At 39.2% G+C, this 72,089-nt stretch overlaps 2 protein-coding genes across 2 annotated transcripts; one reads left to right on the top strand and one right to left on the bottom strand.

The window, feature by feature from the left end:
- The first annotated feature begins 28,281 nt into the window (after nucleotides 1-28,281).
- On the top strand, nucleotides 28,282-47,210 carry ctso (cathepsin O). Its single transcript, XM_003221705.4, has 8 exons — nucleotides 28,282-28,564; nucleotides 31,287-31,395; nucleotides 34,717-34,856; nucleotides 35,299-35,466; nucleotides 36,875-36,996; nucleotides 39,559-39,722; nucleotides 43,919-44,011; nucleotides 44,860-47,210. Exons 1-8 carry the CDS (start codon nucleotides 28,304-28,306, stop codon nucleotides 44,892-44,894), a joined length of 1,092 nt encoding a protein of 363 aa, XP_003221753.2. The 5' UTR covers nucleotides 28,282-28,303; the 3' UTR covers nucleotides 44,895-47,210.
- Nucleotides 47,211-49,864: 2,654 nt separating this feature from the next.
- On the bottom strand, nucleotides 49,865-71,129 carry tdo2 (tryptophan 2,3-dioxygenase). Its single transcript, XM_003221733.4, has 12 exons — nucleotides 70,975-71,129; nucleotides 70,301-70,406; nucleotides 68,687-68,777; nucleotides 64,502-64,572; nucleotides 59,506-59,633; nucleotides 58,368-58,554; nucleotides 57,509-57,616; nucleotides 55,334-55,445; nucleotides 55,164-55,221; nucleotides 53,936-54,015; nucleotides 52,270-52,360; nucleotides 49,865-50,513 (listed from the first exon to the last, which is right to left on the bottom strand). Exons 1-12 carry the CDS (start codon nucleotides 71,007-71,009, stop codon nucleotides 50,360-50,362), a joined length of 1,221 nt encoding a protein of 406 aa, XP_003221781.1. The 5' UTR covers nucleotides 71,010-71,129; the 3' UTR covers nucleotides 49,865-50,359.
- Nucleotides 71,130-72,089: the final 960 nt, after the last annotated feature.

Below are 72,089 nucleotides of genomic sequence, written 5' to 3'. Positions count from 1 at the left end.
GATTGCGCCATCAAGTTGGCAGAAGGTGCGAAACTGCCAGCAGGGAGGCTGTATGCCTTGACTGTACCGGAAAGGCAAGCTTTGCGGGAGTTTCTAGATGAAAATTTAGCCAAGGGGTTTATTCGCCCCTCTAGTTCTCCAACTGCGGCACCAGTATTCTTTGTAGCCAAAAAGACTGGGGAACTTAGGCTGGTCTGCGACTATCGGATCCTAAACAAATACACCATTCGGGATAGGTACCCGCTCCCTTTAATCTCGGAACTGTTATCAAGGGTGCAAGGGGCTAAGGTCTTTACCAAGCTTGACCTGCGGGGGGCCTATAACTTAATCCGTATACGGGAAGGGGATGAATGGAAGACGGCATTTAACACGTGTTTCGGATGCCACGAGTTCCGAGTCATGCCTTTTGGGCTTTGTAATGCTCCTGCGGTCTTCCAGAGGTTCATGAACGATGTGTTCAGGGACCTAATTGACCAATTTTTAGTAATTTATTTGGATGATATCTTGATTTTTTCTAAGGACGAGAAAGAACATCGTCAACATGTCAAGCAGGTTCTGCACCGACTGCGGGCTAATGGGCTTTTCGCCAAGGCTTCCAAGTGCGTCTTTCATGTGCCTGAAGTGGAGTTCCTAGGTCATGTAGTGTCAGGTAGGGAACTTAAAATGGACCCACATAAGGTTGACGCCGTCAACTCATGGCAGGAGCTGAGGACTAAGAAGGATGTACAAAGGTTCTTAGGTTTCGCTAATTACTACCGGGAGTTTATTCCGAATTTTGCAAAGCTCACGGTACCTTTGACGCAGCTTCTGCGCAAGAAACAGCCATTTGTGTGGGGGCGGGAAGCTCACGAGGCGTTTCTACAACTTAAGTCTAGTTTTCAATCGGACAACATACTAACCCATCCTGATGTTGACAAACCGTTCGTGGTAGAAGCGGACGCTTCTAGCTACGCGTTGGGGGCTGTATTGTCTCAGAAGGATTCCTCAGGGACCTTGCGTCCCTGTGGATTTTACTCGCGGCAACTAACACCCTTCGAGCAGAACTATACCATATGGGAGAAGGAGTTGTTGGCGATTAAGGTGGCGTTTGAGGTGTGGCGGCACTGGCTTGAAGGGGCACGGCACCAGATCGTGGTCAGGTCTGATCATAAGAACTTAGAGCACTTGCAAACAGCAAAGAAGTTAAACCAGCGTCAAATCCGCTGGGCTTTATTTTTCTCCAGGTTTAACTTCAAGGTGCAGTTCGTGGAGGGGAAGGCAAACTTGCGGGCCGATGCTTTATCCCGCAAGCCAGAATTTAAGACCAATGAGCAGGTAGTATGTCAGACCATCTTGCCTACTGCCTCGCTGTGTGTTGTAGATAATGAGCTCGGGTTACATGACCAGATCCTTGAGGCTCAGAAAGATGATGTGTGGACACAGGAGCAACTGATGCTGCTCTCAGCAGGTAACCGTACCATACTGCCGCATCTCCAAGATCAAGACGGGGTATTGGTGCGTAGGGGGCAGGTTTACGTACCAGTGGGGGCCCTCAGGTTGGAGGTGATTAGAGCCCACCATGACGAACCCATGGCTGGGCACTTTGGCAGGTTCAAGACCGTACAGCTTATCACCAGGAGCTACTGGTGGCCAAAGATGCGGCAAGACATTCTGCGCTTTTGTGACAGCTGCGCCGTTTGCCAGCAGAGTAAGACGCCTGTTGGGCGCCCTAGAGGGTTGTTGTCGTCTCTACCTGTTCCGGAGAGGCCATGGCAAATCATTTCCATGGATTTTATTTCAGATTTGCCTAAGTCTGGGGGTTATACTTGTATTTGGGTGGTGGTGGATTTATTTAGTAAACTGGCTCATTTTATTCCTTGTTCAACCATTCCGGCGGCCCCTACGTTGGCCTTACTATTTACTAAGCACATCTATCGTTTGCACGGAGCACCCGAGGTGATTATTTCAGATAGGGCTCCGCAATTTGTGTCACGCTTTTGGAAACATTTCCATGAGTGCTTGGGGACTAAGTTAAACGTTTCTTCAGCCTTTCATCCGCAAACGGATGGACAGTCGGAACGGGTTAATGGGCTCTTAGAGCAGTATCTGCGTTGTTTTTGTTTAGATCAACCCACGGCTTGGGTGAAGTGGCTACCGGTGGCGGAGTTTGCTTACAACAATGCGGTGCACACGTCTAGTCAGCATACGCCGTTTGAGCTAACTTATGGCTTTCACCCACGGGGAGGTGTGGCGCCGTCGACCAATGTGGTCTCTTCGGACCCTGTGTATCGCTCTACGGAAATGGCTGCATTGCATGATGTTGCCCGTCGCTTACTGTTGGAAGCTAAGGCAACGCAGAAGACTCAGGCTGACCGCCACAGGCAGGCAGGGGAGGAGTTGGAAGAAGGGGATTTGGTGTGGTTATCTTCCAAACATATTAAACAGGCTGGGGGAAAGTTTGCGCCTCGGTATTTGGGTCCCTTTCCTATCGTTAAAAAGATTTCTTCTGTTGCGTTTCGTTTGCGTTTACCGTCTAGTTTAAAGGTCCATCCAGTCTTTCATCGTTCGCTGTTGAAACTTGATACCTCTAGTCGTCGTGGTGCTATAGCGGAGGGTATCACTGCCACTTCTCCGCCATCGGGGGAGGAGGCCTTTGTGAGAGGGGATAGTGTTATGATTGAGCCTCATGGCTCTGTTTCTGACAGACGTGGGCGTAAGACTCCTCGAGAGTCAGATACTCTCGAGGAGCGAGAGAGAAAAAGACTACGAGACATATTTGCAGCACCATCTGACGAAGAATCTTTCGAAGGGTTTACGGAAAGAATGGAGGAGGGGCTGGTTAGCTCAGAGGAGGATGAGATGGATTGGACTCGGGTAAGGGAGGAATTGGGTGCCACTGGCCATGATGGGACAGAAGATGAATGGGGACCTTCAGGATTAGACCCATGGCTTAGCTGGAGGGATGGGACGGGATCCACAGCTGGAGATGCTGTTGGGCGTAGTCAGAGGTGTTCCAGCTCTGACGAGGAAAGTGATGAGGAAACGCCCGGGTTAAGGAGGACAGCTGACAGTGATGAGGATTTGTAACTGGCATAAAATGGGGCTTGGGAGCAATTGCAAATTGCGTCGGGCAAGGTAATCTGGGCAAACGCTTGGGATTCGTGTGTGTGTGTGGGACGCTTCCCTGAAGACTTGTGTGCTTTCCTGTGCTGAGACGTAAGTTGATTGGAATCCAGGGTCAGACGGCGGGAGGGATTGTGTGGGCATTTGTTTGTGCAAACCTGTGCTTACTCTTATTAGCTTGACCTTCCGTCGTCTTCTTGACGGACGCCATCTCCTGCTTTGAGAACTCGGACTGAACTGACCACGGCTTGTCTTCCCCCCTTCTTGGACTTGGAAAAACTACAAACGTCTGCTTCTGGCTTTGATCTACGGAACGGAACTGGTCTACTCTACTGCTAAAATCCCTGGCTGATTTGTTCGTGTTGGAATCCTGTCTGCTGTGTGTGTGGGAGCGACGCAAGTTACTCTAAAAACAGTGTTGGCAGCAGAGAGGAATCTGCTGCCAATTAGTTGCATTCTTTGTATCTTTTGTTCCTTGGCTTTCGTTTTGTTTATACCCAGGCTGAAGAAAGCAGTTTGTTTTTACCCGGATTAAACTCCGGTTTAATCCGGTTTATCTTTTGAACATTTACTTTTGCCCCTTTTTGCTCCTAAAGGCAAAAATTGCCTGGCCCTTGTGTTTTACGGGCATTTTTGAGTTCTGTAATCTAATAAACTCTGTTACTTTGAATCTTGTGGCGTTCTGTCCTTGACATGAAGACATTGGATATTTATAAAAATTATTACATTTTTCATTAAGAATGTTCTGTTAACTATAAAGCACTATTAAATGTTTGATTCTTGCTGGCTCAGAAAATATTTTCGTATCAACTTTGTTTCAAACACTTACATTTCTACAATGTTAATTAGGTACCATTGGTTCATAGTGTAAGCAGCAGCAGAAGATCAAAAAAAGTAATTGGTTGTTTAAATTTTGATTCCATGGCTTATCTTTTGGTTGCAATGCTCATTCTATCAATTGTTAGGCTATTTATTTATTTATTGTGTCAGAAGCAAAACCGAGGGTACAGTTGTAATGAATTTAGAAACACAAAGTTAAAAACTTGGTTTTATACTAAATGTCCTTTGACCAGAATCTGGCCACTTGGAGTGCCTCTGGTGTTGGTCCGCGGTTCCATCGGAACATACAGAGAGCCCACATGGACTTTTCCCTTTGTCCTAAAGTAAGCTTTCATGATTTTCCCCTGGAATGTTGCCTCACCACACCCCAGACCTCAGGATATACCCTCATGATTATCATAATCTCCTCACAATACCCGGGGAAAACACATGGGGCACATAATGGATTTGCATGAGAGCCTCCAAGTTTTTTTCCTGTTTCTTCCTAATCTGATCTGATCTATTCCTGGGAATGTTTCCTCATTCCTGTTAACAAATTGAGGCCCTCCCTGAGGCTCCCATTGAAATGACAAGACAACTTGAACACCTTTTGTTCACTGAGCTGGCACCTATTGTATGGATTGGAGCTGTGATATAGACATCCATTTCTGCCCATTATTGCTAGCCTCACCACATTCCTTTCTGACTGTGCCCCTATCCTGGGTGGATCAATAAACTGACACAGATTTTCAGAATAATCCAATGGCAACTTATTAAAGATTTCCACCACGACCAGGATCAACCAGTGATGATCTCGGATGGAGATCCTGACCAACCAGGGAGTGGATCCAAGCCAGCTGCTTTCTAGACCAATCAGAAGGCAGCACGATGGTCTTGAATAGTTGTCAAAGTACAATAAATATGCTATGCAATCACAATTGTGGTATGCCAGTTCCTTGGAGTGCTGTCTCTTTGGCCATTGAGAATAATTTCTCTGATTTAGTCTGTCTGTGTCTCATCTGGCTGCTCACTGGAAGGAAGGATATTAGAGGCAAAGATGAAGTATTTTGGCCACATCATGAGAAGACAGGAAAGCTTGGAAAAGATCATGATGCTGGGGAAAATGGAAGGAAAAAGAAAGAGAGGCCGACCAAGGGCGAGATGGATCCTTGAAGTGACTGGCTTGACCTTGAAGGAGCTGGGGGCAGTAACAGCCGACAAGAAGCTCTGGTGTGGACTGGTCCATGAGGTCACGAAGAGTAAGAAACGACTGTGTAATTGAAGAAGAAATGTCTCATCTAGCTTTCTGCAAAGTTAACACACTGGATGCTGAACCCACGGTTCTTGTAGAAGCTGAAATCATACAACATACCAGGAGTCCAATAGTGATCTGGATACAGAAGCTGACCAGTAAATAAATACATTAAACATTGGGACTACTCTCTTATCTCAGCTTCCCTGATATAGGGGTTCCCGGATGAACCAGATGATCTGATTCATTTCTGGCTAGCTTCAGGTATGTTTACAGTAATCATCTATACTGATCACTAGGGTTAGTATGTAACTGGATCACTCCCACAGCAGCTGAGCACCAATTGGAACTGATCAGGGTTAACCTGGGGCAAGATTGCATTAATATGGCTTTGCCCAAGGTTAACCAGGATTTGGGGTGCTCCCTGACCTAGGGCAGTTCCTAACTGGAACAGGCCACAACTACTTTGACTGCCATCCTGTGTTCCACAGGCTCAAGAAGCTTGGGGACACAGCATGCCAGTCCCTTGCTTTTCTCACCACCTGCACCCCATGTCACAGCAGTCTCTAGCCACAACGCGCCATCTACCTGCTCCTCAGATCCCTGGCTGACATCAGTCTTTCTCACATGGAGAAGATTTAAACCTATGTTCTTTCCTGTCACATCAAGTGGAAAAGAGATCTAATAACTCCAGGCCAGGGTGTTTGTTAGTGGCCTTCCATCCAATCAATATCTAACCAAGGATGACCCTGATAGTAGGAAGGAAGAAAAAACACAAGCGACTGAAATCATAAAATGGCCATTAAACTCAAAGATTTTTTAAAACCTTCCTACTTGTTAATTAAAAACTTGCAAAATGAAGTGATAACTGTTTTCATCTCCCCTCTTTCTACATGGTCTGTGATTTAAATTTGAAACCTAACCATTGGATAAAGACCAGCTTTTCTCTTCCTTCTCTATTTGTGTGCAAATGTGCATTCAAACTGCTGGTTCTCTAAAGCAAAGAGTAGTAGAGTTGTGCGCAGACCCCATTTTCCTTCATTACATCTGTTCCTTCATTACTTTTGTTACCTCAGGAGCATGCAATGGAAAGCGCCCTCCTGGTAAGAAAATCAGCTCAACATGAAAACAAGTGGGAGCCAATCCTGGCTCTTCGTCTGCTTTTCATGTCCAGCCCCCTTGCTTTGGAAAGAGTTTGTGTGTGTGTGTGGTGTGCAGGCCCAGAAGGCATGTGTGCCTGTCTGCAGCCAGGCGCCTCCTCTAGAGTGCAAAGCAGAACTTGCCTTGCCTCCTTGCCTTGGAGAGTGCATGTGTGGCATATAGGACCAGAAAGCGCATGTGCCTGCCTGCAGCCGAGCGCCTCCTCTAGAGTAGAGAAACAGGTAAGAAGCCTTCTTAAAGCCAATGCCTGCCTGCCGTTGAGTGCCTCTCCTCTAGAGTAGAAACAGCTTAAAGGCCTATGACGGGATGGGGAGCCTGGGAAGCCCCCCCCCCTTTCTCACAATGGACTGATAGAAAATGGATCTTTCATCACCCCAAAATGAAAAGATACTTGCCCTCCTGATTTCAGGAAACTTCCAAAAAAACCTGATTGGGGCCCCCACCGAAAGCCAGGACACTAAACGGGTCAAGGTTAGCACAACCCTAAGGAGTACTCAGAGGTGGTATTACCATTTTCATCCTCTGAAATACAGCCTGGAATTTGTTAGTTGTAAGTATTAATTAAAGCTGATCCTGCTTAGTTTCCAAGATCAGTTAAGCCCACTATTATTTTTGCAGTGCAGTACATTCTGAATGGCACAGAGCTATTTTGGAATCTCCAACACAAAAGCGTTCTTTTAGCAGAGCTGGCGAGGATGCTTGAACTTTCATATAATAACAGGAGGCATAGCCTGGCTCCTTCCTTTTTGGAGGTAATATCAGATCCTTCCATTTTCTTGAAGCTCACTACAAAGAAGAGGGGCACAAGTAAGAAGTAAAGCAAGCTGCTGCCTATAGAACTATGACTAACCACATTAGGTCGTGGACAGATTTGATTCATATGGTGAAATCAAGGATGTACACCCCCAAATTATAACTCACTTTTCTATAATTGAATTTGACATTTTAGTGCATAGAGGTGGGAAGTCATAAAAGAACCACATCCAGAAGTATAGGAAGCCTACGTGTCCACATGAAATATTTTTCTTGGATGTCTCTGCTTCCTTAACTTGCACACAATTTATACTGGCTGGTATTTTATTTGCAAAAAAGAAACTTTGACATGAAGAACTGAAGGATTTTTTTTCCTTAAGAAATAACATCTACATGCAAATTGCCACCTTTCATCCTCACCGTCTTCTCTTTCTGTCTGATATGTTTGATCCTGGAAGGAATACAGTCATATCAATTTTAACAACAGTTAACAGAGTTGAAACCACTATTAGATGTGGAGATCCCTTTTAACATGGAATGAAATGTTGCCACCTCAGCTGCATTAATTTGTCAGTGATTTTGCAGCCTTACAGAAAAATCCCTCAAGAGCTGAACTTTAGAAAAAAGAAGGGAAAGAAAACAAAAAAGGCACTGTGTCACACTCACATATATGCAGGCAAGAAGCAAAGAAATCAAAGAGCACATATGCATGAACATTCAAGGCTCTTCCAATTGCACAAACTTGGCAAGATGTCTGTGGAAGAGTAAACAGAAGTCTAACGATTAACTGCTTTTGCTACAATGAGCCAATTTGCAGATTATTCAAAGCAACTAGAGGAAGGTGAACTGTCTTCCAGTCCTGCCCTTGTTCAAAATGCAAATGCATCTAGTTATCATATTCACTTTTGAGTGTACAGAGAAGGATGAAAAACATATACCGTTTCAGAATATTAATCAATCTGGTAATAGAAGCAGATGTGTTGCACTTCAGTGATACGCACAGCAGGGGAGAAGGAAAGGAAATATTTCAGTTATACTGTATATGCTTCAAAAAGACAGTTTCAGACCTCTTGTTGCATTTTAATGGTGTGATTGCTCTTGCAAAGGTCTAAATAATTTCAGAAGGGGACATATTTTTATCCCAAGGGGAGAATCCTAGGGAAGGGAGTAAACAAGAAGGAAAACATGAATAGTGTAGTCTAATTCTTTTCTTGTTTTTTTCCCCAAGCTTTACCCCCACTGGATGTCCTGTTCGTCATTGTTCTCCTCTTCATTTATCTATCCCAGAAAGATCAGTTGCAACCTAACTGTAGGTGTATTTACGCTGTAGAATTAATGCAGTTTGAATCTACTTTTATGGATCAATGCTGTGGAATCATTGTAGCTTGGGGAGGCACTAGCACTATTTGACAGAGAAGTCTAAAGACTTCAGTTCCCACATTTCATAGCATTGATCCATGGCAATTAAAGTGGGTTCAACCTGCATTAATTCTACAGTATAAATGCACCCTGTCTCTTTTGTTGTTTTTACTGCTTTATCTTTGGTGAGTTTGATACTTTTAATGATTTTATTGTTTTACACTTAGTTATCAAGGTGAAGGACGTGTTTTAATAAGGTTATGATCCCCCCTCTCTCATATCATCTATGAACTATCTATCTGTCAAAGTATGTATGTATGCATGTTGGTTGGTTAGTTTGTACCGCAAAGGCTCCTATGTGGTTTGATGAATCTGGACCAAACGTGGCAGACATGCCCTTCATTATCCAGCTTAAAATAATTGCGGGAACTGAACAGGAGGAAAAAGCCTTCTTTTGGGTCCAGAGCAAAGGGAAAGGAACAAAGCAGATTGGCTGTATTTATTTATTTATTTACAGCAGTGATTCCAACTTTTGGGCCTCCAGGTGTTTTGGATTTCAGCTCCCACAGTTCCTAACAGCTGGTAAACTGGCTGGGATTTCTGGGAGTTGAAGTCCAAAAGTGGAATGACAGAGGACTAATAAGAAATGTCCCTACAAGATTAGGACAGCTGAAGGATATGAACAGGTAGACTGGAAGGAATGGTGAAACGGATGCAGGGGGAAATCCTCACCCATTTTCCAGAGAGATCCCTTCTACACTGCCATATAACCCAGTTCAAATCAGATAATCTAGATTTTATATGGCAGTGTAAAAGGGGTCTCTCTCTCCAATTTCAAAGTGACAGTCATCTTAATCTGACAATTTGTAGTGGTCATACTCTTAACCACAAATCCATTGTACCAATTTAATGGCTTGATTCCGCAATTTGTTTTATTCTGTATGTCTCCAATCTTACAGAAAATCCCAATACCTGCTGGAGGGAGGTAGAAACAGCAAAATGCCAAAGATATGAAACCACTGTGATGCACTGGAAAACTATTTACATAAATGTGATTGGAATTGAGTATTTGTTCATTATAAGCTTGGCTCAATTTACACTCAGAGGTGGTCTGTCACATAAGAAAACTTCATACATTAGATAACAAATGAAATGGCAAGATTAATTTCCTTGGAGTAATCAGCGACATCTCTGGTTTTGAGCTAGAGCTGTTAGTCATGTAGCAGACTGGCATTTATCATATTTAGGGAAAATGGAAAAATATCTGAGCAAAATGTTTTTAATTAGCAGCTGAACTATGATTAATGATGCCTATGTCTATCGGGTGAGAGGAAGAAGAATCAGTTTGGAAAACAAGTTTGTTCTATTTTATAGGCCCCTTCAAAGGCCTAGAAACTGATAACAATAGAGAAAAAGAAGCTCCGCAAGTTGGAAATGTGTACATTACATTACAACCAATGATGTAAGATGAATAATAGGCAGTTTAGTGAGTAGAAATGACACACGGTTATCCAGGAGCTATAATTATTGATTATTCTGTTTTTTCTTTTTAAACTGATCTCTATCACAACAGATACCAGGTCAGTGCATGAAAGATATGAAAAAAGCTGCAATATGACACATATGGTCATCTTACTGGCATATGAGCAGCATGATCCTAAACATTTTTTCACACTGCTCGCACTTTGTACAATCATTGTGCACAAAACTTACATAGCTACTACTTGAATATTCCATGCTATGGAACAGAGAGATGGATTATCATCCAGAAAAATTCACATTAAAGGAACCACAAGACTCCCCCCCCCCCTTAAACTGGTTACTCCTTTGGTTACTCCTTTGAAAATTACAATGTAACATTCCTTTTATTGCCCCGGTGGCAAAGTGCGTTAAAGCGCTGAGCTGCTGAACTTGCAGACCGAAAGGTCCCAGGTTCAAACCCCGGGAGCGGCCACTGTTAGCTGTGAGCTCCAGACCCTGCCAACCTAGCAGTTCAAAAACATGCCAATGTGAGTAGATCAATAGGTACCGCTCCAGCGGGAAGGTAACGGCGCTCCATGCAGTCATGCTGGCCACGTGACCCTGGAGATGTCTACTGACAACGCCGGCTCTTCGGCTTAGAAATGGAGATGAGCACCAACCCCCAGAGTCAGACATGACTGGACTTAACGTCAGGGGAAACCTTTACCTTTACTTTTATTGTTAGTGGGGAGTGATGTCACTAAATAGTACAAACAGAATACAATTTGGTTCAAATTTCAGTTTGTTCTGTGCCTTTTGGGGTCTATTTACGTTACACATTTATTTATGTATTTATTTATTTACTTTATTTTTATTCTAACCCCCCCCCCCCAATATAAACACTAAAATACCTACATTAAAGTTCCATACTGTTACAACAGTATGTTCCTACTTTGGCCTCTTCTACACTGCCCTATATCCCAGGATCTAATCCCAGATTATCTGTTTTGAACTGGATTATATGGGTCTACACTGTCAGATAATCTGGGATAAAAAGACAATCTGGGATCAGATCCTGGGATATAGAGCAGTGTAGAAGAGACCAAAGTTGCCCATGACTGCATCCTATGGAATCCTGTAGTTTAGGCAGAACTAGCACTCTCTAGATGAGAATTCTGAAAACCCACCATGAAATGCAAATTCCAGGATTCCATGAATTACATCCATGGTGGTTAATATGAATTGATAGCAATATAGGACCTCATCACATTTAGACCTGGATTCGCCACACATTGTGGTGAATTCGGCAAGACCCGGCGTGGAAAACCCATGGCCCCTTATCGCCTAGTTTTCCCTGCACTCCATCCCATGGGGGAGGTGTCTACAGCCCAGCTTCCCCCCATTTTTGCTTATGCAACACGCGAATCTTCCTGTGTTGCCATGCCAGCGGCTCACAACACTCCCTCTTCAGTTGTGCCACGGTGCCCCACCATAAGTAGATCTATGCTGTGGGATGGGAACTGGTGGGCTCCATGCCACAAGACGGAGCATCGTACAATTTGCCCATCTGATGAGGTCGAATAATGGATAGTATGGTAGGTCCATATGTTGTGGGTGCAGGTGCAGCAAACAAAAGAAATGTGATGTGTATCCTGGACTAGAAGCTTGTGGCATTTGGGTGGTGCTTACTTTACGTAACAAACAAAAGCTACATTTTTTTTTGGTTTGAGAAACAGGAGCTAAAATTATAACCATAACAGTAATGACTACTATAACTGTATATAATTATTTCTATAAATTACCATTCTAAGTTCTGATGACATCTGATTTGTAGAACAGACTGGGAGAAAACTGCCCCCCAACAAAGTAAACAGAAACAGCCTCCTGATAATTATATTTCCCATTTTATATGAAATGTTGTGGGCTAAACTGGAGCTCAGTTTAAAGTATTAAATAACAGAAATCAAACGATTCTGCTGAAAACTTTCCTTCCATGATGGTTAGCATAGTCATGACCTAGCAGTCTATTAGTCACATGTTCAGAAACAATTTTCAAAGACACTTTCCCAAAGGATAGAAATGTTAGATGTACCCATGAAGAGATAATTGCTCTGCATGCTCTCCAAAATGGAACAGATGGCTCCAAAGCTGGACTTTGGCAGGTTATGAAGAGAAAGGTGGGGAAAGAATGTAAAGAAAGAAAATCATATGGGGATTTAACAAAAGGTGAATTGAAATCTGAACAATCAAATGCAGAAAGGTACAGGTGTGAAAGGTAGGTTTAATAGGCTATTCCTAGCCACCAGCATGATAGAAACCCAGTGTTCCATTTTAATGTATTATGCATCAGACGTCAAAGAAAGGGGACCATAAATAGCACAGCTAGAAAGAAAATGGAGGGGATTGAATTTTTTATCTCTGTTTTAAATCAGTGTAATGAGTCCCATTTAGGAAGAAATTCTCATGAAACAATTCTCTGTTCATCATAGGTACAAATAAGCATCTAACTCAGTGGCAAGTAAAAATAAATGCCACTTCCACAAGAGTCTATTATCGTCCAATATGAACAGCAAAGTCTGATTAGCATGCAAATGTGACACATACAATTAACTAGATTCTAACAAGCAGCTGAAACTGAAAGAACATCTCGCTATTGCAATACGTTTTATTATCTCTTCAATCTTCATACCTGTGCAGGCTCTTACAGGAATCAAAAATGATTATCTATTTTGTTTGCTATAGAAACTCACCGCTACTCCTCTGTATTGACTTGCAAAGAATTCCTGTTGTCAACTACTGTTAAGTCAACTTGTGATAAATGAGAGGCCTCCAAATCATTGATACCATCAGTCCTATTTTCTTCCTTCTACCTTGCCAACTGTTACTGTCTTTTCTAGTGAGTCGTGTCTTCTCATGACATGACCAAAGTATGATCATCTTCGTTGAATCATCTTGGTTTTTAAGGAGGGTTCAAGTTTGATTTCCTCTAGGACCCTTTTTTATCTTTTTGACTGTCTGTGGAATATTGAGATTTTTTCTTCAGAAGCACATTTTAGATTATTCCATTCTCTTCTTATAGTTTCTTCCCTTTCCAGCTGGACATACAGTGGCATGGACAACCACGAGTACTATTCCATTATTGGGCAGAGGCCACTAGGGGGCACTAGAGAGAGAAGGATAGTCCATGGGGGGGGGGGGGGGGGCTGAAGGAGGAAAACCACTTCCTCATTTCTGTTGGTTATTCACCCTCCCTTCTTCCCATATCATAAAAGAGGGTTGTTTTCACAACAGGGACAGGTGAGAGAATAACAAGAAACAGGGGGGAATTGTTTTACTTCTTCAACCCACTGTCCACCCCCATAAAATAAAGCATCCCCCTCTCTCTCTAGCGCCTCTAGTGGCCTCCACCCAGATAATGAAACAGTACCCAATCATGATTTTGATATTCAGTAATATGTAAAAATTTAAAGAAAAAATACAGTCATATTAAAATAGTAATACATAAAACCCTTATTTCTGTGTTCTCAAATCTGAACAAATCCTGTTCTTGTAAGGTTCACTTACCCACATTTGACCATTCAAATCTCACATTCTTTCTGTAGTCTATTGACATTACATAAATTGCTATACTGTTCTTATTTTTCCTTCTCTTCCTATCACCATCTTGTGGTATATATTAGGTCTGTGTGATCAATGAAAAAAATATTACAATACTCATTACGAAATTAGGGGGTGAGGGAAATAATATCTAAAGTGTTTACAAAATTGGACAGGGTCCATATCATAACTATAACAAGTTAACTACTTTTTTTGTTACTTTTCGCTAAGTAATTGTGCCAATGGGGAAACTTCAGGGGCTCCTTTCTCCCTTATTGTTAGAGCTATTGGCATGAAACTTGCTACAGTTACAGAATACACTTACCACTGTCAGCTCATTAAGTTTCAGAATGTTTCACTCATCCATAGATTTTTTTTGGGAATTTTCAAAGTCTAAAAAAAACTGCAAAACCTATCTCTTTGAATTTTCTATACAATGACATAAGAGGGGATCATTCCCCACAAATTTCAGAAATATTCATACATCTGCTGATTTTGGGGAATTCTTTAAGTTTTGACAAAAACATTGTTTTAAAAGCCACAGCAGCTATCCCATTGAATGTCTTTAGCCAACAGAACTTCAATTTAGGAATTTCTTCCCAGCCCAGCACAGATTTACTTACTAGTATTGATGTATCAGTCAGTCCTCCTCTTTGAAGATTCAACAATTTATTGGAAATCTGGTTACTGCTAGGAGGGACAGATCTCTCCCCTATTCTAATTGGGGCTTTCCGATGCTGAGTAGAATTCTGGGAAATGTAGTTTAGGGCAGGGCCTTTTGAATTCTCTGTCATAGGGCTCCTCGCCTTCCCACACTACATTTCCCAGAATCCTGTGTTCTCTGAGTTTCTTTCTCAGCTCTCTCAGCTCATCCCGCCCTGCTGCTTTCCTTTCCTCATGGCAGGTGGCAGACTATCTTTTCTTAATTTAAAGAGGCATGGTAGCCTTTTTGGCTTCGCCTCGCTTGCACTAAAAATGAAACTGACTTCCAAGCATTACAGTATTTGGTGAGTTTTGACTCTTAAGTTTTTGCATGCCGCCCCCCTGTCTTTTAATATCTGTTCATATATACAAAACTTATGAATTACATACAACTTAAGATTTAAAAATGAAGATGTGCACATCTCTAGTACACATGTTTAGAAAGAATGAGATCATAGGTTCCATGGACCTCAAATAAGCAGATATTCCTACCTTATTTACACACACTTCCATTTCTTTCACCTGCCTTCTCTGGTTTCACTAGATTAGGAACCTGTTATCTCATTCTTACAAAAGTGTGGTACATACATACCACATGATGATGATAAAGAGAAGGGGAAAAATCAGAACAATGGCAATATTTTGGGGATGCTACAGGATCAAATGGGTTTTTTTGTGTCAGGAGCGACCTGAGAAACTGCAAGTCGCTTCTGGTGTGACAGAATTGGCCATCTGCAAGGACATTGTCCAGGGGATGCACGGATGTTTTGATGTTTTTACCATCCTTGTGGGAGGTTTCTCTCATATTCCCACACGGAACTAAAGCTGATAGAGGGAGCTCATCCGCGTTCTCCCTGGATTGGATTCGAACTGGCAGCTTTCAGATCAGCCACCCAACCTTCAAGTCATCTGTCCTGGCGGCACAAGGGTTTAACCAACTGCGCCACCAGGAGTTCCTGTCAAATGAGGTTATACAGAATTTCAGGATTTCCTTAGTTGAGTCAAGACATTTGATAGATTAAAAATATAATAGCACAACGTATAGAAATCTGATGATCAAGAGCCAATGCAATGACCACTCTTAATGGGAAAATACAAAAATTGTATTTAGAAGCTCAGTACTACATCCAAATAACAGATTTAGTGTGGGAAATTCATCATTTCATGAGTAGTGGGTGTTCAGTAACATTTTCTCTGACATTTGAAGTTTCTCTAGAGATTGCTTATTCCAGGAAGTAATCAGTTCAAAATTACTGTTAGTGTGTATGAGAGATGAAAGCATGGCAGGTTTGTCATTAGATGAGGCAGAACTTGGTAACTTGTATAGAATTTGGGCAACTTCTGATTAAAACTTTAAAATGTAAATAGGCCATATTCCACATTCAGAGATCCATGCATTTAAGTCATTGTGTTTGTTGAATCCACAAAATTTAAAGCAGTAAATCTCTTATGCACTATATTAAACCAGAATAATGAAATCTTTGCAACAGATAAAGATTAGCTAGATGTATAGTCTTTAACACAAACAAATTGCACATTCTGTCATTTCTAGTAGTAAAGTTGTGATCAGGTTTGTTGCTACATATGGCATGCGAGGCTGCTTGTAGTTAACTTAAACAGCTGGAACATGATGAACTACTGAATAGCATGAAAACTCAATTTGTAATTAGCTTTTATATACTATCAAATGTATTGTGGCTTGAATGCGAACACCAGTTGAAATGTGAGCTCGGTTGCATAACATTTAAGCATTATGGCTGTTTTGGAAAGAACTGTTGTGTAACTACTTCTGGGAAAAGCTTTTAACATAAATGTGTGTTAGTAAAATGCAAACTCACTGCTTTCATTTCTATAGATGATATTAGCATGATAGTATTTCAAGTATTTCCCCTCTCTTTATAAATTAGCTGGGTGCAAGCATTAGTGCTTACTTCCATTTGTGAATCTCTCTGCAACCATTAGCCCCTTCAGGGAGAGGTCTGATATTTGCTTCTATCCTCTTAGAACAGTAATGACATTTATATCCTTCCCGAGTAGACAGATAGCTGGTTTGATTATGTGTTATAATCCTATGCATATATAGAATCGTAGACTCATAGAGACCTTGTGGGCCGTCCAATCCAGCCCCCTGCCAAGAAGCAGGAAAATAGCATTCAAAGCACCCCCGGCAGATGGTCATCCAGCTCTACTTAAAAGCCTCCAAAGAAGGAGCCTTCACCACACTCCGGGGCAGAGAGTTCCACTACCAAACAGCTTTCACAGTTAGGAAGTTCTTCACACAGTTAGGTGAAATCTCCTCTCCTGTAGTTTGAAGCCATTGTTCCGTGTCCTAGTCTCCAGGGCAGCAGAAAACAAGCCTGCTCCCTCCTCCCTATGACTTCCCCTCACATATTTATACATCGCCGTCATGTCTCCTTTCAGCCTTCTCTTCTGCAGGCTAAATATGCCCAGCTCTTTAAGCTGCTTTTCATAGGGCTTGCTCTCCAGACCCTCCTCTGGATATATTCCAGCTTGCCAACATCCCCCTTCAATTGAAGTGCCCAGAATTGGACACAGTATTCCAGGTGTGGTCTGACCAAGGCAGAATAGAGGGGTAGCATGACTTCCCTGGATATGGTCAGATATTGTTTTGAATCCACTGGGATGTATTCTCAAAACAATGTATATCAGGAGAAAGGGTGTATACATAAATAAAAAATAAATAAATCCTGGGACTGACATTTTAGGAAAGGGCATTTAGATTTATCAGAGCGCGGATGAGCTCCCTCTATCAGCTCCAGCTCCATGCGGGGACATGAGAGAAGCCTCTCACAAGGATGGTAAAAACATCAAAACATCCGGGCGTCCCCGACCAATTCTCTCACACCAGAAGCGACTTGCAGTTTTTCAAAAAAAAAAAAACTTTACTGACCAAAGGCTTGGTCCCATAGCCATATCTTCACTTTCTTTCTGAAGGCCAAGAGAGAGGGTGCTGATCTAATTTCACTGGGGAGGGAGTTCCATAGATGAGTGGCCACCACTGGGAAGGCCCTGCCTCTCGTCTTCACAATCGCACCTGCGAAGGAGGCAGGACTGAGTGAATTATTACTCTATATATTCATATATAAGTACAGTATATATAGTGCATGGCTAGAAATTTTAGTCAAACCAATGCCAAAAAATTTATCCACAGGTCAGTACAGTACCTTGATTCTTATCAAAGAAGGAATCTTCTCCTTCTTTGAGTAGAGTGACAAAAGGAGAGAGCTTAGCCCATCCCAGGAGAACTTTTAAAAAGTACAGACCCTCTCAACTGTTTCCATTATGATGCTGCTTCTGGCCTTTTTGAAAACCTGGGTGGGAAAGTGGTGGCAGCAATCAGGTAGCATTAGGGCTGTCCCCTCTCCATGAAATAACCCTTGGCTTATCCATGAATCATATCAAAATCCTTAATTTTGACCCCAAAACCAGCTCTCGAACTATACATGAAGTTGTCTTATACACACACGAACTGCTTTGGATCCCATGTCAGAAAAAAGGCAAGATACAAATTCTATTAAATAAATACATACTTAAAAGAATATTATTTCATAGGCACGGGGGGAAATCAGCAATTATGTTTTCTTGTCAACATTCGCTCTTATCTGTAATGACATTACTTGCCAATGGCTAGCAAACTGTGATTAATCAGATTCAGATTAAAAATTAAGAAGAAATTTTGCAAGAAAATGAAGGAATAATTTCACTCATGTACATGGCAATTAGCCAGCAAACAGAATAATATTCAGAAATAGACCATATGGCCCCATGCTATGAAAAACCTGTCAGAATGCTTCACTTTAACAAGCAGCAAGAATGCCTACTAATCATTAACAGCTGTCTGATTCTAATTGCTATGGTCCCCTCAAACCACTGTGCAAAAAGCAAAACAACCGACAGCATAAATATGATGACATTTTATCAACACTGTTATAACCTGATAGTTCCCACGGGTCTTAAAGACAGTGGTTCTCAACATAGCTTTCTAGGAAGGCCTGTTAGCTGCCAAGGGGGATGTAATTACCACTGTTTCTTCCAACACATGCCTTGCTTGGACAGAAAGTAAACTCACTCTCCTAATCAAAAAATACATCTTTTGGATCATTGCTGATCTACTTTATGCAACACTATGCTCATTTCAAGGCCAGCAAATCTTTGCTTCCTTAATAAATACAGGCAATCCCGAATTTATGAACAAGATAGGTTCTGTATGTTTGTTTTTAAGTTGAAAATGTAATTTTTAAAGTGTAACTCCAGTATTGTTTTACTTTTTTATCTTTGGATAGCATAGGGAAGGGTTCAACCAGCTATGATCCCTGTGATCTTATTTTTTCCATCTGTGCCCATTCAGAAGATTTCACCTCATTTTCTTTCCTGTGATAATTGGATTTTGTAAAAAAAAAAATTGGCTTGTTGTAGAAACAAGGATTGGTGAGAAACTTCAGTGGAAACACTTTTTCCCCATCATAATTCTTCCAGGAATGAATTTCCCTGCCTAGGGGTAGATTTCTCTCACTTTGTTTTGTCTCACTCCCATTCTCAACTATGAGTCATTTGTAAATCAGATGTTTCTAACTTGGGACTGCCTGTAATCTTGAACCCCTAAAGGATAGAATCCATGACCTCTTCCCTGAAACATTCAGGTGTAGCCAGCCATGCAGCAAAATACAACAAAATACAAAATACAAAAAACGACAATCTTTTTATTGGCTGTCCAAAATGCAGAGAACACACCATGCAAACACTTAAATCATATTTATATTTTATAATATGCTAAATAATTCTGAAACTACAGCCAGTAATTTCCACCGAACAATTGGCTAATCAATAATTAGAATGAATTTTAAGTCTGCTTTGAGTCCTTTTTGTGGGAGAAAGCGGGAGAAAGTAAATTATAAATTCCATGCTAAACATATTAATTGAACTGTATGCTAAATGGATTCATATGTTCTAGATTTCAAGGAGTTTTCCAGTTGAAATTAATAGAACTCTTTTCAGTTCCTTAAAAAAATATGTCTTTTGACATTTTGTTTTACACTATAGTATTTTCTGTTTATATTTACTTCAAAATTTTAATCCGTGTTGATATGTTTGGACACTTTATAGGAGATGTCATTTTATCAACTTTCCCCTAAATATTAATATTCATAATATGCAGCTAAATAATTAATAGTGGCAAATAAAGATAGGCTTCAGTTGAAAGCACAGTAACCGAACCATAGAAATGAGGAGATGAAAATGTCCCATGGGTCACTTTGCCCATTCGTCTTTCTTGGCAGGTGACAGTAGGTGGCTATGCGTGAAATGACTTGGAAACCCCTCTTCAAGAGTTTTGCTTTAGTTTACTTTAAAAAATAATTGGTGACAATTGGTTTATTAGATACAAAAACATATGATACTTGTTGAGTTGAACAAGCAAAACCCAAGGATGCAACTGCTAGGATTTGGAAAACTACATCTTCTCTTGGGTACAGGCTATGGCTTTCTTAATAGCTGCACAGTTTACCATATATATAACCACATGTAGAAGTCAAGGGCAGATTGAAGGCCAAAATTATGGATTTTTACTAACCTAAATATGATTAAGATCTTGTGATAAAGAAGAATCTACAAGACTTTCATGATTGTAGCAACCTAGGAACCCGATAATCACATTGTGATATAAAACCTATCATTTATTATCTGCTTACCTTTTAAAAAAATTTCCCTCAAATTTCAAGGATGCACATCATTCCATGCTCCATCATTTTAATATTGCTCTGCTATACTATTCAGTGAATGAAAGTAGGCATAGCCATATGAGATAAAGATATGTCTCTTTAACAGTAGAATCATTTTGGCCAGTAACAACCTTGGTGTTCAGCTAGCCTACATTACTTTCTATCCACTCCGCCAAAATTCAGCCTTAGCTTTTGGCAACTGACAGCTTACCCAGTTATCAAAAACTAAGATGTTCTGAGTCCATTACTTCAGGTGTATAGCTGGTTGAACCAATTCTTGTAAATGTACTGAGAAAAAAAAAATCTATGACCTCCATTGGTTGCATGTACCATGGTGCAAAGATGTGGCTGTTCTTTTGGTACTAATTTCTTAATGCATGTGCAGTCCTCAATATTAGCAATAAAGTGATTCAATTTTATTAAAGTAACCAAAATATTATGACAGATTTGAATGGTTCATGTCTGAGTAATATCAATATATTCTTATTGGGGAAGTGAAGACAGTTTCGATATCAGTCACTACAAACATACTGCAAATAACTGGGAGTTACTCTGGACTGTGCTCTGACTTATAAGAAGCACTGCTTGAATATCAAGCAAAACGTGGGTGCTAGAAATTATATCATACAACAGTTGACTGGCACAACCTGGGGATCAGGACCAGATACAGTGAAGACATTTGCCCCTGCACTTTGCTACTCTACTGCTGAATATGCATGCCCAGTGTGGAATACATCTCACCACATTAAAACAGTGGATGTGGCCCTTAATGAGACATGCCACATTATCACAAGATGTCTATGCTGGAGAAATTATACAGTTTAGCCGGTATTGCACCACCTGACATCCGCCAGGAAATAGCAGCCTGTAATGAAAGGACCAAGACATTGATATCGACCGGCATGTCAACGCCTTAAATCAAGAAACAGCTTCCTAAGATCCACAGAAATACTTGCAGGAGCACCTCAGCAAGCAAAAGTCCAAAAGTGGCAGGCTAAAAGCTGGAACATCGATCCATGGCTGATACCAGATATGAAACTCCCCTCTGGACACAGAGAAGACTGGGCGACTTGGAAGGCACTGAACAGAGTGTGCTGTGGCACCATGAGATGCAAAGACAATCTTAGGAAATGAGGCTACAAAATGGAGTCCACAACATGCAAGTGTGGAGAAGAGCAAACCACAGACCACGTATTACTATGCAACCTGAACCTTTCTCACAGTGACACCAGAGGCACTCCAAGTGGCCAGCTTCTGTTCAAAGGAAATCTAGTATAATGCCAAGTTTTTAACTTTGTGTTTTTAAATACAGTAGAGTCTCACTTATCCAACGTTCTAGATTATCCAATGCATTTTTGTAGTCAATATTTTCAATATATCGTGATATTTTGGTGCTAAATTCGTAAATACAGTAATTACTATGTAGCATTACTGCATATTGAACTACTTTTTCTGTCAAATTTGTTGTATAACATGATGTTTTGATGCTTAATTTGTAAAATCATAACCTAATTTGATGTTTAATAGGCTTTTCCTTAATCCCTCCTTATTATCCAACATATTCGCCTATCCAACGTTCTGCCGGCCAGTTTATGTTGGATAAGTGAGACTCTACTGTATATTATAACTGTATCCTCAATTCGCTTCTTACACGATAAATAAATACTACAAACATAGTAATAAGAGTCTACTTTTCCCAGTTAATCAATATCATTTTATTATTGAACACAATTACCTTGTTCTAACATTTCAGAAAATATTGATTCCAATGCCACCTTTATTCTTGAGCTGATCTCTCTGTTCCCACAAGAAAATAAATTTGACCCACCTGTTTGATGCATACCTAAGCCTAACTTCACAGAACACTGATTTTAGCCTAGATCTTCCATTTAATTTGTGATTTGGCATGGAATCCATGTATTTCTTGCCTACAATTTGTTCTGGAACAGCCTTCTGCACTAGCATATTTGAAGGTGCATTGCCGCCCCCAAGTGTCCAGTAGAAAAATTATTTCCACATACTGAGATTTCATCTTCGCTTAAGTAAGCTGTCTGCTTTCCCATCACAATTACAAAAAATAAACACATTAACAGATGAATACAGAATCAGTGAGACATTTTGCATCATGAGAAGAGTTCAAAGGGGCCATCTTGAAAGAGTGAAACTGCATGTTAAAAAAATAAATCTGGGCTTCAACTGTGAAGCTTCACCTTGTCAAATGACTGGATCTTCCAAATTTAATTAAACTGCATAAACTAAATATTACATGGATTTCCATGGGATCAGAGCATCTATACTTTCATTAAAATCTATAAAAACAGAGATGAGCCATTTTTTTCACTGAGTGTCATTTTCCTTAAAAGCAAACTATAATAATTTAGACCATAATAGAGGGAAAGTGATCAAGTTAGATTGCATCAATCCCTCCTCTTGTTTTTATTAGTAGACCAGTACTGTATAAATAACGTTTTTTTTCTTTCTCTCATTTCTCTGTGATAGGAATGTGAGGAATCTGTGTATCCCATCTTCAAAAAGGGTGGATATAAATATATCAGTACACTAATTAATGGATAAATATTATAAATAAATATATCAAACTATAGTCAATGCTCAGCTGGATATAAACATAATAATACACTAATAAATTCATTATTTATTTTGTATCAAAAGCATCGCATAAATTAGTACAAAACTGATAAAAATAGAAGGAGCACAAGCGGCTAAATATCTTTTGACCAAAAATGGGCAACAGCAACCACATTGTTTGTAGCCTCAAACAATTCTTCCTCTGTATATGAGGCAGGACATTGCAGACAAGCATACAGATGTGGAGTTGTCTGTTTCGCTCCACAATCGCACAAGGTGGAGGGTTCTTCTGGTAGTGCCATTTTGCCAGGTTGTCTTTTGATTTGCCCACTCAGCTTCTGAGTCTGTTCAGGGACTTCCATGTTGCCCATTCTTGGTTTGTCCCTGGAGGCAGACCCTTGTGGGGAGGGGGCATCCAATTGGGATTTCCTGGTTTAGCTGCCCAGAGGGATACTCTTGCTCTTCTAGGAGTAGAGGAACATTAAGAGGAGTGGTGGTTCTCATGAAGCTTTCCCTTGATTTGAGTCTACTGGGAGGAGGCTGATAGCTATGATGGCTTTCACAGTGTTCAACCTTATTTCTCTCACAGTTAGCAACAACTTCCTGTTGCACATCAGGGAGGCAATGCCAGCTAGTTTGTAGAGTTTATCAACAAGTGTAGGTTTGAGACATCCTGCAATTATTCTGATGTTCTTATTAATTTTTGGTTTGCACCCCATGCGTTGCCAGTAAGTTTCTACAAGATGTTATTGTGTGTGCTTGGTGTTCATGCAGTGTTTCCTATATGTTAGTGTTCAATCTAAAGTGACACCAAGCTCTTGGCCTTTCTAGGTAACTTTCAATTTCCTGTTGGCTTCATGGTTCCATAGATGGAAAGCACACACTTGTGTCTTGGAAGGGTTAGGCTTCAGGTGGTTATCTTTGTACTAGCTGGAGAGATCTTTCAAGACATCAGTAAGTTGGATTTCGACAGTTTCAAAGTCTTTTGCTTGTGTTGTTAGGCCAAGGTCATCAGCATATATAAAGCTCTTTGTGAGTGTGGTTGTGGCTGATCATTAGTAAAGATGTTAAACAAGGTCGGTGGAAGAATGCTGCCTTGGGATAAACCATTCTTTTGCCTCCTCCTGCCTTGAAACTCTACACAGAAGCTGCAGTTTTCTGGGAGGGCCTGGACAGTTTTTGTAAAATCATAGTCCCAGATAATATGGCATATTTTATGAAGCATTTTCCTATGTCACACCGTGTCATAGACTGCCGTAAGGACCACAAAACTGTTCCTGTAATGCAACCTTTTTTCATATCCTTCCTCGATGTACTCAGTCAGATTAAGAATTCGGGCTGTACTGTTTTCCCCTGGTCTGAAACCTGCTTGTTGTGGAATAAGCTGGGGCTCAATAACAGGTCCTAATCGATTTGATAGCATACTCTCATATACTTTATATAGATGACAAAGGAGAGATTGGCCAGTATTTACTGGCAATTGGAAGTGTCTTTACCACATTTTAAAATGGCAATGATCTTAGTATTCCTCCACAATCTGGGAATCTGTTAGTGTGCCAAGCATTGATTGTAAAATTTCAAAAGCCAGTTTTCAGCTTTGGGACCCAAGTGTTTGATTTGCTCCATCTTCAGGTCATCTAGGCCAGGTGCTTTACCAGTTTTGCATCGTTTTAATAGCTTCTCTGAGTTTTTCAGGTTTAGGAGAGATGACAACTGGTGGGTTTCAAGTTCTAGCGTCATGTTGATTTTCACCTTTACTCTGATGCAGTTGGTTTTCCCATTCTGAATTAATTGGTGTGCTACCTGGTCTGGTGTTACGTTTGCATGTCCACAGTGGACCAGAGGTGTCTCAGCAATATCCAGGTGTCTCAGCAATTGCCAGGCTCTTCAGCTACTCTTGGACATATCAAGATTCTCACGCAGCTCTATCCATCCAATATTTATATTACACATAAATATATCTTACTATAGCAAACTATCAGCTGGATATAAATATAACAGTAAACTAATAAATGAATAAATATTATAAATAAATATATTAAATAACAGCAAACTTTCTGTTAGAATACTGCCACTGGAAAACTTCTGAATACACACACACAAGGGGCATTGATATATAATGCTGTATTTTGATATCCGCTTCCAAATAAAGCTTAAGCAAATACAATACAGCAAAGAGTTAAGCACACTTCAGCCCACTTGAACTCACTGACTTTGAACACAACTTTGGGCTGGATTGCAGCCAACACATGAAGCCTGCAGTCTAGAAGAGGCACAAGCTCAGACTAGAAACTCCAAACTCAATGAGGAATAGATGTGCAGGTATTGTTAACAGAAGAACCTGAGCATGAAAATGTGGGTTGTTTCACATATCGAAATTATTTTCTCCTAATACAATTGAACCTGCGGGTAAGTGAGAAGAATTAGCCTCCTATATATCTGTCTATTTTAATATATATATTTGAGAATTGATAGGACTCTGGAGAAGAGGTTTAGTGCCCTAAACACAGCAGGGTTGGTTTAATACTAACACACTAAGATCTAAGCAGAACATTAAATCTGGAGACTATAATTTCCTAACTGCATCACTAAAAGAATTTGTGACATCATAGCAATGAGGATGAGACTCAAATATCACAATTGCCATGAACTTCACTGTCACACTTAGCCATGTTGTGCTTTTCCTTGGGCACAGCTCTCATTTGCAACATGAGTATTATAAACTGCATCTTAAATATCTTAAATAGCTCTTATAAGAGAGAGAGGACAATTTACCCAAGGCACTTTAAACTTAGTAGATTAACCATTTCTATTGGGTGGATGGAGGGTATAACTCCCAGCATTCATGACCATAGACTATGCTAATGTGAATTGAAACCAGAATATCTGCTCTTGGGTTCTATGTGGCGGATGTCGTCCATGGTGGCCACCAAGTGTTTAATCTGAGGGTTAATAATAGATGATGAGCAGTTGCGAGCAGCAGTGAAAATGCACCGTGCTGCATACAGATCCTGAAATCTTAAACCTACAGATGAAATGAGAGCACTCCATTGAGATCTAGTTTAAAGTGTTGGCTTTCCCTCCATAATATATGAAGTATTTTGACACATTACAAGTTGGGCAAAGGGTTGGACTGAATGGCCCATGCAAATTCTTGCAACTCTCCCATTCTTGGATTCTATAAGCACTCACATACACTGTTTCCATCAAATGGGAATCATCTAGCTTCCACTCTTGAGTCAGGCTGAAAGTTGTCATTTTTGACTGCTATCATCTTGACTAACAGTATGGTGCATTGGTTTGAATTGTGGATGGTAAATTCATACTCAGCCCCCTTCTACGCTGCCATATAATCCATAACATCAAAGCAGATAATCCAGATTATCTGATTTGAACTGGATTGTATGCGTCTACACTGCCATATAATCCAGTTCAAATCAGATAATGTGGATTTTATAACTCTTAACAATCACTATGTCAGACTACACAACATAGCCATTGAAATCCACAAGCATGTGGACAATTTCAATAGAAAGCAGGAATCAATGAAAACAAACAAAATCTGGCTACCAGTATTTAAAAAAAAACCCTCTAAAATCAGGACAGTAAATAAAGAACACTTTAAAAACAGGGGAATTCCAGACATGAAACAATTAGGGCCAGCTAACATCTCCCAACAAAGGATTCCCCCAGGCAGGAATCAGCCAAGCTTTGAAGCTGCAAGGCTTTTCAATGCTAATCAAGGTGATTAATTGCAACATTCACACTTGCCTCCAACATAAAAGAGTTCTTTCTCCCACCCTGGACCTTCCACAGATATATAAACCTCATTTCCAACACACCTCGTAACCTCTGAGGATGCCTGCCATACATGTGGGTGAAATGTCCAGAGAGAATGCTTCTGGAACATGGCCATACAGCCTTGAAAACTCACAACAGCACAGTGATTTTGGCCATCAAAGTCTTCGACAATACATTGAATGAATGTTTGCCTCTTTGTTTGTTGGAATCCACCCTGTGTCCCCTCGGGGAGATAGGGTGGAATATAGTTTTTATTTGTTATTATTTAAGCACTGGTAAAATCTTTGTTTTCTTACAGATCAGAGATAACAGGTTATTCAGTCAGACAATTGAAACCATTGCCTAGCACAGTGGTTCTCAACCTGTGGGTACCCAAATGTTTTGACCTTCAACTCCCAGAAATCCTAACAGCTGGTAAACTGGCTGGAATTTCTGGGAGTTGTAGGCCTAATAATAATAATAATGATGATAATGATAATAACTTTAATCTTATATCCCACCCCATCTCCCCGATGGGACTCGGGGCAGCTCACATGGGGACCAAGACCAGCAATACACAATAAAATACCACAGCAAAATACATTTAAAACATAGGTAAAAGTAAAGGTTTTCCCCTGACATTAAGTCTAGTCATATCCAACTCTGGGGGTTGGTGCTCATCTCCATTTCTAAGCCAAAGAGCCAGTGTTGTCCATAGACACCTCCAAGGTCATGTGGCTGGCATGACTGCATGGAGCGCCGTTACCTTTCTGCTGGAGCAGTACCTATTCATCTACCCACATTTGCATGTTTTCAAACTGCTAGGCTGGAAGAAGCTGGAGCTAACAGCAGGAGCTCACTCTGCTCCCTGGATTTGAACTGCCAACCTTTCGGTCAGCTCCCTGGATTCGAACATATAATCAAAAGGCATATAAAATACATTAAAGTAAAGGTTTTCCCCTGACGTTAAGTCCAGTCATGTCTGACTCTGGGGGTTGGTGCTCATCTCCATTTCTAAGCCGAAGAGCCGGCGTTGTCCGGAGACACCTCCAAGGTCATGTGGCTGGCATGACTGCATGGAGCGTCGTTACCTTCCCGCCGGAGCGGTACCTATTGATCTACTCACATTGGCATGTTTTCGAACTGCTAGGTTGACAGGAGCTGGGGCTAACAGCGGGTGCGCATTCTGCTTCCGGGATTTGAACCTGGGACCTTTCGGTCTGCAAGTTCAGCAGTTCAGCGCTTTAACACACTGGGCCACCACCAGGGCACATAAAATACATTAAGAACATACATACTCACAACTGACCAATAGGTTGAGAACCACTGGCCTGTTTTAATTATATCTGGTTGTATACCACAAGATAAGATTCTACTCTACAGGATTTTTTACTCTTCTCTAAAAGGTATTTTCAATAATACAGTAGAGTCTCACTTATCCAACATAAACGGGCCGGCAGAATGTTGGATAAGGGAATATGTTGGATAATAAGGAGGCATTAAGGAAAAGCCTATTAACCATCAAATTAGGTTATGATTTTACCAATTAAGCACCAAAACATCATGTTATACAACAAATTTGGCAGAAAAAGTAGTTCAATACGCAGTAATGCTATGTAGTAATTACTGTATTTATGAATTTAGCACCAAGATATCATGATGTATTGAAAACATTGACTAGAAAAATGCGTTGGATAATCCAGAACGTTGGATAAGCGAGTGTTGGGTAAGTGAGACTCTACTGTAATAATAATAATAATAATAATAATAATAATAATAATAATAATAATAATAATAATAATAATAATAATAAACCCGGCAACTTCTGCTTTCCCATATCATTCTGGATGCACTGTAGAACTAATGCTGGTTCATATCCCTTTGACTACCAAAGCTCAATGCTGGGAGTTGTAGTTTTGTAAAGAGGAAGACCTTGCAAAGCTCCCACTGAGCCATGGCAGTGCAAGAGGGGTCAAGCTGCACTCGTGCTGTCATGCAGATGCGCCCGAAGCAGATGCAACCCGAGGCGCTAGAAGTCGCTGTTGGGGGCGAGGGACTTTGCACAGTTTGCTGGGTCAAGGAGGCGGAGCCTGCAGAGGCGAAAGGGAAACCTCAGCAGCGCGTCCCTATGGAGCTATGGCTCTGTTTCATCTTTCTCTTGCCCTTCTCCCTGGTGCATGGAGCAGACAGGGCTTCCTTCTCTCGCCACTTTCGAAGCAGCCAGCAGGAAGAGAAGGAGGAGGCGGCCAAGTGGGTATGTAGTTTGTACTAGAAAGCATCTGCAACAACAAAAGAGAGAGGGCGCCTGTGCACATGCGCCCCACGGTCTCCCTGTTGCTTTCCTTCTTGCACTGCTTTTCCCAGTCCTCTGTGCTGTTGAATGGATGTAGTTTCACCCCACTTGAACTGTCATGGCTCAATGCTTTGGAATCCTGGGAGTTGTACTTTGTTGAGGAACCAGCATTCTTAGGCAAAGAAAAGTACAGTAGAGTGTCACTTATCCAAGCCTCGCTTATCCAAGGTTCTGGATTATCCAAGCCATTTTTGTAGTCAATGTTTTCAATATATCGTGATATTTTGGTGCTAAATTCGTAAATACAGTAATTACAACATAACATTCCTGCATATTGAACTACTTTTTCTGTCAAATTTGTTGTATAACAACAAATGGTGCTTAATTTGTAAAATCATAACCTAATTTGATGTTTAATAGGCTTTTCCTTAATCCCTCCTTATTAACCAAGATATTCGCTTATCCAAGCTTCTGCCGGCCCGTTTAGCTTGGATAAGTGAGACTCTACTGTATAGATACAGACCTTGTGCAACTACAGCTCCCAGGATTGCATAACATTGAGTTTTGGCAGTTGCAAGTGGTGTCAAATTGCATCAATTCTACAGTGTAGAATACACCCTAAATGTGTCTTGTGATAAACTACCTGTACATCAGACATGAGTAAACTTCGGCCCTCCAGGTTTTTTGGACTTCAGCTCCCACCATTCCTATCGGCTGGGTTGCTGTAACTTTTCCGGGCTATATGGCCATGTTCCAGAAGCATTCTCTCCTGACGTTTTGCCTGCATCTATGGCAGGCATCCTCAGAGGTTGTAAGGTCTCGTGAAAACTAGGCAAGTCAGGTTTATATATCTGGAAAGTCCAGGGTGGGAGAAAGAACTCTTATCTGTTTGAGGCAAGTGTGAATGGTGCAACTGGCCACCTTGATTGGCATTTAATGGCCTTGCAGATTCAAAGCCTGGTTGCTTCCTGCCTGAGGGAATCCTTTGTTGGGAGGTGTTCGCTGGCCCAGATTGTTTTCTGTCTGGAATTCCCCTGTTATCAGAGTGTTGTTCTTTATTTACTGCCCTGATTTTAGAGTTTACTTTAATACTGGTAGCCAGATTTTGTTCATTTTCATGGTTTCCTCCTTTCTGTTGAAATTGTCTGCATGCTTACATTGGATACTTACATTGTACAAAGAGAAAGAACAAGAGAAAGAAATAGGAGAAAATAGTATCATTTTCAGAAAAACAGCAATTGAACTACATTTAGGATCTTCTGAAAATATCCTAAATGCCTGCTCAACACCTACCATAACCAGTGGTTTTACTGATGGAAATTTTAGGCCAGGAACATCTGACATACCTCAAGTTACCCATTAATATTATTATTATTATTATTATTATTATTATTATTGTCATCATCATTGTTGTCATTGTCGTCATCTGTATTTCTATTCTCTTCTATCTAAAAAGAGGCCCAAAGCAGTTAACACTAAAACCAAAACAATGTATAATTTAAAAACATACAAAAATTAAAATATAATCAAACAGAAACTGTTACACTATGTAATAGTGGGTTATAAATGTCGTTCCCTAATTGGTTCTATCATTAAAAATCATGGGAAAAGTTTTTCAACTTCAACAACTTCATTTTTGTGGGACACCCTGCAGCACTTTGGCTATAGTTTTTCAAGAATATCTCATCAAGTCTCAGCCAATAATAATAATAATAATTTATTTGTAACCCGCCCTATCTCCTCGATAGAACTCAGGATGGTTTCCAACAAAAGTAACAAGCATTCAGTGCCAAAAGCAAACAAACAAATGATCTCAAAAAACAATAAATAGAAACAATCACAATATAAAACTTATAATAACGAATCCAAAAAGTCACCAAAATTATTAAAACCAGTTCAACATAGTTTGTGGCAGCCACAAAAACAAAGTTTCTGGAGTATAGCCACTACTTTCAAAGTAAGTAGTGCACAATTAAACAAGAAATAACACTTTCAAAGTAAGTATTTCACAATAAAACAGGAACATTTTTTTCAAATTTTGTTACATTGTGCAATTATCATCATCCTCTGTATTTATATCCTACTTTATCTTTCTAAAAAGAGACCCAAAGCAGCTAACACTGAAAACAAAACAATGTATAATCTCAGAATATACAAATCTAATGTAGACTCAAACACAGAACCTATTATAAACAGTTAACACCATTAAAAACCAACTAAAACCTTTACAGCACTTCCTGGCTCAATCTTAAAAACTTTTTTCTTTCAAAGCCTGCCTGAAAATAGAAGTTTTAGACTGTTATAACAACAACAACAACATTATTATTATTATTATTTGTGTCAGGAGCAACTTGAGAAACTGTAAGTCCTTGTGGTGTGACAGAATTGGCCGACTGCAAGGACGTTGCCCAGGGGACGCCCAGATGTTTAATGTTTTACCATCCTGTGAGAGGCTTTTCTCATGTCCCCGCATGGGGAGCTGGAGCTGACAGACGGGAGCTCACCCCACTCCCCAGATTCAAAACGCAGACCTTTTGGTCAGCAGTCCTGCCGGCACAAGGGTTTAACCCATTGCGATACCAGGGGCTCCATTAATACTAATACTGCTACTAATAATAATGCATACTATTATGATATAGTCCAAAAGCTGCATTTCAAGGATGTAACGTCTTTCATTTTATAGGAAAGCATTTTAAGAATTAGACGTCTGAATTCCTTGTCAAATGGTGACAACACTACTGCTTTCTATGGAATGAATCAGTTCTCACATTTGTTTCCTGAAGAATTCAGAGGTAAGGAATTATTAATATTATTTCTATACTAAATTACAAGGCTTTTTTCATTTTGTTATTTGCAGGGATGCCATCTTACCATTCAGTGCAAGCCACTATGGTAGTTTGATATTATTCCATACATAACTTTATTTTTCCAATAACAACGATAAGGGAGTTGTATTTGTTTTAAGAAAATAACTTGTCTAAAATAAATTTTATTGCCTCCCTGCATTTCAATGTTTTTAAAGTGGAGACAAATAGTGCCTTTCATTCTATGGTGATTACAGTGATTACTCTATGTAACATGATTTTTGTGCCTCGGTTATAAATGTCATTTCCTAATTCCATAAAAATATGGAAATAGTTTATTAAACTGCAAAAGTTTTGTTTTTGTGAGACATCCTGCAGCACATTTTGCTATAGTTTTTCAATAAATATCTAATCGAGTCTCACCAATTCAACATAGTCTGTGGCAGCCAAAAAATAGTGACACTTAAAGACTTGGAGATTCCTGGAAAGAGCATTTTAATTTTCTTTTTCGTGTCAGGAGCAACTTAAGAAACTGCAAGTCGCTTCTGGTGTGAGAGAATTGGCTGTCTGGAAGGACGTTTGCCCAGGGACACCTGGATGTTTGATGTTTTACCATCCTTGTGGGAGGCTTCTCTCATGTCCCCACATGGGGAACTGGAGCTGACTAAGGGAGCTCACCCACTCTCCCAGATATGAACCGCTGATCTGTCAGTTAGCAGCTCTGCCGGCACAGGGGTTTAACCCATTGTGCCACCAGGGGCTCCAACATTTTAATCAAATCTGTAAATAAACAAATCAGCAAAAGTCAGCATTGCAAATTTGGAGAGGCGAATGAATGTATGGAATAGTGAGTTGTGTTTATAATATTGGTTTACTAGCCAATTTTTAAGCTATAATTTGATCTTAACTCTGATAAACCAACTTAAACCAGAGGTTGTTGTTTTGGATGCAATAGGAAACGGTGTGTTTAAGGGATCAGAAACAAAGCACTAGCATGACAGGTAGAGACAAGAGATTGTATTGCAGAGGATTTATTAAGCAAGATACATTGTGTCAAAATAGTCATTTGGGTGCAAATAGAAAACAGACTTCAGAATTTCATTGCAATAAACCATGTTGGTTGCTTCCAGATGGATTATTCCTGATGCTACAAATCAAAAGGCTTTCAAAGAAGTGTCTGCATTCATATTTTGCAGGATAAAAAGGAGGAAGGAAGGCAAGTGGGGGGGGGGGGGAAATGTAGCACCATCTTTAAGACCATGTTCTTTTAAATTTTAGCACAAGATTTTATATGCAGTACATAGAATAATAGAGTTGGAAGAGACCTCATGGCCCATCCAGTCCAACCCCCTGCCAAGAAGCAGGAAATCGCATTCAAAGCACCCCCGACAGATGGCCATCCAGCCTTTGCTTAAAAGACTCCAAAGAAGGAGCCTCCATCACACTCCAGAGAGTTCCATTGCCGAACAGCTCTCACAGTGAGGAAGTTCTTCCTGATGTTGGAATCTCCTTTCCTGTAGTTTGAAGCCATTGTTCCATGTCCTAGTCTGCAGGGCAGCAGAAAACAAGCTTGCTCCCTCCTCCCTATGACTTCCCCTCACATGGCTATGAGGTCTCCTCTCAGCCCTCTCTTCTGCAGGCTAAACATGCCCAGCTCTTCAAGCCACTCCTCATAGGGCTTGTTCTCCAGATCATTTTAGTTGCCCTCCTCTGGACACATTCCAGCTTGTCAACATCCCCCTTCAATGGCGGTGCCCAGAATTGGACACAGTATTCCAAGTGTGGTCTGACCAAGGCAGAATAAAGGGGTAGCATGACTTCCCTGGATCTAGACACTATACTCCTATCAGGTGGTAGATCATATTTATACAGTTGTGGGAGTGGGATAGATTATGCAGCAACCCAAAGGGCTTCATAAGGTGACCGAGGCCTTTCAGTGTAAAAGGAGTACACCTGCTTGCCAAAAGTCAGTTTTCCTGGGTTCCATCTTTTCTACCTTAACAATTTTTCATAAGGAAAAAAGGACTGAAGACTCAAAAGATGCTAGGAGGTTTCTGTAGGATTTCAGTATAATAAAATAATATAATAATTTTATAATAATAAAAACAACACTATATTTATATTCCACCCTTCTCCCCAAGGAGACTCAGAGCGGATTACAGTTTATAAACAAACACAGGCCTTCAATGCCTTGTTACAATGAGACACACGTACACAGACAAAGGTAAAGGCTTCTCCTTTCATTTCCAGCTCTGGAGGCAGTGCTCATCTCTGGCTCTTGGGGGAGGTGCTCTTCTCCATTTCCAAGCCAAGGAAAGTTACTTCCTGGTTGTGTGGCCATCATGATTGCTTGGAGTGTCTTTTTGCCATTTCACGCCTAAGCAGTACCTATTTATCTACTCATATTTGCATGATTTTGAACTGTTAGGTTGGCAAGAGCTAGGGCTAACAGCAGTAGCTCACCCCATCCCACCGATTCATATTGCCAACCTTCAAGTCAGCAGTTCACCAGCACAAGGGTGTAATCCAGTGTTTCTCAACCTGGGGGCCGGGACCCCTGGGGGGATGTCAGTGGCCTCTCCAAAGACCATCAGAAAATACATATTTCTGATGGTCTTAGTTTGGTCCAGATCTATAATTGTTTGAGTCCACAGTGCTCTCCAAAACTCATGGTCAATGCCCACCAAACCTTTCCAGTATTTTCTGTTGGTTGTGGGAGTTCTGTGTGCCAAGTTTGGTTCAATTCCATCATTGCTTAAGTTCAGAATGCTCTTTGATTGTACTTTAACAATAAATCCCAGTAACAACAACTCCCAAATGACAAAATCAACCTCCCCCCCCCCTCAACCCCACCAGTATTCAAATTTGGGCATATCGGGTATTTGTGCCAAATTTGATCCAGTGAATGAAAATCCTACATTTCAGATATTTACATTACGATTCATAATAGTAGCAAAATTGCAGTTATGAAGTAGCAACGAAAATAATTTTATGGTTGGGGGGTCACCACAACATGAGGAACTGTATTAAGGGGTCGCAGCATTAGGAAGGTTGAACCCATTGCGCCACCGCGGCCCCAATAGGCAGGAGATGGCATCTGGAACTACACCAGTTTAAAATTCCTTCTGAAGGGAGGGTTATAGCACAATAAAGGTCTTGTCTGAAAGCATACATAATACCTTGAGAAAGTGTGACCTACACTGTAAAGTTAAAAGAACATAAATATATTGCATATAGAAACAGAATATCAGAACTGGCTATGGTTATTGCAAAACTCGATGATGATAAAACATTTGTTTTATTTTAAAGCTATTTACCTACAGAGTAAGTCTTCTAAAGTGCCCAAATTTACTCCGGAAGTTAGAGTAGAGGAAATTGATAAACCCTTACCAGCAAAGTTTGATTGGCGCGACAAGGGTATTGTTACAAAAGTGAGAAACCAAGGAGTGGTAAGTTCTATATTTTATTCTTTCTCCTTACTTGGTCTTTGTTTAGACGTGGGGCAACCTTGAGATGATAAAATAAGTCTTTTTGGTACAATAATATTTCTCAGTGGCTTGACAGCAGGGGTATAATAAGCCATATTTTTGCAGCTCTTGTTTCTGAAGTTTATATAGGCAGGCTTCTCTATAACTTGCAGCTCATAAAAGGATCTCTGCTGATTCTAGATTAAAAATCCAGCAGTATCCATCCACATTATCTGAAAATATATATAGTACATCACTTTTTGGAAAGATCAAGGTGTATTATATAAACATAGAAAAAAACTAGAAAAAAATTAAGGAATGTGAAGTACATAGAATCGGAATGTATGTATAAGTACAACTGGTGATGATCACTACTTATTTTGTATTGGGTTTGTTTTGGATTTGTTTTGTTTTTTCATTCTAGTGCGGTGGTTGTTGGGCTTTCAGTGTTGTTGGTATAATAGAATCTGTCCATGCAATAAAAAGGAATGTTCTGGAAGAACTCAGCGTACAACAGGTTATTGACTGTTCATACATTAATTCTGGATGCCGAGGTGGCTCCCCGGTTGGTGCTCTGGGGTGGATCAATCAGGTATTCCTTTCTTACAAATCTTACTATCTGTTCACAAATGATCATTTTTGTATAGAGAAGAAACATGTCGGAATGATTAAAAAACCATTTCCAAGTTTGATTGCCCTATAAATCTAGAAATTTTACTCAAATGAATCAATCCAAAAAGCCTGGGTAAGTATTGTACCTGAACTCTTTATCAAAGAAGGAACCATCACCTTCCCTAAGGAGTATAGTGTCTAGATCCAGGGAAGTCACACTACCCCTCTATTGTGCCTTGGTCAGACCACACCTGGAATACTGTGTCCAATTCTGGGCACCGCAATTGAAGGGGGATGTTGACGATCTGGAAGGTGTCCAGAGGAGGGTGACTAAAAGGGACTGGAGAACAAGCCCCGTGAGGAACGGCTTAAAGAACTGGTCATGTTTAGCCTGCAGAAAACAAAGGTGAGAGGAGACATGATAGCCATGTATAAATATGTGAGGGGAAGTCATAGAGAGGAGGGAGCAAGCTTGTTTACTGCTGCCCTGGAGACTAGGACACGGAACAATGGCTTCAAACTACATGAAAGGAGATTCCGCCTGAGCATTAGGAAGAACTTCCTAACTGTGAGAACTGTTCAACAGTGGAACTCTCTGCCCCAGAATGTGGTGGAGACTCCTTTGTAGGCTTTTAAGCAGATGCTAGATGGCCATCTGTTGTGGTTGATTTGAATGCAATTTTCCTGCCTGTTGGCAGGGATTGGACTGGATGGCCCACGAGGTCTCTTCCATCTCTATGATTCTATGATATGACAGAATGACCCTCAATTTATCAATGGGTCCTACCAAAATCCATAATCTTGGCCCCAAAGACTGCCCGGAGCTTATATATGTGACTTCATCAGTATGTAGATAAATATTCTAGCAAAAGTCACAGACAAGACAACAACTTGGCTAATATAATAGTACTTCTTTCCCTTACAACAGTGGTTCTCAATCTGTGGGTCCCCTGATGTTTTGGACTTCAACTCCCAGAAATCCTAACAGCTGGTAAACTGGCTGGGATTTCTGGGAGTTTTAAGCCAAAACACCTGGGGACCCACAGGTTGAGAGCCAGCGCCTTACAACATCCATATTGGCATCAGGATCTAGGGCAGAGTTTGAAAAGGTTGGATGATCTTTAGATTATCACCTAGCCAGCCACCTAGCCAGGAAAACTCTGGGCATTGTTATCCAAAAGAGTGACCATCTAAGCAGTGTAAAGCCATGACCTCTTCTTCCCAGCTTGATCCCTTTTCATCCATAGAAGGTAAGATTAGGACAACGAGGTTCCCCATTGATTTGAATGCAGTATTACATCGATCTGGTACTGTAGACCCCCCCCCCCCCAATCTCAAAAGCAACTTTTGTAAGCACATTTGCCATTGATTTAATTTTCTGCTTATAGACACGTGTGAAATTAGTCAGAGATTCAGAATATCATTTTCAAGCTGAAACAGGATTGTGCCGTTATTTCAGTCGTGCAGATTTTGGAGTCTCAATCAAAGGCTATGCTGCATATGATCTCAGGTAACAACTGATGGGTAATAGTAAATGCTCACTTGTTGACCTCACTCTATGAGTCCACTCTACCTTTTAGATAACTTTTATATCATGTGTATTCTCAGCTATATCTGTTTTAATTTTTATAAACTACCTTTACTCCTGGTGGCACAGAGGGTTAAACCGTTGAGCTCTGAACTTGTAGACCAAAAGGTCAGCGGTTTGAATCTGGGGAGCAGAGTGAGCTCCCGCAGCCAGCTCTAGTTTCTGCCAACCTAGCAGTTCAAAAACATGTAAATGTGAGTAAATCAATAGGTACTGCTCCGGTGGGAAGGTAACAGCGCTCCATGCAGTCATGCCGGCCACATGACCTTGGAGGCGTCTACGGACAACACCAGCTCCTCAGCTTAGAAGTGGAGATGAGCACCAACCTCCAGAGTTGGACACGACTAGACTTAAAGTCAGGGGAAAACTTTTACCTTTACCTACCTTGCCTCCTAGGATTGGTGATGAGGTCCAAAAGTAAATACATATATACAAAAATGAATTATATGTGTTGTCGAAGGCTTTCATGGCTGGGATCACAGGGTTGTTGTATGTTTTCCGGGCTGTATGGCCATGTTCCAGGAATATTCTCTCCTGACGTTTCGCCCACATCTATGGCAGGCATCCTCAGAGATTATGAATTATATGAATTATACATTGTAAGCCAAGCTACAGACACTTAAATGAATCTCAAGTTTTTTATTATGCATATATGTGCATATACATATATGTATGTATGTATGTATCTGTGCCCCTGTTCAAAAGATTTCACTTCACTTCTGTCCCTTTGATAATTGGATTTTGAAAAAAAATTACTTGTTGTGGAAACGAGGATTGCTGATAAATCTTCAGCTGAGACACGTTTTCCCTATGACAACTCTTTCAGGAGTTAATTCTATTCCTGGGGGTAGATTTCTCTTACTTCTTGTTGTCTCACCACTGATGTTAACTACGAGTCATTTGTAACTTGGATGTTTGCAACTCGGGGACTACCTGTATACAAACAACAATCATAATAAATGTTCCTAAAGCGATAACTGCATCTGAAAACTTCTAATGTATTTGGCTGAACTCTGACTTCTATCCCAGTCCATCTTTTCTCAGATCTTAAATGGAGAATTTTTAACTGGACATGATTTTGTGTGTGCCTTTGCCTTCACACACCTCATAGATTTATGCCAATCTCATGCATTTCATAGGTTTTTCTCAGGCAAGGAATACTCAGAGACAATTTTACTACTTCCTCATTCCGAACCTATAGTGCCTGGTATTCTTTGACAGTCTCCCATCCCAAGTTTTAACCAGGACTGATAGTGCCTGGCTTCCAAGATCTGCCTTAAGATTACAGGAAAATGTTTATATGTTACAGTAGGATCCATGCACTATAGTAGTAGTAGTAGTAGTAGTGGTAGTAGTAGTAGTAAATGCATTAAAAGCATCCATTGCTCTGCTTTCCATTTTAAATGCAAAATACTGCCATTATTGATTCCTGGACAGAATGGATTGTTAATGGAGTACAGGAAATACTATGTTTTTCAAGTAGATATGATACATAAGAAGCCAGATATGTGATGTACTTGTTGCCCATAAAAAGGAGACAGTACTGTTTGTGTTTCCTTTGCAATGTGTACACTGTTTGTCCCATGTGACCAGAGCAAACAATGACATTGAGTACAACTTGTACAAGTAGTGACCTTATTGCAGCTATTTAACTGTGTGTGCCAAATTGCCTGTCAACTTATGTTGACTCCGTGATTTTTTTATTAGGCTTTTCTTAGGCAAGGAATACTCATAGATCGTTTTACCAGATCCTTCCTCTGAAATACAGACTTCAATCCCTGGCATCTATTTGCGGTCTCCCATCCAAGTACTAAACAGGGCTGACCTTGCTTCGTGTCTAAGATTAAACATGATGTGATGCCTTTAAAGTATTTACTAGACCAAAAATTGCTCAAGCACAGCTACGATGGATTGGGGTATGGATCCACAAAGGTTTGGGAATAGCTTGGAGGCAACTCTTCCATATGTTTAATTTCATGTATACCAATAAAAAATGAAAAAATAAGATTATAAATGAGAATCTTATTGCTAATTCAGATTGCCAGTTTTTTGAATGCCCTATTATTGAATGCCCTAATCAACTAGTTAGTAACTAATCAACAGTATCCCAGAGAAATGCATTCCCAGAGAACTGCATGCCACTGAAATAATTTTTTTTGCTGTACCACACACACACACACACACACACACACACACACACACACATTCCTATTTCCGGATTTATTTGAGTAGCTAACGTTTTTTCAATAATCAGCTTTATCCACTATATTTTAGTAGTAGAGATTTGTTATTCTGTTTGTTATTCAAGGACAGTGTTTCTTCCCAGTGAATCCAGTTAAACTACCTTTTGCCAGTGGTAGGACAACTGCTTCATCTTGAAAGGCCCAAAATTCCCTCAACAGCTGTTAAAGATCTGTTTATTGCCAACTACTTAGATACTAGCTTGAATACTGAATATGGGGAGATTATTTCTCTATTTTGCAGTGACCAGGAAGACAAAATGAAAAAACTGCTGCTTGAATGGGGTCCTTTGGCAGTAGTTGTAGATGCAGCAAGCTGGCAAGATTACCTTGGTGGAATCATACAGTATCATTGTTCCAGTGGAGAACCAAATCATGCTGTTCTCATTACAGGTTATGATACAACAGGTAAATATCAATGTGTTGGTTAAATGAGTAAATTATGTTTTTCTCTATCTGTCCCAAGACAACTCCATCCAATCAGAATTATTTAGAAATAAAGGTCCTTTGATTTCAATTGGAATTACTTTTATCCACGTATGTAGAACTTAAACAACGAGCCAGTGTGATGTATTGGATTGAGTGTTGAACTACTCTAGAGACCAGGGTTCGATTCCTCACTTGGTTCCTCACATGGAAACCCACTGTTGACCTTGAGTGTATCACACACTTTTAACCCCAGAAAACCCCAATTCTAGATTCACCTCAGGATTGCAATGAGTTGAAAATGACTTGAAGGCATAAAACAACAAGAAGAAAGCAAATTATGAGACTTCCTTGTTTTTTTCATTGTTTACCATGCTACACATTTAATTGTCAGGTAGGAGGACTTCTTAAAATAAAAATGCCAATTTTTAGCTATGTGGGTCTGAAATCTGCTTTACATACTATAATAGTAAGGGATGCATTCAGGGCAATCAGCAATTATTTATATAAAACACTAGCTGTGCCCGGCCACGCGTTGCTGTGGAGAAGTCTGGTGGTATGGGAAATAAAGTATTGAGGAATTGGTGGTAGTTAAGGTCAAGGGTAAAGGTTTTCCCCTGACATTAAGTCCAGTCGTGACCGACTCTGGGGGTTGGTGCTCATCTCCATTTCTAAGCCCAAGAGCCGGCATTGTCTGTAGACTCCTCCAAGGTCATGTGGGCTGACTACATGGAGCGGCGTTACCTTCCCGCCGGAGCAGTACCTATTGATGCACTCACATTTGCATGTTTTTGAACTTCTTGGTTGGCAGAAGCTGAGGCTAACAGTGGGGGCTCTCTCCACTCCCCCAATTCAAACCTGTGGCTTTTCGGTCCAGAAGTTCAGCAGCTCAGCGCTTTAACACGCTGCACCATCAGGGGATATTATTTCCTAAAGGTTGTGAATATACAATATTCCTGATTGGTTTTTTTTGTTTGTTGGAGGCAAGTATGAATGCTGCAATTAGGAAAAATGATTAGGATGTAATGGCCTTGCAGCTTTAAAGCCTGGCTGTTTCCTCCCTGAGTGAATTTTTTGTTGGGAGGTGTTAGCTGGCCCTGATTGTTTCCTGTCTGGAATTCCCTTGTTTTCAGAGTGGTGTTGTTTGCGATATTGTATGTGCTTCTACTGTCTGTGGCCCTGAGAAAACAGAGGATTTTCCAGACTTTGATGATGGGAATACTTTGTTGGGAGGTGTTAGCTGGCCCTGATTGTTTCCTGTCTGGAATTCCCTTGTTTTCAGAGTGGTGTTGTTTGCGATATTTTATGTGCTTCTACTGGCTGTGGCCCTGAGAAAACAGGATTTGCCAGACTTTGATGATGGGAATACTTTGTTGGGAGGTGTTAGCTGGCCCTGATTGTTTCCTGTGTGGAATTCCCCTGTTTATTTACTGTCCTGGTTTTAGAGATTATATTGTTCTGCATTATTCTATCCCAGTAATTATTTCATATTAAAGAAGAATCTCACTTATCCAACATTCGCTTATACAATGTTCTGGATTATCCAACGCAGTCTGCCTTTTCATAATCAATGTTTTTGTAGTCAGTGTTTTAAATTCATTGTGATATTTTAGTGGTAAATTTGTAAATACAGTACAGTAGAGTCTCACTTATCCAACATAAACGGGCCGGCAGAACGTTGGATAAGCGAATATGTTGGATAATAAGGAGGGATTAAGGATAACCCTATTAAACATCAAATTAAGTTATGATTTTACAAATTAAGCACCAAAACATCATGTTAGACAACAAATTTGTCAGAAAAAGTAGTTCAGTACACAGTAATGCTATATAGTAATTACTGTATTTATGAATTTAGCACCAAAATATCACGATATATTGAAAACATTGACTACAAAAATGCGTTGGATAATCCAGAACGTTGGATAAGCGAGTGTTGGATAAGTGAGACTCTACTGTAAATACTACATAGCATTACTGCGCATGGAACTACTTTTTCTGTCAAATTTGTTGTATAATATGATGTTTTGGTGCTTAATTTGTATAACGATTACCTAATTTGATGTTTAATTGGCTTTTCCTGAATCCCTTCTTATTATCCAACATATTCACTTATCCTGCCAGCCTGTTTACGTTGGATAAGTGAGACTCTACTGTATATTGATAATCTTATATTATCTGCTCAGAACTGGATTATATGAGGCTCCTTCTTCACAGCTGTATAAAATGCACACTGAAGTGGAATATATGGCAGTGTGGAGTCAAGATAATCCAGTGCAAAGCAGATAATATAAGATTATAAATGGGTTATATAGCTGTGTGGAAGGGCCTTGAATCTACACTGCCATATAATCCAGTGCAAATTAGATAATCTGTGGAAGAAGCCTAAGTGAGGCCTAAATCGGCCTGTCCCCTAACTGAAACCTGGCTGTCCCTTGGTTGCTAGGCAACCAAGTGGGCAGAGATTAGCACTCTAAACTGGCAGCAATTGGATAAAAAAATTATTGCTCTCCCTCTAATTAGGACTTTATTTTTCTTTTCTTTTTATTGTATCAACCTTGAGGCGTGGATGATGGGTTGTGTTGTCAAATTTTGAGGTTGGGGGGCCTGTACTTTTGTTGTTTTGTGAATTGCCGTGATGCCATCACTCTTTTATATATATAGAAGATTTATATCCTGCCTTACCTGTAGTAAGATCAAGGCAGCATATGTGGTTCTTCTGTCCTTTTATCATCATCATCATATCCTTATAACAAGATACTTGTGAAGTTACTCAGACAAAATTATTACACCAAGATCATCCATTGAGTTTCAAGTATAGACTTGAACCTGGATCTCTGAAGTTCTAGTCCAGCACTTCTCAATATGGGGGTTGGGACCCCTGCGGGGGAGGTCATGAGAAGGGTTTCAGAGGGGTCGCCAAAGGCCATATTTCTAATGGTCTTAGGAACCCCTTTGGCAGAGAAGGCTGAAGATCTCGCTGCTTCTCCTTCTCTTCCTTTTTGGAAACAGACAGCAAATCCTCCCACCAAAAGCCCTCCTGCAAGTTTGGTTCAATTCCATCATTGGTGGAGTTCAGAATGCTTTTTGATTATAGGTGAATTATGAATCCCAGCAACTACAACTCCCAAAGGACAAAATGAATCTCCTTCAACCCCATCAGTATTCAAATTTGGGCATATTGGGTATTTGTGCCAAATTTGGTCCAGTGAATGAAAATACATCTTGCATATCAGATATTTACATTACGAATCATAACAGTAGCAAAATTACAGTTATGAAGCAGCAATGAAAATAATTTTATGGTTGGGGGTCACCACAACATGAGGAACTGTATTAAGGGGGTCGTGACATTCAGAATGTTAAGAACCACTGTTCTAGTCCAACACAGATCACGTCGTCTTTTTTCCATTCTCAGCTGCTGTATTCAGTAGAGTTTGCTTATAGTAAATGAGAACAGGTTTCTAACTCAGTGGTGGGCTATTACTGCCCTTAATGGGAGTTTCTTATACTCAGTGGGAAGTTCCTATACTAATTGCTCACTTATATGTGCATAAAATGAATAGAAATACTACTGTTATTGTGTAGTACAGAGGTGGGGACTATGTGGCCTATTCATTTCGTTGCACTGCCTGGTACCAAAACTTTAGAGGGCTGCATATTTTGCACTTGGAGAGTATGGAATCAAATTAAAACTCCATTTATTTCCCTGTTTTTATAACCATAATATTGCATAACGAGGGAGAGGGCCTTTTCGGTGGTGGCTCTGGAACTCCCTCCCTAATGAGGTACAATCAGCCTCCTCCTTACTGGCCTTTTGTTCGCAAATTAAAACCTTTCTGTGGAGCCAGGCCTTCCCAGAAGAATGAAAATGTTTTAATTGATTATGTATTGCTGTCTGATGTATTTGTATGAATGTTATATGTACGCCACTTTGAATCCCACCCATGGGAGAAAAGTGGGATATAAATTAATTAATTAATTAATTAATAATTGCTGATACCCTGACATTTTAACACACAGCTCTTAAAGCATTCTTAGCTGTTTATCTAAAAAACTAGCTTCTTTACCAAATCCTGTAGAGTATTCTGTTTTGTGTTGTACAATGTTTTGTTCTTTGTCTGACTAAGTGTTTGTGAAACATTAAAAAAAAAAAACTAATCAAAGTCATTTTACAGGTAGCATTCCTTTCTGGATTGTTAAGAACTCCTGGGGACCAGCCTGGGGGATAGATGGCTATGTTCGTATTAAAATAGGTTCCAATGTCTGTGGTAAGTTAAACCAAAGATTTTGTGGCTTAAATACTCATGCAGATAAGAAACTCTCACAGATGTTCCTATTTTATGGACTTCTTTGACAAGTCCATTGTTAGCTTTACTAAGTAATAAAATGCTCAAAAGCCAATCTTCTGCAGAAGGAAAGTTCATATTCCTGATGTGATAAAGTCATATTAAGGACTGCCATTCATGTCTGCCTGGATATATTTCAGGTGTGTACATTGATGAACAGTTGGGCCGCAGTGGCACAGCGGGTTGAACAGCTGAGCTGCTGAACTTGCTGACCAGAAGGTTAGCGGTTCGAATCTGTGGGGTGGGGTGGGCTCCCGCTGTCAGCCCCAGCTCCTGCCAGCCTAGCAGTTCGAAATCATGTAAGTGTGAATAGATCAACAGGTACCGCTTTGGCAGGAAGGTAACAGCGCTCCATTCAGTCACGCCGGCCACTTGACCTAGGAAGTGTCTATGGATAACGCCAGCTCTTTGACTTAGAAATGGAGATGAGCACCATCCTCCAGAGTCAGATCCGACTAGATTTAATGTCAAGGGGAAACCTTTACATTTAAATTGATGAACACATATCATTCTTCTGAAACTAATTGTCATAGATAACTAATGCATTGATTAGGACTTCTCAGAAGAGTAGAGTCCCAATTGGAACTTTTAAATTTGTAAGAGTCCTTGATTCCTCTATTGGGCATATTTTCTCATCTGAAATGAAAGCTGGCAGGAATTGTGCTGTGTATGGAAGTGAAGAATTAAAGAATATGTTACATATTTTTTTCTTTGCAACGTGCACAAGGTAGATTTCTCTAGTAATAAACATTTGTCTTTGATTTTTCTAGGTATTGCTGATGAAGTTTCTGCTGCATTTCTGTGAAATTGCTGCTTCGCATAAAGAATCTGTGGCAGTCCTTTTGCACAAAATATGAAAACAATTTATTTTCAAGGTGGCACACTATTTCTGGGCATTGAAATTATAACAAATCTCAAAACATAGAAGAAGTATTCCCTTCCAACCAATGCCGTGGACATTTACTGTTGGTGAATCAGAAGACTGCAGTAGGCACGCAAATTGTACCACAACCATTAATTTGATTGAAGGAGGGTTGTATATTACCTGTTCTGGTACAGAATTTGGGAATCTCTGCCTTTTCTGCTTATCAAAATGTTTTTAGTAAATATTTGAGTTACTATGGCATATTATGCAGGGAGCTAAATAACAGGATTGATCAGATATTGGCTAGCAACCTGTAAGTTAGTCCCTGCTTGAGTAGACCCATTCAGTCAACTGTTGAATGGTGAGTTCATTTTTTGCTAAATCCATTGGATTCAATGGATGTACTCTGATCAGTATTACAATAGGATTTAGGACCTCATCACACTACAGCATGGATCCACTTTAAATTTTTTGGCTGTTTCCTGCAGAATTCTGGGGTTTGTAGTCAAGTGAGTGGACTTTAAACTGCTCAGCCGGACGTCCTGGGCCTCCCTAAACTACAAACCCCAGAATTCTGCAGGAGGCAGCCACAGGTTTTAAAGTGGATCTGTGCTCCGTGATGAGGCACTAAGTCCAATATGTTCTTCCCTTGAGACATTAGACAAAATATACTGTGTGTCTCAGTATCTAGTCTATAAAAGGGAGAAAATGATCAATTAGATTCTGTATTTCTTATGAAGTCAAAACACAAGGAAAGACTGCAGAACATTTTGCAAATAAAAATCACAGACTGGTTCTACACTGCTGTATAATGCAGTTTGAACTGCATTATACGGCAGTGTAGAACCAGCCAGAGTTTTGGAGAACTTGATTGTTTAGGGCACACACCCCTGCTTTTTCCTAGCGCCACACAGAGTGTAATTCAGCTTCTTGAATAGGAGTGGGCACCTTACAAGTATCAGTGGGCCACATTGAACCCAATTCCCTATTAGGGCTACTCCATTGTTACAGGAGAATGGCATGGTACTCCACCATCAGCACAGACTCTACAGGCTTCTTCTAGAAGGTATAGAGAGGAAGGCTAAATATATCAGTATCTGCCTATTCTGTCCATGGTTCATTATCAGCAACATGAAGAAATGGCCAGGTCTTGTACAAAGGGGCCCCCTCAGTAGGGGTGTTCTTTCCATTCCTATTTCTGAGTGTTTGTGCTGTACTGGAACCTGATATTCTTTCTGTCTTGTAAATTCAGCTACAGGGTCATTCTAGTTTTCTACGTCCAAAGTTGTCAGTTTGAGTCAAGCTATCTTGTATCCTGTTTGTAACTAAAATTATCAGCAATGCTGTTTTCTCTCCTCAAATGTATGAGTAGTCTTTCATACACAAATGAAAAGCATTTTGAAATGTTTCCAATTAACACTTCCTCGATTAACACACAACTCTTAAAGCATTCTTATTGTTGTGATTCAGCCTGATGAAGATGAGGGGTTTGGGGTTTCAGGGCCCGAGAGAGTGCTGGAATCAGATGCAGCTGAGGAGGAGCAAAAGGAGAGGGTTTTAGAGCAAGATGCTGTCTCAGAGAGAGTGTGTGAAAGCAGAGCTGTTTTAGAATCTGACAGTCAGGGTGGGGACCTCTCACCCCGTCATGATTGCATTAGCTTATCCGAGGGAGCAGTTGGCTTAAAGATACAAGACTGCTTCTGAGGGGGGAGAGATTCAGGTTCAGGAAATCGGAATCCGTGAGAAGGAGAGGCAAAAGCAGGCCCCTCAAGGTCAAAGAAATGTGTTCATGCTTTACACTCCTTAAATCAGAGCGAGCTATGTTGGGATTTTAGATCAAGCAAAGTTGCTATCCAAGTAAAGACCTCCTATCTTGTTCCTAGTTCAGGAATTAGTTCAAGACCCAAGATTCATGTCATGTTTTGATACTTGTTTTATGAATATACCTTTGGATTCATGCTCATGTTTTGTCTCCTTGTTTCATGGAATATTTTAAGATTCATGCTCATGTTTTGTTCCTTGTTTTATGGATTTACCTTGGGAATCATGTTTATATTTTAAGCCTTTCTTCATGGTTTTACGCCTTGTTTCCTGGATTTGTATTGCCATTGGATTGTTTTCTTACTGCCAGTTTGACCTGGCTTATTGCCTGTGAGACTTGTCTTCTGTATCAACTTCTTGGATTTTACCCTTTTGCTTTCTTATGGTGTTTTCCCCTTTTTATAAGTGTTTTTATCAATAAACTGTTTTATTATCGCGTTTGGTTTCTTGGTGGGTGCTGTGAGCAAGGTAAACTCCCGCTGAGGTGCAACACTATACTTCTATAAGTGAAATCTGATCGTTCAGTGATAAGTTTTGTTTGAAATATTTCTAAATATTCATATTATCTAAATTGTAAAGATATATTTTATATACTCAAGGGAAGGAGTTCTTAAGTTTTATAATAAAGATAAATGAAGAAAAATGTTTAATCTGTTTCTTAATTTTCTTTTCCAATAAAAAAGTCCATGCATTTGTACAACACTAAATATTTTGGGTCAGTTGTAATTGAAGAAGACACACATGGAGTGAGTGTTCTATCATATTCATATTTGCCCCATTATAATATTTCTTGCGTGGGGAGATTTGCCAACTCTGGCAGTTGGTTTTTGCAAACCATGATAGGAAATTTAACTGGCAAATTGGGGGCGGGTTCCTGCCTACAAAAGAACACAAGCCATTTAATGTAGTCTAAGTTATGCTTTAAATGGGTTGTCTTGGTTCTTGATAGAATTTGAAGGCACTTTTTTTAATGACCTGAGTAGCAAGTCAAATTCACTGATCAATGACCAGTTTGTGAGAAGAGGGACATAGTCCAGTGCAAGCATGTCAGGGTTAAGAGATTTAAAACTTTAAAATAAGTGTATCATTGTTAGGATATTAAGATAATTAACTTAAGAATCTAAGCAAAGCTAAAAGCCATATACAGGATTATATTAAAACCCAACAATATTTATGGAATTAAAGGGAAAAGAAAGGGGGAGGAACAGGGGTGCTCATGTGGCACAGGGAAGGGAAGTCCAGTCAAACAAAGGAGGGAGCAACATCCATACTATAATTAATAACTCTAATTTTCTGCTAGTATGAAGTCCTGGCTTGTACTAGTTTGTACTATCGGTCATCGACTGCTGGATTTTGATTGCTGCCGAGCAGAACTTTGCAACATTATAAGTTATAGCCGAATTAGTGTCTGAAAGCAGCATGGATATGTAAAATTGTCCAGAGCATCCTGGGTGTTTGTATAACCATGGCATAATGAGACAGGATCGAATATCTCAGGCACCAAAGAAACACATGTTCCATTGTTTCTATGTGTCCTGAGTCATGGGCATAGTCTTGGGGTATGGGGTCTTCCAGTGACGGCCTTCCAAAATGGTAGATGGGAGAGCATGGCAACATGCCAGAGTGAAGGCCCTCCACTGGCTGACAACTTCCAGCATGATTAGATATTTCATAGGGGAGGTACAAAACCTACCAACTCCGTTGATGATAAAGTATGGGACACTGGCTAAGTCTGTTATTAATTGTTTAATCAGATTTGGCTTGGCAGTCCTGGAGAGAAGCCCAGGGATGAAATTTTGACTGCTATTGCCTTTTCGACTTGGGTAGTATGTGTGACCTTGTGTGTTTTCAAGATTTTTCGACCTCGCGACAATCCTAAATTGAATCTATCACAGGGTTTTCTGGGACTGAGATTTGCCTAGGATCACTCAGTGGGTTTTCATGCCCAAGCATGGATTCAAACACTGGTCTTCACAGTCATAGTCCAACACTCAAACTACTACCTTGTGCTGATTCTCTGTATGTCACCCACATTACCTACACTTGTAAAGGGAACCAGGGATACACACACTAGTATTAACCCCACATCTTTCCATGTTGGGAAGGAAGGATTTTAGAAAAGCTGAACTTGTGTTCATTATATAAGAAACAATTGAGTTTAATCCAAGTGAAATGTTTTCAGGTTTCTCTAATAATAATAATAATAATAATAATAATAATAATAATAATAATAATAATAATAATAATATAGTAGAGTCTCACTTATCCAACATTCTGGATTATCCAACACATTTTTGTAGTCAATGTTTTCAATGCATTGTGGTATTTTGGTGCTAAATACAGTAATTACTACATAGCATTAATGTGTAATGAACTACTTTTTCTGTTGTATAACATGATGTTTTGGTGCTTAATTTGTAAAATCATAACCTATTTTGATGTTTAATAGGCTTTTTCTTAATCTCTCCTTATTATCCAACATATTTGCTTATCCAATGTTCTGCTGGCCCGTTTATGTTGGATAAGTGAGACTCTACTGTAATTTATTTTTCTATCTAGCCACCATCTCCTCGAAGGGACTCGGGGTGGCTAACATGGGGCCAAGCCCAAAGCAGAATCAAAATATGACAGTTAAAACCAATATTAGTAAATAAAAATAATATCAACTTAACATTCAGATATAATAAACAAATTGAAAACACAAAATACAACATTAATCCTCAATGACCTAACAATCTCTACACAATATGGAAAACCAAGTGATGTCACTACTTATTCTGGCCTATAAGGAAATTGCTGTTGTTTAAAAAAAACTGTCATTTTATTTCCTCAGATACCACATGTGGAATTTTACTTTATTTCTAATATTTTTATTTTTATACTACCTCTCGGGTAAGGTTTCTCTAGGTGTAATTTGTATACAGAATCAGAATGCTTCCAAATTTGTGCCTTTATTGTTAAAAAATTAAACAGCCTAAATTGTGCCACAAGCCAAGAAATCAGATAAAGCAATTTAAATAGCCACATTTCAAACAATTCATTAGGTAATAATTGTTCAAACAAATACTTTGAAATAAATGGAAAATAGGTTGACACGTTCATATTTTTTTATTCCCAATGGTCTAGCTTGAATACAGTCATATTTCAAATCAAGTGAGAAAAGTGCTGCTCCCAACCCATATGTAGTTGCTAATCTTTTTGGGGGGACCCGCTCCCCACAAATATCAGAAGTAGGTTTGTGAGGATCAGGAATACCTTAATTTCCACACTGCCTTCTTGTGCAATAAATTAAATAAAAATGTTTGAATAAAACAAGACTTCCAATCATTTACAGCTCAAATGTCAGCTGACTTGCCCCAAAATATAAAAGTGCTATCCACAGGAGGGGTGTCACAAGGGTGAAATTGTTCTCCATACTTCTTTTCAGTTGTCCAACCCTGCCTTAGTTTTTATAGTGCATTTGTGCATAAATACACACTCGCATTCCTACATAAACATAAACTTACATTATCTAACAGTATATAAGGTATAAGATATAATATCAAAGGATGAAGTTTATTTTGGTTATTTATCCAGAGAGGGTTTTAATCTGAATCATCACTGCTGAAGTAGGAACTATCACAATATTCTGCTGTATAAAGGAATTTATGAACAGTTGGGTTCAGCTTTGGGATCCAGTGTCTTGGCACCAAATATGTTGATAAATTGAACAAATCAACAAACACCTTGTATCTGTCACTGGAAAGGAAAAAAGAAAAGCATTAAGGGGAAAATACAGTCAATATTTTCTGGTTTCATATGTATTTGCAGATGTGATGAATAACTCAAAAAGCTAAGGCACTGGATATCCCAGTGCAACTTACTCTATATCATGGCTCCACTGACAAGCAATGTTCAGTGCCAAAGTCACAGCCTAGTGATGGGACCTAGAAAAACACCCTGCTCAATGATATTGAAAGCCACCAAGAAGTCTCGCAGAACCAACAGCAACGAAGTGCCATTCTGTCGACTAAAGCTGTCTTCGTCCTATAACAGGCCTGAAATCTAATTGAAATCAATCTGGATAATCCCATCTCATTCAGGAGTCATTAGAAGCAAGCAAAAAACCAAAATCAAATCATGCTCTAATATAGTGGTGCTCAACATGTGGGTTCCCAGGTGTTTTGGCATACAACTCCCAGAAAACCCAGCCAGTTTACTAGCTGTTAGGATTTATGGGTGTCGAAGGTAAAAATATCTGGGGACCCACAGGTTGTGAACCACTGTTCTAGTACTTTTCCCAAAAATGTTGTCTTTCTGTAAAGAGGTTTTCACCAGTTCCATTTCCCAACTTTGCTAGTCCACACCTATTTTATGAACCAAGAATGCTAAGGGTTTAGGACAGTGGTTCTCAACCTGGAGTCCCCAGATGGTTTTGGCCTTAAACTCCCAGAAATCCTAACACTGGCTGGGATTTCTGGGAGTTGAAGGCCAAAAACATCTGGGGACCCCAGGTTGAGAACCACTGGTTTAGAAGATGTAAATCTGTCTGATGCAAGTTCATGTATACTGAGAATACATGAGAGATTGTGTACATCTGGAAGACCACAGCTCATCTACCAAGACTTCTATGCCTTCAAAAGAAAAGATGTAACCTATAGAAATGTAAATTATTCAGTTCCTGTGTAAAACTAGGTGAAAACTATCTATAGCCTGAATCAATCACTCATGCACTGTAACACTTGAAATTAAACAGGTAGACACAAGTTCATCTGATTAAAAAAAATGGAATGAGAGGCTATTATGAACATAAATATTTGGATGATATCAGTACAGATTCTAATCAATGGCCTTTTGCTGTTGCTATATTATTGATTCATCTCTGCTGCTCCCAAACCTGCACCAGGTCATTTTTACTGTATGGACTTAATCGTATTATTTTGTGAAAAGTAGTAGATAAGCTAAACTCATCATATTCACCTTCTTACTCTTTGAAATCTTTTATCACTATAGCTTTCCTAGAAATCTTATGTTTACAATAAAATGGCTTGGAGACATGGACCTGAAATTACCATCCAAAGGCAGCCAAATGTTAAGTAGATATGCAAATCAGCCTTCTCCAACATATCCTCCAAATATAATGGACAAGTGCCACTATTATGATAACTATAGTGCAACTTATCTGGAGGTCACTTAGTAGGGCTATTGGGTATAGATATTAAAGAAATGCTTGTCTTCTTAATGTTCTTTTTATGTTCTCAGCCTTTTATGATATATGCATGTGTCTTGTTATTTATAAAGGATGATTATAAAATTGAACTAAATTCCCTACAAAGCACACTTCTGAACGATGCCTTTTATGAATCCTAATCAGAATGGTGATTGATTGAAATGGCAGTTTAAACACATTTACAGATAGCAATTCCTTATGCTGTCAAAGATCCACTCTTTACATATCCTATGGTGACTATACCAACAGTCATCATATATACATGTTTCACTTGCCTTTACTTACCTCACAGTTGAGCGTAAATAGTGATATCCTGATGACCCTCCTGTCCCAGCTTTGCTGCCAATCATTCTGTGCACCATACATACGTGATTATCTAAGCATATAAACAAATCATTTAAAGTTCATGGTTAACTCCATGATATACAAATGTTGTCCTATCTTAAAACTAAATCAACCTCAATTCCTTGACAATACTTTTGTTTATCAATATCATTGCAGAACTGTGTTTTAAAATAATAATATAAAGTACATCCACTGTAATTCCAGGGGATACATACCCAGAATTTGCATAGGTATACACAACTGCAGAGGGTAACTAGCTAACCCTGTTGAAATGGTGGACCTCTGGCTCACAGATATCATTAGGTCACCCCTGGAGGACTCAGGAAATGCTTAGAGACCCAGAAAATGTCAGATATGAATGAAATTGTGGATTACAATCATGTTGCATTTCCCACATATATAATATTATATATTATTATATATAATAATATATATATAATATTAGTGTGCTGATTGTAGTTTATAGCCCGACCCTATACATGTCTTGTTAGAAGAAAGCCCCACTGTTCAGTAGGGCTTCATTCTAAGGTATTCACATACAAGATCACCGTTTAAAGTGTTTCAAACAGATAATCTTGAGTAATATCCTATACTAGAGTTCAACAGTGTAAGAACAGGATCTAACAGAACCCAATGGAAGTGAGTTCTTTCATGAACCATACTTGTTCCATATATCCATCAAACCATAGCACTGTATTATTCTTGGGCAGTACAGAAGGTTGCAGAAAAAAAGGAAGAAAGTTCTGCTGTAACCACCAATGGAACATTGGATTTGGTCCACTATTATAATGGTCTGTTTTATTATATCAGTTTAGCAGGTGGGGGACACAGGATAAACTTAATGGCTTGACTAGGTGTATGACTTTATGGTTGACACAAAGTTTGAACTGAGAACCAAAGATATAAATGCATTCATTCATTGTGCGATGTAGTCACTCCTAATATGCTAGTTTTGTTCGTTTTACATATTCAGATGTAAAATGGAGTAGTTAGATCGAGAGGTGTAAGTACATACTTACTCAGAGATCAAAGGTCTGATTACTTTAACATAAATATATATCTCTAATGTATGTTCACTGGGCATGATCTTCAGTATATACTTGGATCACTGTAGACAAAGTGCAGCTTGCTTCCATCAACTTAAACAGTACTGATTTTGGACCTATCAAATGTGACCAGAACTCATCTCTATGGAAATCTGCCAGAACTCACCCATAGGTGACTGCAAGGATTTAATATTTATGTAAGCATACTGTTTTGCAGGAACTACCTATTAGCCATGCCTTTATTAATTTGCTCTTTGTATATTTTTTTCTTATAGCCCTATCAACTGTGAAATGCTATTTTCATAACAGTTTAAGTAACATTGTGAGTTATAAGATTGTGTTAGTTACACCACAGGGAAGATCCAATATAGTATTGTAGTTTTGGTAGTGAATTAGAATTACATAGGTTTAGACAAGTCACACTAACTCATCTTTAGAGGAAGGCAAACCCCATCTGAATAAATCTTGTCAAAAACCCCTATAGTAGTCTCACTCTTAAGTTGGAATCAATGTGAAATAACCTAACAGAAAGCAAGGAAATATATTGAAAGAAAACTTACATCTCCATTTAGTCATCAGTACATCAATATCCATTAAGTTGGTGAGAAGCTGAAAAGGAACTTGAAAGCGAGGTTCCTCTCTTTAAAAAGGAAAGAGAAAGAGAAGTGAGCTTACTTAAATTCATTTCATTTATAATATTATTACGTAGTATATGAAAAGGAGCCCTGGTGGCGAAGTGCATTAAAGCGCTGGGCTGCTGAACTTGCAGACCGAATGGTCCCAGGTTCAAATCCTGGGAGCGGCTTGAGCGCCCGCTGTTAGCTCCAGCTCCTGCCAACCTAGCAGTTAGAAAACATGCAAATGTGAGTAGATCAATAGGTACCGCTCCGGCGGGAAGGTAACAGCGCTCCATGCAGTCATGCCGGCCACATGACCTTGGAGGTGTCTATGGACAACGCCGGCTCTTTGGCTTAGAAATGGAGATGAGCACCAACCCCCACAGTCAGATATGACTGGACTTAACGTCAGGGGAATACCTTTACCTTAGTATATGAAAATATAAGATCTATTTTTTTACCTAGATGTGGATTTTTTTTACAAGATTTACTCCTGAGAAAATATGCATTAGATCAAATTCCAGCATATTTACATCCAAAATAGGGGTGTAATGAGTAGTTTTAGCTATTTTCTTCCTGCTATGAGAAAGTGCTGTTTTTGAAGTGCTTTCACAATGTGTGGTTTGCGCAGAAAACAGCATTTTCTGTACAACGAATGAGATTTTATGAATTTTGAACAGAGTAAGTTCTGCAAAGATTCTCATCAATCCAGGATTTTTCTTTCTCATATTTGGATTATTTTCCAAATATTTGTCAATATTTTGGGCATTTTATCACTATCCAAAGAGTAACTCTGTTCACATTGATGTCCCATTCATTATTATAAAGTCTACTTTGTGATGTGTGTGTGTATCTCAGATACTAAATCAAATCAAAAGCTGGAATATTCAATTCAACAGTAATGGCATGTAGGTTTTTTTTTTATCAAATGTCATACTTGAAGAAGGTGGCGATTTCTATAGTAGAATATTTTTACTGAAACGGTGAAAAGGAATGAGAGAAAAGCAAAATTCCTTGCCAAACTAATACTGCAAATATTAAATTCTAAAGTCTTCAATATATTTTCTGATTATGACTTGAATATTTAAAAGCAAGCACAGCCACTCTTCTTGAGAAATTTAAATAAGAGTATCAGTAGAGACACTTAAGGGGACAAATACATTTTATATACCTGTAGAAGTAGATCATTAAAGCTCCTTTCATTGCTTTGTAGGACAATCTTCTTTCACCTGTAAAATTTAGTATCTATTAAATAATGTACAATTGTATTAATTGTAAAGCAGTTTAATTTTATGTGGGTACTAGTACCTGACAACTGACATTTGCACATAATATACTTACCTTTACTAAGAAGATGTTCATGCCGTTTTTCATCAAATAGTGAAATGAGGACTTCTTTCTGTTTTTGAAGTTCTGCCAATTGGTCTTCTTTTTCCTCTGAGTCATCTTTGGCCTATCAATCACACTAATTATTACATTACGAATTACCAAAACTTCATTTTTTTTGCTTATTACTCGTATAAAGAATATTTCCCAATCCATCATTCTTCTGAAATGTAAAGCTTAAATTTTATCAACAACATTTTCTGTTTAACACACGATAACCTTGATTGTAGGCTCTTTCATTCTAATCATGTGGTTGAAAATTACCCTGTTTCCCCAAAAATAAGACCTATCCTGAAAATAAGACCTAGCATGATTTTTCAGCATTTATGAGGATGCTTGAAATATAAGCCCTATTTCAAAAATAAGCCCCAGATATAGTTAATTTTAAAAAGTCAATTCGGAAAAATAAGATTGCCCCTGAAAACAAGCTCTAAAGCAGTGTTTCTCAACCTGGAGTCCCCAGAACCTTTTGGCCTACAACTCCCAGAAATCCCAGCCAGTTTACCAGTTGTTAGGATTTCTAGTAGTTGAAGGCCAAAAACATCTGGGGACCCGAGGTTGAGAACCACTGCTCCAAAACATCTTTTGGAGCATAACATTAATATAAGACCATGTCTTATTTTGGGGAAAACAGGGTATCCTAGTAGATGACAGATATTATAGACTTCCCCCAGCCATTGTTTCCATACATGGTCTGTGATTTCAGTCTTTCCTATGATCTAACATTTACTTCAAAGATTTTGAAGTCCCAAGTACACTAAAAACTCTTCATCTCAATACATGTGGAAATGATGTTTGATTATGTAAGATTTATAAAGCCAAGGTGGTCTACTGGGATTCTGAGGGACTAGGATTCGGATCTTCGTGAAAATTCAGTAGATGACCTGGATGAGTCATTCAATGAATTTGAAGTTCCCTTCCTCAGTCTCAGAGGAATGAAATGGCAACCTGCCCTCAATAAATATTGCCAAGAACAACCACCTATGATAAGTTTTGTGTACAATGGTGTTGGCTTGAAATCACATAATAACAATAGTGTTAGGCTATTGTATTATCATCCAACTTTTATATGATGATTTGATAAATGAGACAACATTCTGGTGAATTAGGTTATTGTTCCTCGTTGGATTGTCACCTTGACGTGGTGGGGGGGCTTGCATGTTCCAATGAACCTGAGGGCACAACCACGGGAGTCACACACTCCCAGGAGTGGCCACAGGGGAGGATCCAGACCAAGATCAATCCGAAGACCCAAAGACCTCAACAGCAGAGCAGGCGGAGGATAACATGGCACATGTTACAACGGCTGTGAAGGCGGAAGAAGGCTGCAACAGACTGAGAAGCCACTCTCGTTGTGTTAATCACACCACTGCTGGGATCTCACTCTGTGAAGACTGTGTGTTGACCGGCCGTGCACCAACCTCCACACATTAAAAAAATCACGCACAGGCGTCTTCCAAGAATCGGAGGACCATCATCCTCGAACTACGAGGGATCGCCTAACAGTTCATGAAAGCTAATGTTTCTCTGTTACTTTTTCTCAAGGACATGATTTTTTTTTTTAGATTTGTTGCAATATACCAAAAGCAGATAATAGTTTTCCACCTGACAAAGAGTGATTTGAGTGTTCTATATACTGGTTAGAAGGCAACACAGACAAAGTACTGTAAGCATCTACTTGCATTGAATTGTTTTATACTATCTTTGGTAGAATATGAATATAATAAGCAGTTAATTGATTATTCATAATTCAAAATGTTTTGCTGACATATAGATCCATGCATATAGACAGCTACAAGAATATCCATTTGACAATCTATAATATAAGAAGAAGAACCCTTATATGAGTATAGCCACATAATTGAAATGTAAACTAACTTATAGCCATTTGGGTGGTTTTCTTACCATGCCACCTCTTTCTCTTTCTCTCATTCTCATAGACATAAAAGAGATGTTATATTCTCTAGTTTAAACTCACCTTATCCTAACATGTACATGCATGGGAAATGACGCATAAGAATGGATCAGTGTATGGAACTGAACTTCTCTCATAAGTGGCCGCCTTGCCTTACAAATGGATGGCTGAATTAAGGAGTACTAAAACTATCCATGACATTTTATAAAATGTACCTGGACCATTGCAAATTCCTCTTCCAATCCCTTGAGTACATTTGCTTCAAATTTCCCCCAGAAATTAAAGCCTTCTGGTTCAAGTCCAGGTGTTCTTTCCAACCATGCCTTATAAAAACAAAATGGAATAATTTATGATATAGGTTATATATTATGGATAGTTGATAACTACATTTGATAGATGATTTTATGAACTAGAAATGTGATCTGGAGAAAGGCTTATGGCAAAACATGCACTAAAGAATAATCCAATAGCATTACATTTATAGTTGACTATCATCTGGCAATTTATATAAAACAAGATACTGGCAGCAGGTAGGGGTTTTAGCCAGGCATTATGAAGTCCAAGACAAACATTCAGCATTGTTCTTGTCAAAGGGGTGAGGATCATATAATTGTTGAACTGTAACGGTGACCATCTTTACCTATTGGCTTTGGTGGCCAGGATTAATGAGTACTTCCATCACCAATTTCTAAGACCACATATCCTTTCTGCCATATTCTGAAGAACTCATTACCTCACTGTAGAGAGTTATGCTATTTTCTTGATAAAGGTCTTTCAAAAAATACCTAATAAAATATTATCCACTGTAAAAAGTGTCTATTCATTATTCTATTAACTGCAGATAATTAAATAGCCTTAAGCAAGCAAAAAGATCATTTTAACATTAGTTAGTTAAATAATGGAGGCTCCAGTAGGGATTAGGGTCCAACCATCATTAATGTAATGATTAATTAGCAGCAGTTGGCTAATTTGCTCTTCCTTGCATCCTTAAAATCACTTGCAGTTGAAGGTAAATTATTAGCTACTGAAATTGCCTAGAGCAGGCCAAGAGTTAGTAGACATGAAAACCCATACTTCCACTAGCTGCAGTAGAGTCGGCTCCTGTTCGGATTTAAGCAACACTTCATTTTCCTTTCCCTTGAAGTTATCCCTGTAGTGTCTTCTGTTGTATGGCACTCTGAGGCTTTGAGGAACCCCAATCTTATTTTCCAATAATCGGAACTGTAAACTCTGAAATCCAGATGCGGGGCTCAGATAATCTCTTTGAAAAACAGGGGAGAAAACAGAATATTTTTAAAATGAACAAGAATTGTAATATGTAAAACTTTCATGCTCCACAACTATAGCACTAGTGTTCCATTTTAACTGCCATGGGACCATCTTATGGGACCATCCTATGGAATTTGGTAATTTGGGTGAGGAACTGGGTCTTTCAAGCAGGAAATCCTAAATAATTCTTCCTAAATTCCAAAATCCAGGATTCCACAGGATAGATAACAACAGTTAAAATGGAATTATAGCACTGCAATTCTATAATGTGAAGGGGCCCACTAACTTGGTATATTCACTTGTGAGAAAATTATTTCTGTAGCCAACAAAATATCTGGTAATATTTAATATCCAAGCATTTTCTGAGCAATAAATATCAGTCACTGGGTGTATTTGTTTTCACTGTGATTTTTTTAATTCATTTGTTCTAATTGATTGCACACTGCTCCAAGATCCCCACTATTTTATTTACATTTGGTAAATAAAATATAGAATTAAAAATATTGTGTTGGTACTGATTTTTTTTTCTATTTAGAGTTAGAGCCTTTGGGATTACTAAACTGGGCCACAGATTTTAATGGCTCTTACTCTATGGATGGCTAGGTGTATCTTCCAACCTTCTGAACTATTTTATGTTTACTCAGAAATAACTCTCATTAAATTATATGGTGCTTACTCTTAAATAAGGTATGCACAGGATTAAAAACCTAGCCTTTGCTATGTGTTTTACAGCAGTGCTAAAAATTCTGAGATATATGTTCTTAAAAATAACTTTTCCAAACTCTGATTTTTACCATTTTTCAGATGTCAGGGCATACATGATTCTCACAAATCCAAATTAGGAGCAATACAATACAAATTAACACGTGGCAAGCTTCCTTTTACTCCATTGTTAAGTTTTCAGTTTCTTGTGCGTCACTACACAAGATAGTATGTTGTTTACCTGAAGTCAAAAAAGTCCAGAGCTGTCATAGTTTCCAGAATAGAAAATTGTTCCACGAGTAATTTAAAAATAATCGAAATTCTGTGAATCCGAGCAACGACCTTAAGCATATTTCTCTCATCTCTCACCTGAGTAAGAAAAAAATAAAAAAATGATTATCCCAACACATCTGACAATAAAATAGTTTTCACAATGTAGGCCTATACCTGATTATGCAGTTGTCCCATTAAGTTAATTAGTTGTTGTTCCCAAACAATGGAGTAGCAGAGTCAGGCCAGTCAGGGATGATTTTTAAACTGGATATATTAGGCTTGATCGATCCACGAAAAATTTGATTCTAAACTCGTTGCAAAAGTAGAGGGGGGCAGCGTTTCGTTTCTGATGGTATTTCCGAATTTGGCCCCCAAAAAATTTCAAAATTAACGAAAATTCGTTATTTTCTAAATTAATACGTTAATGGCGGACGCGCATGCGCAATTCCCAAAAACAGCACAGAGGGAGAGGACTTTACAGGACTCTCCCACCCTCATTTTTTGAGTGATCTTCTTCAAACTTGGTACAGTGGTAGAACACATTTAACACTGATAGCTCACCAAAATTTGGAACGTTTCCCTTATCCTCTGATTTTTGGCGAATTTTCATAGCTTTTATAATAAACCATTTTTTAATAATTGCAGAAATCTGTTCCTGGTTTGAAAGTCTTATTTCCTGTTAAATTGGGTTGTCTTTACTGTGAAAGTCATTGTTCTACTTCAGAAACTTTGTTTTTGTGGCTGAAACTTTGTTAAATTGGTGTGTGTGTGATATATACTGTGTATATATATATAGTCCCTGCATATGTGTGTGTGTGTTTGTGTGTGTGTGTGTATAGGTAAAGGTAAAGGTATCCCTTGACGTTAAGTTCAGTCATGTCTGACTCTGGGGGTTGGTGCTCATCTCCATTTCTAAGCCCAAGAGCCAGTGTTGTCCATAGACACCTCCAAGGTCATGTGGCCGGCATGACTACATGGAGTGCCATTACCTTCCCGCCAGAGCGGTACCTATTGATCTACTCACATTGGCATGTTTTCAAGCTGCTAGGTTGGCAGAAGCTGGAGCTAACAGCGGGCACTCACTCTGCTCCTGGGATTTGAACCTGGGACCTTTCGGTCTGCAAGTTCAGCAGCTCAGTGCTTTAACACACTTCGCCATCAGGGCTCATGTATATATAATATACATACACATAAACACAATGTGGAGAATATGTGGAAAGGTAGATAGATAGATAAGTTGGGAGCCACAGCGAAGGCACCTTCCTGGGAGCAAGGTCTAATAATAATAATAATAATAATAATAATAATAATAATAAATCCCTTACAATATCCAAGATGGGTACCATTATTGGCAGAGAAAGCCAAGCTGTAGGAGTTGAAATCCAATCATTTATCCTCCCTATAGAATCAATTTTATATGCATTTTTAGCTACAGAAAAGCTAAAATCAGGACAGTAAAAGAACAACACCCAGAAAATGGGAATTCCAGACAGGAAACAATCAGGGCCAGCTAATACCTCCCAACAAAGGATTCCCCCAGGTAGGAAGCAGCCAGGCTTTGAAGCTGCAAGGCTATTCAATGCTAATCAAGGTGACCAATTGCAACATTCACACTTGCCTCCCAAAGACAAGAGTTCTTTCTCCCACCCTGGACCTTCCACAGATATATAAACCCCACTTGCCTAGCTTCGCACAGACGTCAAAACCTCACCGCCGGGCCCCTCTCTGTCTCTCTCGGTCTCTCCATTCCCGGCTCCATCCGCCGCCTTCCCGCCTCACAGAGAGACACCAGGCCTGAGCTGAGGCGAGGCGGCGGCCATTTCCCCCCTCCGTCTTCCTCCTCCTCCTCGGCCTCCTTCCCCCTCGCCCCCTCCCATTGGCTGAGCCCGTGACGCCCCTTTTGCTGAGGGGCAAAAGGAAAGGGCCTGAATGGTGGGAGTTTGGGTGATTTGCAAAAGCTTTTTTTTCCTAACGAAAAAAACGACGACATAACGAAAAACGGCCTCTCGCGATTCGAAACCGCAATATCCAGACGTGTGGACAATCAAGGTTGTATATTGCTTCAAAATAAACGAAAATAACGAATTAATAACGGGTAACGGGGAAATCGAATTATTTGAGCAAGCCTAGGAGATATATATATATATATATATATATATATATATATATATATTAGGGTTGTCCATATGTTCGTAAAAATTCTCCTACAGTAATTATTTCGTATTGTTCCCGTTGTTTGACACGAGTATTGAAATGTTTTCCCTGGGCGCAACTGGCAATGTAATACGATCCATCGTTGGCCCATTCTGTAATTGTGCCTTAAAATTTTCGTTAATCTTTTTCCTCCAAAAATTTTTTTAAAATATTTTTTAAATATTATTATTTTATTTTTATTTTTGTTTCTGCAACCTAACATGAACGGGAGCCTAGCACAGCCTAACATGGCTCCCGCTCCCTGCCAATCAGAGTCTTCCACGATAGCTAAAAAAGGTGGGGGCTAAATCGCCTCCGCACGGAGCCAAGCCATTCTGGGTTAGGATACCGAGGAGAGAGGGTGGTTCGCGCTCACCGTGAAGCTGAGAGGGCAAAGTGACTGGGGGTAGAGGGTTGTTGCTGCTTATTGTGTTGGGGGAAATTGGCTTGGGTCTTGGGGCAGAGTCCTTGTTGTGGATGTTGGGAATTTTTTTTTCCAAAGGAGTCTGCGTCCCTCCCTGCTAGTGCTGAGCTTTGGGTTGGTTCCTTCTCCTGAGGTAGACCTTTTGCCTTTCTATTTTTCCTTTTTTTGGAATAAAGCAATCACCCCATAAGCCTTTCTTTCCAAGTCTTAAAAGGAGGGAGCTTGAAAATTATAGTTTTCTAAGCACATCTGCATCCCTGTAAGCGCTGAACTTCCCGCCAAGGCATTGCTTCCCTCACGCTCCATTTCTATTCCCAAGCCTTGGGCTGAGTTTTATTTCTGCAATCACAAAGTCAGACATTGATTTGATTCAATAGAGGGTCCACAGCAATTTATAGTTTCCAAAGGACGTTGCCAATCCTGTCAAGGCATTGCTTGGTGTGTGCTGCATTTCTAATCCAAAGTCCTCAGCCAGAGTTTCATTTCTGCAATCACAGGGTCAGCCAGTGGCACCATTGATCAAAAGGTTCAAAGGCAATTTATAGTTTCCAAAGGACGTTGCCAATCCTGTCAAGGCATTGCTTGGCGTGTGCTGCATTTCTAATCCAAAGTCCTCAGCCAGAGTTTCATTTTGCAATCACAAGGTCAGCCAGTGGCACCATTGATCAAAAGGTTCAAAGGCAATTTATAGTTTCCAAAGGACGTTGCCAATCCTGTCAAGGCATTGCTTGGCGTGTGCTGCATTTCTAATCCAAAGTCTACACAAGTAGAAGAGGGACTTTTACAGTGATAAGAACCCAATTGAACAGGAAATAAGACTTTCAAACCAGGAACAGGTTTCTTCAAATATTGAAAAATTCACCAAAAATCATAGGAGACAGGAAACATTCTGTAATTTGTTGAGCAAAGAGTGTGGAATGTGTTCTCCCACTGTACCAAATTTGATGAGAATAGCTCAAGAAATGAGGGTAGGAGACCCCCAGAAAAGTCCCCCTCGGTTTCCTGTTTTTTGGCGATTGCGCATGCGCGTCCGCCATTTTAGAAACATTTTAGAAACATTACGAATTTTTGGAAATATCCGAAAATTTTGGGTGAAACATTTAGAAATAATTTCTACATCGAAGAGCCGGCACCCCCTACTTTAGAAACGAGAATTGAAACATTTTTTCCATCGATCGGACAAGCCATATATATATATATATATATATATATATATATATATATATATATTACAGTGAGGGACAGAGAATGGGAAAATGGACCTGAGGGACAGAGAATGGGAAAATGGACCCAAGTGTCAGTGAGGCTTCCATACAGATTTGGATGTACATGCCCAATGCATGCAACACGTATCCAGCCAGAAAAAAACTCAATGGAAATTCCGAAACACTGCAACTGATTTGTGTATGTCCCATGCAGAGGTGTACCCAACACAGAGAAATACAGAGTGCTGGCCTGGACAGAGGGAAAATCCAGAAACAAATCCCACCAGAAGGTAAATAAGAACCACTACTCCAGGAGGAAACCACAGCATTTCCATGGCATTGCCCACTTTCTACCCCTTTGTTGCCATGCTCTGCTTTGCTCTAGTGTTCATCCCAATCGGACATGCTGCTACCCATCAACATTCATCATGCCAATGCCCACCAGCATCCTGCTAGACAAGATATTCCTGGATATGGGTCAATATACATCCAGAGGATATTTATGGCCATCGTCACAGCTTGGAATTGGTTCCTGGGGTGTTTGTGTAGGTGCTCCATAGCAAACCAGTTCTCTTTACTCCACACCCTCACTTGGTTTAAATGGCTGTGTAGCATTGCCCTGAACTGACTATGGTTACATCTACCCATATAATCCTGATTATGTTGCTCGAACTGCTATGGATACAGAACAAGGGCCCTTTTTGAGATGGAATGGTGAGGTGGGTCAACAGTGCAACTAGACCACTACTACTACTGTTTTACTGCAGTTTCCTAAACCCCTTGACAACCATGATATTAGATCATGCTTGCTTGGAGTTCTGTAGGCTGAAGGATTTGAGAACTTGTAATCCTGAAAGTACCATTTCCAAGATGTCTGTAGGACTTTCCAAGTATGTCTGGAAAGGATTGTCAATCTGACAGTGCAATCATATCTACATCAACTAAAAATTAAGCCTAACTGAGTGCAATAGGATTTCCTCTCAGGTAACAAACATCCAATAATTTTCTAGAAAGCATGAAAACATCTTAATGAAATATTGTATATTTTGAAATCTAGAAATGCATTTCAAATATTCAATATTTATCTAATAAAAAAGAAACAAGGTAGACTTTGAAATTAAATATATTCGTTTCCTACTTACGTGACCATTTTGAAATATCACTCGGACAGAATCCAGTTCCCATAATATCTGAGTGAACCATAGTTCATAGGCTGCAGTCAAAAGATAGTAGTAGTTATTTTCCCTTTTACCTATAGTGTTAATAAGTTAACTTTCAAATATTAATAATCAAATTTATTATGAAATTGTTGTATAAAATTGTCACCTTATTTGCTTGGTAATGAAATAGAAAGAATACACATAGTCTTCTCCACACCAGATGAAAGAGCTTTTTCTAAATTATCAACACATAGTAAGTTTTGCCCTGGATAAGGAACTAAATAAGTAACATCATTCAACAGTTTGAATACTTTAACTAAACCATAAAGCACAGCACTTTATTCAAAATAAATTCCAGATATTCTGCTGCTTCAAAACACTACCTTTAAAGGACATCTTGTATCTTTACTAATTTGTACCCAGCTAATGCTTCCATTGTTGATTCAGGAATATCCAAAGCAAGAAATGTGTTAATTGCCTTTTGACATCAACTAGCATTTTAAAATCCTGGCTTTGTGATACACTCAAGAAGCTGACATTAACTTGGCAAGGGCAAAAAATAGCCCTTCTATTGACTCAGTTGCTTCAATTTATATTCCAGACTCCTGCCCAGAAACATTTCCCAGGGAAAACTATATAAACTTGAATCTTTTCAAGAAGACACTTGAATTACAGGTGAATATCTAAATACAACCTCTGAGAGACAGATGTCAGTCTCTCTCAGCAACCTGCAGCAAATTTCGATGATTTCAATCTCATTAATTGGTAGAGACACATCTATCAAGGGAAAAAAGATCTTGCATATCCCTTCTCCAGATACAATTCTTGTTCAAGAATAGAGTGTGTGGTAATACTGACTGAGCTTATAAAACTAAGAAAATTTTGTGGGGAAAAAGAATAAAGCCTCAGATTTTATTTGAAAAGAAAAATAGATGGAAGGGGAGCAGATCTACGGATCGTACATTGAACAAAGTAAGGTGCATTACTAAATAATAGAACAAATTCAACAATAAATGCTCTTAAATTGCTAGCAAGTATTTTGTATTTGCAAAGACAAAATGTGAGAGAATTACAAGACTTTGAATCCCTTTATGTCAAGAGAATATTTCATCCCTGAGCTATTAATAAATTACATATTATTTGCCAATTATTACAAAAAGTTATATGTCCTGCTTCATCTTAAAGAATTTCACGTTGATGCTTTTCTAAATGATGGCCAATATTCTGTATTAGCTACTCAGTTAATCAAGTAACTTCCCCTGATCGAAATGCCATTCACTCCCTTGACTGAAATGCCATTCAATGTGATAATCTGCATATCAACATTAATTAAAGTTATACATACAAAATACTTTGTAATAAGCTGTTCTGCAACTGGAAAAGCATTTAACAAATATTATAATATTCTTCAATCACTATAAAGTTCTTAGAAAGCCATAACGTACTCTACGCTATTAAATTCCTCCTCTTTTGATTTTTCTCTTTTTGGTAGCAACTGAGTCATTGGCCATTGCGTGCATCACAGTGAACAGATAAACGGTTTTGATAACTTATTTGCAGATGGAGTAGATTTAATCTCTTTAGACAAATTGCTGAAGCCTTAAATATATTTCAGAAATTTGACCAAATGTCTACTTTAAAAATACATTGCAAAAATTCTATGATTTAAATTTAGCCTTTGACAATACACAATATTAATAGCCTAATTTATTGAAATGTTTAATGATTGCTGGTATTAAAGCTAAGTTTTAAAGGCAATTTGTTGTATTTTAATTATGGACAACATAAAAGTGACAATTTGTTGTATTTGTTGTATGTTAATTCTGTTATTATCACACTGTTATTATTTTTTTAACTTTTGTATTGCTCTTCTCAGTGTTTAGTGTGGATAGATGTTAGCCGCCTTGAGTCCCCACAGGGAGAAAGGCAGGATATAAATAAAGATAATGATAATATAATAATAGTTGCCAACTTTTATTACTATGGAGCAGAGATATATTAAAATAGTCTTAGTCTGTATTACTCTAGATAAGTTCTGTTCAGTGCTTCACCACTAAAAAACTGACCTGAGTCCATTCTTCAGTAAGTGGTCACAGAAGATATGTCCTGTTTTACTTAAGTAGTGTTTACTTTTTCAAGCCATTTCTGTTTCAGTTCCTAACAGAATGCTAATTGCATGATATAACATAATATGTGATTTTATCATTAATTATCAATCAAAGATAACCCACTTAATGCTAAGCTAATTTTGGGTTAATTGGAAGAAACTTTGCAATAACTTCTGCTTTTGTACTACTCATTACTTTATAAAGTGAAAAAAAATTAAAGGAAGATGGAGATGACCAAAATAAAACAAAACAAAAAGCCCCACTTGTACTGCAATTTTTATGACACTAAAACAAGTGTGTTGTCTAAGGAGCAAGTGACTCCTTTGAGCGTACCTTAGCTTTCTATTTGTCAAATTCATAATTTTATTGTCCCCTTTATCTCAAAACTCAAAAACATTTGGGAAGCTTTAAAGAGCTTAGTCTTGAAGAAAATCTCTCTTACAAGTTATATTCCCCAATGCCTGAAAGTTCAAGAAGGGTTATACAAACTGAAAACTGACAAAGCTAACCATATCTAATCTCATTATGAACAACATTTACAACATGGTATTTCTAAAGTATGCTAACCGCACGTTGTAGGGCAGATGCTGGTAATGCTGTAAGAGGTTAGTACCTATACTGATCTTTGGTGGATATGTCCAAACATTGCCAAATGACGCATTCGGTAGATGCTTGGTTCTGGCTAAAGAGCCTCATCTTCATAAGGGCTGGGGACAGCTAAATGTACAGTGTGTCTTACAATATACAGTAGAGTCTCACTTATCCAACATAAACGGGCCGGCAGAACATTAGATAAGCGAATATGTTGGATAATAAGGAGGGATTAAGGAAAAGCCTATTAAACATCAAATTAGGTTATGATTTTACAAATTAAGCACCAAAACATCATGTTATACAACAAATTTGACAGAAAAAGTAGTTCAATATGCAGTAATGCTATGTAGTAATTACTGTATTTATGAATTTAGCACCAAAATATCACGATGTATTGAAAACATTGACTACAAAAATGCGTTGGATAATCCAGAACGTTGGATAAGCGAATGTTGGATAAGTGAGACTCTACTGTACTATACTTGCTTGAGAACCCCTTCCTCCACTCCTACCCTCTCCAAGTTGCTCTGGCACTCTAGCTAGCATCATTGCAACAAGCAACCACCATCGATTTTGTGCCCTGTGGTTGCTGCAACAAGAAGAACTGAAGAGTGATGGCAGTAGCCATCCTCGGTTTCCCCAAGCCACCCAGACCCCTTCCCAGAGAAAGCAGGATGGTCATGGAAACATTGGTGTCTGTTCTGAACCAGAACTGGCCTAAGTATTTGCATGTGCCCATAGTGTGGGTCAACTCTGGAGCTTCAGGACATTGCCAAACTTTGAATAATGCAGGGAAAGTCTACATTAAACATTAAGCAACCTTGCTGGGCATGTAGGGTGAATAAATATTGTACATCATGTGAATGAACGCAAGTGTCCATTCACCCCATTCTGCCTTATTTGGCCTAGGTAGATGGACCCTGAGTTGATGGGAGTTGCAACCCAACATCATCTAGAAAAATCAACCATTACTCACACTTGCCTAGGAAATTGTCTGATTGCATTTATATCATGCCTTTTGCCAGGCTCAGTTGGGTGTATTTGATTTTCTTTCATCTTTTTGTCCACACAACCTTATGCTATATCTTATCCTGAAAGAAAGTGGCTTGCCTATAATTGCATCACAACTTTTGTGGATATGTTAAACCTGAACTACTATGTTTGTGATTTATTCATTCACTCGCTTTTGACTCTCCATGGACCAGCCCACAGCTGAGCTCCCTGTTGGCTGTCACCACCCTCAGCTCCTTCAAGGTCAAGCCAGTCACTTCAAGAATAACATCCATCCAAACTGCTATAGCATTGCGTATTCTATAACTACCCCAGAAAAATGCTTTGTTTGATTCTAATCGTATTTGAGATATCAGCAAATTTGTTTGATTCCAGAAGACTGCATCATCACTATCATCCTCATCCTCATAAGAACAACAATAACAACAAGTCATAACAACAACAACAACAATACCTTGATGGGTTACAATAAACAGGTGCTCATCATGGATTTTGTTTCCCTTCTTTTCACTCTGAAGCACTTGTGCACCTAATATTTTGTCCAGCTTTAAAAGAAAGAAAGAAGACTTTGGTTTTATTCTTATCTCTTCTTACCCCGAGTTTTAACTTTGTGTCCATGCGGCCCGCCCTTGTTATGTTATGTTGCTTTTGCTTTGATTTTGTTCTGTACTGTGCAGTGTTATTCTTGTATTGTTTAATTGTATTTTGATATGTTGTTTTTATATTTTGTTATATTGTATTGTCTTGGGCATGGCCCCATGTAAGCCGCCCCGAGTCCCCGTTGGGGAGATGGTGGCGGGGTATAAATAAAGTTTTATTATTATTATTATTATTATTATTATTATTATTATTATTATTATTACTTGATCTTGAAGAAGTATGCTTTATTCCAACAAAACTGTCTTTAATTCATTTGATTGTCAATTCTCTATTAAACAATCAACACAAGCATCCATGTCTTTATGTAGTGTTCAGGAATGTTTATGAAACGTGGAAATACAGCAATAGTGATGCATAAATGTTATAGTAGGTTTGTGTGTCTTCAAGTCACCTGATGACTTGTCACAACACCATGAATGCCATAGTGTTTCTTAGTTGAGGAATATTCAGAGGTAATAGCACTTTTTATTCATTTATGGTCCCCCAGGCAAGAACTATCCAGAGCTAAACCTGCTTTACTTCCAAGATCAGGCAGGATCTGGTGCCTTTGGGGTATTTAAGCCACACTTCTTTAATAAGACACTATAGAAATTATCCCTGAATATTATAGAGCAATAGAAATAGACACACGTGTGAAGAATTCACTCTATGGCATCAATTGTGTGTTAAACCTTTGGTCATGTGTTTTTGGAGAAGTGGCAGAAGAGTCCACTCCAACACATGACCTCCTCCCTCAACTGTAAATCATTTGTATTTCAGTCTACCTGATCGGTCCTTCCCTCCAAAAGTACAACTAAAATAAGAAGAAAAGAAACACTTTTGGGCCAAAATGCAGGCAGAAGGGAGTGTTTTAAAGAAAAGTAAAATTTCCTTGCTGTGATCCTCTTCAAAGTACTATACTACTGCTGGGATGGTGTCTAAAATCGCATGATGATGAGTGGTCCTACATTAACTGGGAAAGCAGGTTTGATCTGTCCCTTTTCTATACTCTGACTAGGAAAATAATATTCTCTGGTAATCCCAGTCAGTGCATGTGTCAACGTTGAGGCTGTCTTCAGCTGTATAAAGATGAAAGGGATCTGAAAGTGTTGTGACAGTGACCTTATAGCCAATGGTATTCAAATACTTCTTCATCATTTTGACTGGTTTTTAAATGGAATTTGCAAGCCTATGTAGTGTTTTGGACAACATAAAAGTAACAACTTAAACCCAGCACCAAAAATGAAGCAAAACTGCAGAAGCATCAGTACTATTAACAGCTTAAACAATCATGAAAAACGATTTCCTATATCTAGATTTGAGACCCTGCTCTTCAATGTTCAAAACTACACAAAACAGAAGCAGGGGCTTAGAAAGTCTTGCTCAGTGAAATCAATGTTACTGTTCTGTTACTTTTAGTTGCACTGACCTGTAGGTAGTCTCCATAGATAAGGCCACCTTTGCTCGCTTTATTCAGCCCTTCTTGTGACTTGTCACCTTCTCCATCATCCAAAGATAGTTTATTAAAATTAAACCTAGGAATAAACAAATAGCAAGAAACCTCAATTTATACCAGTGAAACTGTTTAAACACAGAGAGATGTTCAACCATTTTGTTAACTCTCATTTTTAACATAATTTTAAAGACTGATTCAGCAGGTACACTTTTACTAGACACTAGACAGCATTATAAAATCTGCCACACTGGTTAATATGATTTGGGGGAAAATTCCTATCATTAAAACAAATTACATCATTAATCAAACGTCATTTTTTCCTTTTCTTGTTCAGTTAGATCAGTGTAGTCCAACCTTTAGTTACCCGAGGGCCAATCAAACTATAACGGTCAAAGAGTGAAGAAGCTTCAATATGGCCATTATATGGCCATTTCGTAAAAACTTAAAGCAGTAAGAAGGGCAAATGATTTTTTTTCTAAATGTTAAATTAAAATATTTTTCCAGTAAGAAAGGCAAGGGCCAACAAAAATGAAATGGTGGGCCACATGCGGCCCGCGGGCCACAGCTTGCACCACACTGAATAAGACCATCAAGCTACTACCAATATTAATTACAGTATTATTCATGATAGAGTGAAATGTACTTACTGGTATTTGTTCTCCCAAAACGGGCAACCACTCATGTCTCTAAAATCTAATGACAGACTGAGTTAAAATTCCTCCCGAGGTAAAATATATTGACATTTCCTGAACTACAAGAGCAAACACTTTTTATGTAACTTGATCCCATTCGTTTTGGGCAATCCTCTTATTTTTCTGCCCATCCCTGTCAACATGCAGCTACAATCATGGAGAATATCCTTAAAACAAAGTCCATGGAAGTATTTGTTTTGTCGGTGGATCGATTCTTCTTCTAAAGCTTTGCAGAAATACTGACAAAGGTCACAGGCCACATGTTCAGTTTTCACTTCAGACTACCTAGGACTAACCATTTTCAATGATTTACCCAGTCCAATTGACACAGCTGAAAAAAATAGTATACATGGTGCTTTTAGTTTTTGCATAAAGACAGAGATATCCTTATTTACAAAACAAGATCTGCCATGTTTCTTGAGCTGAAAACAAGATGCCTCAAAAGAAACTAATAAAATACATATAAGAAAAATAGTAGCCAAGACCTTTGACTGACAAGTCTATATAATTCAGACAATGAAAAATACATTTTAAGGACAAAGTTTATTTCTCATTAAGAAAAAAAAATCAAGCTTCAAAAAATACTGAACTTTTGCACAAATCTTCCAAACTCTAGTTGTATTTGTTGAACATTATTACTCAATTCCATTTAATCATTAACAGAGTACCTGCAGAACTAAATAACACACTGGTTTTTCACTACACCTCAATTATGTTAAATCTTTAGTTTGACACACAGTTGTCATGCCATTATTTAATATGCATAATCATAGAGATAGGCCTTCCTGTTTCTTAAAGTGTGCAAAATATTTAACAGTAAATGTTAATTATTTCTGCAATTTCTTCATAAGTAGTTCTTTCTAGCAGCATCTTCCAGCAAACACAAATGTCATTGGGCAATGTATATGGTATTTCCAATGCAGTTTCCACTGATATAGCTCATTGCAGAACCAATCATATTGGTTCTGTTGCAGAGCTGGTTTCACAAATAGCTGGATTCTTAAGGAGCACCACAAACAAATGCATTTGCAAACCCAATATGTTTCTAGTTTTAACAAATGCAATTGGAG

This window comes from Anolis carolinensis, chromosome 5 (assembly GCF_035594765.1).
Source record: "Anolis carolinensis isolate JA03-04 chromosome 5, rAnoCar3.1.pri, whole genome shotgun sequence".
NCBI classification, from domain to species: Eukaryota; Metazoa; Chordata; class Lepidosauria; order Squamata; family Dactyloidae; genus Anolis; species Anolis carolinensis.
This window is presented reverse-complemented; position numbering and strand designations above follow the sequence as displayed.

What these genes read in the sequence shown, in the direction of transcription:
- ctso (XM_003221705.4), top strand. Translation starts at nt 28,304, where the DNA reads ATGCAGATGCGCCCGAAGCAGATGCAACCCGAGGCGCTAGAAGTCGCT. An exon ending in AGGAGGAGGCGGCCAAGTGG is followed by an intron (nt 28,565 to 31,286) that starts GTATGTAGTTTG and finishes TTCATTTTATAG; the next exon opens with GAAAGCATTTTAAGAATTAG. An exon ending in GTTTCCTGAAGAATTCAGAG is followed by an intron (nt 31,396 to 34,716) that starts GTAAGGAATTAT and finishes TTTATTTTAAAG; the next exon opens with CTATTTACCTACAGAGTAAG.
- tdo2 (XM_003221733.4), bottom strand. Translation starts at nt 71,009, where the DNA reads ATGAGTGGTTGCCCGTTTTGGGAGAACAAATACCA. An exon ending in TGATATTTCAAAATGGTCAC is followed by an intron (nt 59,634 to 64,501) that starts GTAAGTAGGAAA and finishes TTTCTTACTCAG; the next exon opens with GTGAGAGATGAGAGAAATAT. An exon ending in ACTGATGACTAAATGGAGAT is followed by an intron (nt 52,361 to 53,935) that starts GTAAGTTTTCTT and finishes TTATATGCTTAG; the next exon opens with ATAATCACGTATGTATGGTG.